This window comes from Narcine bancroftii, unplaced genomic scaffold (assembly GCF_036971445.1).
Source record: "Narcine bancroftii isolate sNarBan1 unplaced genomic scaffold, sNarBan1.hap1 Scaffold_154, whole genome shotgun sequence".
Classification (NCBI taxonomy): domain Eukaryota; kingdom Metazoa; phylum Chordata; class Chondrichthyes; order Torpediniformes; family Narcinidae; genus Narcine; species Narcine bancroftii.
The window spans coordinates 1,330,348-1,402,436 of record NW_027211889.1 but is presented as its reverse complement, the minus strand read 5'-3'; the positions used below and the strand labels follow the sequence as shown (position 1 = coordinate 1,402,436).

At 41.6% G+C, this 72,089-nt stretch overlaps 2 protein-coding genes across 3 annotated transcripts; both read left to right on the top strand.

Moving 5' to 3' along the window:
- Positions 1-21,839: 21,839 nt before the first annotated feature.
- LOC138750499 (microtubule-actin cross-linking factor 1-like) lies at positions 21,840-41,475 on the top strand. Its single transcript, XM_069912570.1, has 8 exons — positions 21,840-21,950; positions 22,107-22,316; positions 26,501-26,729; positions 26,944-27,260; positions 28,119-28,286; positions 30,912-31,035; positions 32,541-32,636; positions 37,411-41,475. The coding sequence occupies exons 1-8, from the start codon at positions 21,840-21,842 to the stop codon at positions 37,416-37,418; spliced, it is 1,263 nt and encodes a 420-aa protein (XP_069768671.1). The 3' UTR covers positions 37,419-41,475.
- Positions 41,476-46,359: 4,884 nt separating this feature from the next.
- On the top strand, positions 46,360-52,245 carry LOC138750491 (uncharacterized). 2 transcript variants are annotated; one of them, XR_011349362.1, is made up of 2 exons: positions 46,360-51,541; positions 51,647-52,245. XR_011349362.1 is itself a non-coding variant. In XM_069912561.1 (2 exons), exons 1-2 carry the CDS (start codon positions 51,194-51,196, stop codon positions 52,061-52,063), a joined length of 765 nt encoding a protein of 254 aa, XP_069768662.1. In that variant the 5' UTR covers positions 46,383-51,193; the 3' UTR covers positions 52,064-52,245. The 2 variants fall into 2 exon arrangements, 1 of the variants encoding a protein (XP_069768662.1); XM_069912561.1 differs by having other exon boundaries at positions 46,383-51,541.
- The last annotated feature ends 19,844 nt before the right edge of the window (positions 52,246-72,089 follow it).

The window sequence follows — 72,089 nt, the reverse complement described above, 5'->3', positions numbered from 1 at the left end:
CCCCTTTTTCAGAAGTACTTAAAACATCGAGAGTAATACAGTGATATACACAGCAACAATACCAGCGTGCATGAAAAAACAGTTAAATGCCGAACACCTTATACAGATACTTATTACTATTATGGTACACGATTCTTAAACAAATACTTATTACACACTATAGAAACAAATAACTATAACACAATACACCTTATACAGATACTTATTATACACTACTATGGTACACGATTCTTAAACAAATACTTATTACACACTATAGAAACAAATAACTATCACACAATACACCTTATACGGATACTTATTATACACTACTATGGTACACGATTCTTAAACAAATACTTATTACACACTATAGAAACAAATAACTATAACACAATACACCTTATACAGATACTTATTATACACTACTATGGTACACGATTCTTAAACAAATACTTATTACACACTATAGAAACAAATAACTATAACACAATACACCTTATACAGATACTTATTATACACTACTATGGTACACGATTCTTAAACAAATACTTATTACACACTATAGAAACAAATAACTATAACACAATACACCTTATACGGATACTTATTATACACTACTATGGTACACGATTCTTAAACAAATACTTATTACACACTATAGAAACAAATAACTATCACACAATACACCTTATACAGATACTTATTATACACTACTATGGTACACGATTCTTAAACAAATACTTATTACACACTATAGAAACAAATAACTATCACACAATACACCTTATACAGATACTTATTATACACTACTATGGTACACGATTCTTAAACAAATACTTATTACACACTATAGAAACAAATAACTATCACACAATACACCTTATACAGATACTTATTATACACTACTATGGTACACGATTCTTAAACAAATACTTATTACACACTATAGAAACAAATAACTATCAGCCCATACACCTTCTACTACTTGGCCAAGTGTCTAAATCTACCTCTCGAGATTGCTACAAGGGGCTCCAACCCCGTCCTACTAGAGGGACCTCAACCTCCTTAGAGGGATTCCAACCGGACCTCAACCTCCTTAGAGGGATTCCAACCTTTTCCTCGAGGGACCTCAACCTCCGTAGAGGGATTCCAACCGGACCTCAACCTCCTTAGAGGGATTCCAACCTTTTCCTAGAGGGACCTCAACCTCCGTAGAGGGATTCCAACCTCCTTTTCCTAGAGGGACCTCAACCTCCGTAGAGGGATTCCAACCTCCTTTTCTTCGAGGGACCTCAACCTCCGTAGAGGGATTCCAACCTCCTTCGAGGGACCTCAACCTCCGTAGAGGGATTCCAACCTCCTTTTCCTAGAGGGACCTCAACCTCCGTAGAGGGATTCCAACCTCCTTTTCCTCGAGGGACCTCAACCTCCGTAGAGGGATTCCAACCTCCTTTTGTTTTATTCTTGTCTTTAACTAGGTCTTTTGCAGAGTAGTGACAACACACAATTTTATCTTTGCCAATAGCAGAACTTCGTTTGAACAGGCGTCTGCTTACCTCCCTCTGTTGAATGGTCACTTGTTGTTATCATCACACCACAATCGACCGGTGTTTCGTATCTTTTCTTCCGTCACTTCTCCATCTTCATCACGTCGGGGTCACCAAATTGTTGGACTCTGGCTTTAATTTATTTACTCTTAATTTAGTCTATGTGTGAACTGAGTCCAGCGCGTTCGTTGAATGAAGTGATAGGAGAAGGTATTCGGTTCAACAGTCAGTTTATTACACCACACAGCACAGCACAGCACAAGAATAAAACTTAACAGAGCTCTGGATCAGTCTGTTAGTTCATAGGTCACCTGCCAGTGAGCTACTCCCCGAGACTGACCCCTATTGTCCAGTTGGCACAGTTTATATAGGTCAATCTTATCACACAGAACAAAAGTTGTTTTCCCTGCTAGATCTTTTTGCATAAGGGTTATCACAAGTCATCTCCTGTTTTGCAGATTTCTGGGGTGTAGCCTTCCCATGTTAATCCTCCAGGCCAGACTATCCTGTTGTTTAGATCTGAAATTAATTCATCCCCAGATATTTCTAATCACCATTCGGTCCCTGTCTGGCCAATTTCTGCTGTTCTCTTTAACACCTCCTCGTGCCTTAATCTTCCTCCTAGACTGGTTTTCCATTCCCTTTGATTCTTGCGGGCCATTCTTTGTTCTGATCTGGCCTGTGTCTCCTGTGCTACTTCCCACCTCCTTCAGTTGAGCATTCCTCCTAAATCATTTTATGCATATCCTCTCCCTGTATCTTGGGAGCAGCCAATTTTGTTCAGCCAACTTTGCTCCATGCTGTGGCAGCCACTTAGCCACATTCCTCTTTCCCTGACTCATGCAGTACAAATAAACTTATTGATTAATCCTTTATTTCATAATGTTTTAACCCCTAGATTCCAACATTAGGGAATCTTCTGGGGTTTGGAGCCTTCATAATGTGACAAAGACAAGGCCATTTCCTAACCCCTGTTGATCTAAGTAATGTGAATAAAACATCTGGGATCCTAGCTCCATGAAACAAGCCTTAGAGAAGTTGGGTCACTCTATGGTGCCATGTTCTCCCAGAGTAAATCATGTCTGATATCAAACTTTTTTTCCCCTCCCAGAGCAGTTTAATGATTTTGGGAGATGTAATGGTGTCAAATAAACATTCCATCATCTGGAATCCAATGAAGTGGTTCAACCACATCAGAAATGACCACAGCCAGAGTGAGTTGGGGCGGGGGAGTGAATTTGTCCAATTTGCGAAAACATTCACCACGTGTCATTTTTCTTACAGACAGGCCAGATTGGGCTGTCTTATCACACCCCCTCATAGAGGAGGGTATCAATCACTTCCCCGATCTCCTTATAGCCCCCTGGCACCCGATCCAGGTGGGTGCAGACTACCTGGGAGGGAGGGGCAATGACAAGAGGAGTCCACCTGGCTGCCCCGACAACAATGGTTGGCGGGAGACCCTCAAATATAAACTGCCCCTTGAGTACATTCATTCCGAGAATGTGGGGGGGTTGGGGTCTCATTGTGACATCATAGCAAGAGAGTAAATATTGGGAGATTGCCATGGTTTCACTTGTCTTTCTGTATTATTGTGTAACAATAAACCCATTGATGACATCACACAGCCAGCAAACCCAGTTGCTGAGACTGCAGTCGTGTTCATTGTGAGGGTTGAACGTGGTGCGAGCGCGTGGCACAGTCTTTGCCAAATACCAGGGCTTTTTGGCCAAGTGAGGCTCACGGTGGTGACGTATTTGAATTACTACATCACACGTCACTGGAAACACCTCGCGTGTGACTTGCAGGAGAATGGGCAATGGCTTGGGCTGTCTACGAGTGGCACGAGTGGCTGGGGAAGAGGAGCAGAGTAGGAGATCCCTCACTCCTCGGAAAAGAATGACGTGCAACTGCTGCAAGAAGATCAGAGGCAGGTGGTTTCATTCCCGAGTTGCTGCGGAGGAATCGTCAGACTTCAATGTCGACCGCAGGGAAGAAAACACGCAGCAGGTACTCTCGGTCACGTGTGAAACCTTCTATGAGGCAATGTCGAAATGAACATAAGTTGTACTGTGTGCACAAGGTTCATTACTCACGTAAACATCAGACACTCATCCTATAAGGAGAGTTTGGTGTTTCGCAGCTAATTATCTCCAATTCAGTGTTGGTAAATCAGTTACGCTTTGTCTTATCTTTTTCCAAAGCATCTACAGATTGGGTGCTTCATTTATTCTGAAACTTAAACAAGGTCATCAACAAGTGAATCCTACTTGGAATTTATACATTCCTACTTAATAAATGGGTCCAGATAGTCTTATTTTTGTAAATTAAAATGAAAAACATTCTCTTTCCTTTCACAGCACAAAGGATCCCCAAGGTTTAAAGTGTAAATGATAAAACTGGAATTACTGGATATTTCAATAAGAACAGAAAAGGCTGGAAACTCCCAGCAAGTCAGGAGGTGACCAACCTGCTGACTATTTCCAACATTTTCTGTTGTTACATTTGAAGTATAATTATTTTTATTATTTCTTCTGGGAACAATTGGCTGTCAAAGGCAGGAATTAAATTCTCTTTATTGTTTTGGAGTAGGGAGAGTTTAGTGCTTTTTTTAGGAAGGAATATATGGGTTGGCACAACATCAAGGGCTGAAGGGCCTGTACTATGCTGCAGTGTTCTATGTTCTGTGTTTCTGCCATGGTGATTTAAGAGTAAATATTAACCAAGGACCCCCAGAAGAATGTGCCCTTTCCTTTGGTTTCTGCCCTGGAAGAAAGACTGATGAAAGACTGGAGTCCTGGTTTTCTGGCTGAAATCAAAACAAGAGTGTTCTTCGTAAAGATGCACCAAGAATCTGTGGTTTGCCTTTCATCAAATTCAAGTCAGAAACCTCAGCCTTGAGTGTATAGGTGTAAAATCTGAATGTCTCTGGGGATTGACCCTGTGCCATGTGTTCAGTTGCAATGCCTTCAGCAACCCTTGAACCAATGTTCATTGGGCCAATCCTGAAAGGTGTTTTGCCTTGCTTTTTCCAGATACTTTTGTTCTGTTCACTGCCATGGTTCACATGATGAAGATAATGCTTTGCAGTGGATTTGAAAATAGTCATTAAGTTTTAACTGTGACTTTTACCTGCAAGACCACATGCTTGTTCTTGGTAAAATGTTTTTATTGAGTTTAACATATAAGCATACATACAGAAATCTGAAAACCACGTGACAATTCATTCCATTACGAGTAAGGACACGCGAAGAAAACAAAGTTAATGAAACTACATTAAGGATGACTTGTTAACCTCCAAAACAATTACACTCCAACTCCAATCATCCAAAATCAGATTCGCTGAAATCCTCATTTATCCAAAAGTTTACAAAAATTCAAATAAATGAAGATATCCAAAACAAATCAGGAATCTTCATTTATCTGAAATATTTTTCAGAGACAAACTAACCTCTCAGGTTGAAAAAAAAAATATTGCACGTGAAATTAGAACATCGATTGTTCTCGTTTCAGGTAACTCCCTCCCCTCTCTTTTTCTATTCCTTCTTTACCTTCCCCTATTGACTTTTCTCTCCAACTCTCCCATCAAACTGCACACCACTCACTCCCAGCAAGTGGTTGGAAGAATCCCTTGTCCTGCCGTCGTCCAGGAGAGCGGCCTCTCGGCAGCAGCCGGTTGGTCACAGCCCTTTCAGATAATCGGAGTTGTAATGTAATAAGAAATAATCTATATGGTGAACCCATTTATTGAAATAAATTGTACAAAACAAAAGAATAAAAAGAAAAAGAAAACAACTCGAAAAATTAAATCTAAAAAATACATCTAATCTAATGCCTCTCTCTAATCAAGGTTACCTTGCAGACAGAGTAAAATGGGGATTTTTGTTTAAGGTATTGGAAAAATTTAAATTTGGGCCACTCTTTATTGGTTGGGTGAAGGCCTTATATAAAAATCCATTGGCTAAAGTGGTGACAAATGGACAAGTATCTTCTTCCTTTATATTATCTAGATCAACTTGACAGGGTGTCCTTTGTCACCGGCTTTATTTGCTTTGGTTATTGAACCGTTAGCGCGAATGATTAGACAAGATAGTGATATTAAAGATATTAAGGCGAATGAGGAAGAGTATAAAATGAATTTATTTGCCGATGATGCTTTGATATATTTAACAAATCCTACGCAGTCGTTAGGAAGGTTACATGCAAGGTTGGAACAGTGTGGTGCATTATCAGGATATAAGGTTAATTGGGATAAGAGTGAAATGATGCCTTTGACAAGAATGGATTTTGCAAACTGCAGATATTGTTACATTTAAGCGGTTGGATAAAATTAAGTATTTTGGGATAAATGTAGATGATAATTATAATCATTTATATGAGTTGAATTATAGACTATTATAGCATAAATTTAAATTAGATTTAAATAGGTGGAAAGATTTACTGATAACTTTAATAGGGCGATGTGGCGGCGCAGTCTCCCATGGTGTATAACGCCACATGGCGGAGCAGCCATGGGAAGATGGCGCTGTCAAGGTTTTCTCCCTGCCTCAAGTCACCTGCCCAGCGCACGCCTGGGACAGCGATTCTGATATCACAATGCACGAGGTGACTGAGCTTAGGCTGCCCTTAAGCGGGCGCAGGCTGAATTTGAATAAAAACGTCATTAATGGCTTTCAATGTGGTGGCTGAGTCTTTCTTGGTTGTGTCCATCACGACAGTGTTTTAAAATGAATGTTTTCCCCTGTATTCAGTATTTTTGTCAATCAATTACATGTGGGATTCCTAAAAGGTTTTAAGGATTTCCATGTGCTGGGAAGATCTTTATTATGAAAAGGTAAATTGGCAAGAGTATCTATACAAAAATTGACTTGGAGTTTTATAATTACCACATTTTCAGGATTATTATGAAGCGGCACAATTCAAGTTTATTAATAGAATGGTTGGATCACAACAATGTTTACGTTGGGCTAAAATCCAAATGGCTCAGCTTCATGAACAAAGAATGATACAGTTTATTTATAAATGGAATGCTCAACTTTTCCAAAATTATCCTTTACCGGTGTTAAAACATTTCATGGAAATATGGTATCGGACCAACGTTGCTATTGGTGCTGAGGGCAAAATTTCGGCTAAAACCCTTTGTATTAAAATAAGCTTTGTATAAAAATAAATCACGTATTCCTGAATATTTGGGAAAAGAAAGGTATTATCTTGGCCGAAGATTGTTATGAAGCTGGAAATTTTGTTTCATATCAATGATGGAATGAAAAATATGGATCAGGTCCATGCTTAGTTACCAACTTTGTTACTAGATAATTTTGGACACAGTTTGAGATTACCTCGAAGGAAGAGATTTGAATGTTCAATTATTGAAGGAGGAGAAAGGGGATTGATTACACAAATGTATGCTTTATTACAAAATAAGATGCCTAAGTCGGATATTTATAAAGTGAGAAGTAAAAGGAAGAAGGATCTGTCGGTTTTAATTTCTCAGGATGATTGGATGACATTATGTGAGGACAGTGTGACTAAGCCAGTAAACGTAAGATAAAGATCCGTTCATTATAATTTTATTCATCAACTTTACTTAACACCTGAGAAGTTGAAGAGGTATAGATTTATCTCTTTGGATATGTGTTTTCAATGTGGGGAATAGATAGGGTCTTTTTTACATTCAGTATGGTTAGGTGATCAGGTGAAACCCTTTCTGAATGGAATTATGGAATTTTTATTGGGACATATGAAGTAAAATGGAGTTTGGAAATGAAATTGGATACATTTCAAATTGCATTTATTCAGTTGGAATAGGCAGTAGCGAGAAAATGTAAAGCTATAACCTGGAAAGATTAAATTGAATTAAGTATTCAGAGATGGCACATGGACTTGCAATCATGTATTCCATTGGAAAAGATAACTTACAATTTACGCCATGCGTCTACCATTTTTGTTAATGTGCGGGTCCCTCTGTGAAATGTATGGGTCTAAATATGTCATGGTTGATTGGTGACATCAAACCCGACTATGATGGTTTGTTTCTTTAGTTTGAGGTTGTAGAGGATGGGAGGGAGCTAAGAGAGGGGGTGGGAGGGGGGTATATATGGGGGAAATTTTTGTATGTTAATATGATGTATTTTATTGTGGATTTTGAATTTGATTTTAAATAAAGTATACAAAAAGAAGGTTACTTTGTAGACCACATGCTAATAGTTCCTTTCATTGTTGTTCAATAACATCTGATCCTTTCCTGCTTCTAAACTGTATTTCTGTGAAATCTCCACACAGCGGCTTCTCTGTGTATTTCCGGCACTACCTGATCCAGTGCACTAATTGATAAAGTGGTGTCTGCAACCTATCTTAAGGAAGGCTGAGACGACCACAGATCGCAAGTGATTGTTGTTTACTTTCAAGCAAAGTTGGCTCGGCCAAGGGTTCTTCTCAGATCTCTGAATGTGCAGTGTGACAAGAGTTTTAGAGGTAGCTTGGAATGAATTACTCGAGCAGCTTCCACACACACACATTTGAAAAGCCAGAATTTTAGCAGGATTATTTATTGCATCCTGCTTTTTGCAAAGGAGCAACAAAGTATCCACATACAGCTTGCCTAGGAGAGCATGTGGCGTTAGCAGGCAGAGTTAGAACAGCTTTGCTCTCAGAGAGGGAGGGAGTGAGAGAGAAGGAGTCAGAGAAATCTGTTCCAGAGGGACAAGCTGCCAAACTTTGGAAGGCTGCCTGGTGAAAGGAGAAGACTGGTGGTCTGAAAGATGACCTGAAAGAAAAAGGATCATCCGGAGAACCCTGAAGGGGGCAAGTTCTGTCAGAAAGACTAATTAAGAAGAAATCAGTTGCAGATGCTCTGGAAATGGAATCTCTCTCTCTGAAAACCAGCAAGAGCCCTTCTGAGTGGTAACCATTTGTCTGTTAAACACCAAAGCTTGGTGAACTTTGTTAATGCTAATGTATGAGCATTGTTGCAAGAATTGCCTGCAACCAGTGAGATTGGACTGTGATCCAAAGAACTTTTCTAATCTTCAATACACATTACACTCACCTGCACTTAGTATTTGAGGGCGGATTAAGTGGGTTAGGTAGGTTAAGTAATAAGTTAAAGTTCAATTCTGTTTTCATGTTCAAATAAAATTCTAAACTACTTTTGTTTAAATAACCCTGTGTTGTCGTGCATATCTATTGCTACTGGTTTTTGGGGTCATCTGGACTCCGTAACATTTTATGGGGGCTCATCCTTTAGGATTTGAACATTGCAGTTTCATGATTTATTAGTTGATTGGGATGTTTTTGCAGGCTATTTTTACAAGCTAACAGAAAGCTTGTGTCTGGAAAAACTGCAGCAATGGATGTTGATACATTTTTGTTACAACCATCACCTGCAGAACTGCAGAAGGTGAGAAAATAGGAACTGATGGCTATTTCTGAGGCATTGAAAATTGTTGAAGTTAAACATTGGATGAGAAAAGTACAAACGTAGAGGATTATAATAGTGAAATATTACATGTGAAGGAAAATTTGTTGAGGAAGACTCACAAAAGGACATTCCAGAATAATAGGCATTTTCAGAGAGCTCATGTGGACCAGATTAATAAACCTGTTCATAAGGTTAGGATGGAGCAGGATAGTAGGGCTGAAATAAAGTCTGGAGAAAATGTTCAGTAAAAAGATGAAGGAAAGGTAGGAAAGGACAGAACTTCTGTATTTATATGCCATTTGTGTAAGAAAGCTGGTCGTGTGACTGTCTAGTCTTGAAACAGAAAAGGTAAAAACAGGTTTAACCAGAACCATGTATACAGAAACAGTGGAATTTAAGGAGAGCAGAGGTGCATAACCTGATCAGTAGGTCATGGATGTTTTCAAGCCTTTTGTGTCAGAGGGCTTTGTCTTAATAAAGGAGGGAGAACCACAGGTTCCAGTTAACATTCTTAGAGATACTGAGGCTGCTCAGTCATTGTTGTTAGAAACCGTTTTAACTGTGGATCAAAGGACAGACACAGAGGAGACAACTTTGATTAAAGGTGTTGGAGATGAGGTAGGGTCAATATTGCTTCACAAGTGTGATATAGAGAATTTAGGTTAAAAAGACTTAAGTTAAAATGTGATGATTAATCATAAACAGGGAAGCCAGAACGGACAGAGAGTTTACTAGCAGTCAAGGACAGAAGGAGCTGCTGAATATGTTTTTTTAAACCTATCTTTTCATGGTCATAGTGAGAGACATGCAGGAGACAAAGGATTGATAAGAAGTGTGAGAAACAGAATTCAGTGAATGTAGAGTTCACAGCGTACGTAACGAACATGATAATTAATAATGCAGTTATACTTAGAATGTTTTTGTAATACTAACCAATTAAAACAGTATTAATAAGAAGGGGAAGGGCAAATAATAAAGGTATAAAAATCAATGCACTGTATGTATCGGGGCTTAACTGGTGAGGAACCAGTTGAGTCCAACTCTGCAGACTTGTAAATAAAGCTTGTCGTGTCATCAGTTTTAAAGAGACTCATGTGTGAGAAGTTTTATTTCTGACAAATGGGGGCTCGTCCGGGATCTACACTCCGGCCGTGAGGGGAGGCGAGAAGAGGGACATCGGAGGCGGTGCACCCCGCTGAGTTCAGCGGCTCCTAGTCCCTTGCTCGTCGCTTCGGGCGGCTTGAGCGAGTGGTATCCGGACAGGGTGACACGACAAGACGGAGAGGAGAAGGGTGACGGTTTAATCCCCGGGAAGACACCGGTAAGTGACGACTTACGATTGTGGTGTGGGGATTGGGTAACAGGTGTAACGGGATACACCTGTTTGGATAAAAACCTAACGGAATAGATTAAGTATAGATCTTTTGTCGTTGTGTGAGGACCCTGTCGCGGGACTCTAGGATAGACCCCAGGGAAACCTCGGCGGTAACCGAAGGAGGGACAGCACATCCGACGAAGTGCCGAGAAGAGAGGGGTCAACCCCAGGAAAACCTCAGCGGTAACCGAAAGAGGGACAGCACCTCCGACGAGGCGTCTGAGAGGAAGGGAGTAGGGTCCAGAGCGAGAGGGTCCTCAGCAACGATAAACAGATCTAGGTGGGAAAATGGGAGGATCAAAATCTAAGGGCTCGTCTGAAAATTCAGGACAATTCCTGGGAGTACCCCTTGACAGCCCTTTGGGAAGAATGTTTGAAAATTGGGATAGTAAAAGATATCGGGACAAAAACAAGAAAAAGATGGTCCAATATTGTCTCCTTTGGTCAAAACAACCTATTAAAGGTTCCTCGGTCTGGTGGCCGAAATTTGGATCTGATGAGGATTGGGTTAGACAAGCATTAAACATATATGTAAATTCGAGACCAAAGGTGAATCAAGAAGAGTCAGCATATGCATTTTGTTGGGTTCCCTGGCCAGGATCCTTAACAGAATGTTTTAAATTGAGAGTGGCAGGAGAAAAGAAATGGGAACCTCTGGACAACCTTCCCCCTCCTTATATTCCCCCGGTGCCTACTGCGCCCGAGGAAAGCTTATTACCGGAGGGGAAAGGTGATGAATCTGATTGCCCCGAAGGGGGCCGGGATAAAAAGGATGAATTAAGGGAGTCGGACCCTAAACTTCCACCGGTAAACCGACCCTGGACAAGATCCCAGACTGGTCCAGGACCATCAAAGTTTTCAATAAACCTAAATCCCCTGAGAGAAGTTCCTATGGGAGGACCGGGAGGGGGAACGGGATATGTGAATGTTCCCCTAACTAGTACAGAGGTGCGGGGATTTAAGAAAGAAATGAAAAAGTTATTGGAAGATCCTATAGGACTGGCTGAACAGCTTGACCAATTCTTGGGACCAAACACATATACGTGGGAAGAGATGCAGGCAATAATGGGAACATTATATTCACCCCAGGAGAGGCAGATGATTCGACGGGCTGCCCTCCTCATGTGGGAATATGAACAACCTGGGGACCCTAGACCCCATGAACAAAAATATCCCTTAAATGAACCCAGGTGGGACAAACGAACACCCGAGGGATTGGCAAGTATGAGACAATATAGAGAGTGGACAATTAAAGGGATACGGGAGGCTGTGCCAAAGGGTCACAATTTTACCAAGGCATTTGGGAACCACCAGGGGAAAGACGAGTCCCCTACTGATTTTTTGGAGAGGATGAGAAAGAATGTCCAACAGTATGCTGGTGTGGACCCTAGTACACCAATGGGTGAACAGCTTATTCGAATTGAATTTGTTTCCAAATCATGGCAAGACATTAGAAAGAAACTAGAAAAGGAGGAGGACTGGAGTGAAAAACCCCTAAGTGAACTGTTAAAAAAGGCACAAAAAGTATATGTGCAGAGAGAAGAAGAAGATCAAAAGAAGGCGACAAAGGTTATGGTACAGACTATCCGACAGATGAATGCTGAATCCAGAGGGGAAAGAAAACAAAACCTTCCTCTAAACAATCCAAAATATCCAAGAGAGGGAAGACCCCGGAGGTTCGTTAAGTGCTATTACTGCAATGAGGAAGGACACACTTAAGAGGGAATGCCCCCGATACAAGAGGGAATTGCGTGCCCTCGAACTTATGGAAGAAGATTAGGGGTGTCAGGGGTTCCAAATGTTAGGGACCAAATATAAGAGGGAACCCCTGGTAAAACTAAAAATTGGTCCCAAGGGAGAAGAGGTGGTGTTTATGGTGGACACAGGAGCGGAACGAAGTAGTGTAATAACTGTGCCAATCGGAACTGAGCCTATAAAAAGTAATTTGACAATTTCTGGGATAGAAGGGGCTCCCAGAATGGTATCAATAATTCCCCAAGTAACAGTGAAACTGGAAGAAAGAGAAGGGGTACAAGACCTCTTGTTATTACCTTCGGCTGGATTTAACCTCCTAGGAAGGGACTTACAGGCTCTCCTAGGTTTGGGTGCTCTCCCTGTGGACGGAGAAGTGCGAGTCCACCTCTGCGCTTTAAAGGAAGAGGATGAACGGCAGATTGACGAGAGAGTCTGGTATAAGGAGGGAAATCGAGGAGGTCTGGACATCCCACCTTTACATGTCACATTAATACCAGGTCATCAGCCGGTAAGGAAACGTCAGTATCCTATTTCTTTGGAAGGGAGAAAAGGGCTACAGCCGGTAATTGAGACTTTAATACGAGACGGACTATTAGAAGAATGCATGTCACCTTATAACACCCCTATACTCCCAGTAAAAAAGTCAGATGGATCCTATCGCCTAGTTCAGGATCTAAGAAGTTTGAATGCTATTGTTCAGACCCGCCACCCAGTGGTGCCTAATCCCTATACTATTATGAGTCGGATTCCCCCAGACCATGAGTGGTTTAGTGTTATCGACTTGAAGGATGCCTTCTGGACTTGTCCGTTAGAAGAGGAAAGTAGAGATATGTTTGCGTTTGAATGGGAAAATCCATGGACAGGTAGACGGAGACAGTTTCGGTGGACTGTATTGCCCCAAGGGTTCACTGAATCTCCAAACCTGTTTGGACAAATGCTAGAACAAATCCTGATGGACTATCCACAATCTGATGATTCCCAACTAATGCAGTATGTGGATGATTTACTATTATCAGGACCCAAGGAACAAGAAATGAGGAGAGAGACCATTAGACTCTTGAATTATCTGGGGAAAAAGGGTCTACGAGTGTCCAGAAACAAGTTACAGTTTGTTGAGAAAACTGTGATATATCTGGGACACCAGATAAGTAAAGGACAGAAACGGATTACCCCTGAACGAATTGCGGGAATCACTAGAATGCCTTTACCCCGTAATAAGAAGGAAATAAGACAATTCCTGGGACTCTTAGGATACTGTAGGTTATGGATAGAGGACTACTCAGCTTTGGTGAAGTTTATGTATGATAAACTGACAAATGAAAATGACTATCCATTGAAATGGACCCAGGAGGAGGAGGGATGGTTCGAGGACTTGAAACATCGCCTAACACAAGCCCCAGTGCTCACTCTGCCCTCTTTAAAACAGCCCTTCCAGCTATTTGTCACTCATAACCAAGGAACAGCTGTGGGAGTTTTAACACAGGAAAAAGGCGGTCAGCGACACCCAGTAGCTTTCCTTTCCAAAATGATGGACCCAGTGTCTCGCGGATGGCCGACGTGTATCCAGGGAGTAGCGGCTGCTGCTCTGTTGGTAGAGGAAGCACGTAAACTTACTTTTGGAGGAAAGATGACTGTGTACACCTCCCATTCTGTGAGTGTTTTATTAACACAAACTGCCCATCGATGGCTGACTGATTCTCGCATATTAAAGTATGAAACCATTTTAATGGTTGGAGAAGATTTACAGTTTGCAAAAATTAATAGCTGCAACCCAGCTCAATTTTTATATGGCAGTGAAACAGAGAAAGAGGTGGAGCATGACTGTGTCGAGTTGACAGATCTTCAGACCAAGACCCGAGAAGACCTTTGCGATACTCCGCTGGGAGAAGGATATGAATTCTACATTGACGGCTCCGCCAGATGTGTTGACGGAATGAGAAGAAGTGGGTATGCTATAATAGAAGGAAATACTTGGAAAGTAGTAGAATCCACGAGACTACCCGGAAGCTGGTCAGCACAATCCTGTGAACTATATGCCTTGCAGAGAGCCCTCAGAATACTGGCAAAGAAAATTGGAACGATTTACACAGATTCCAAATACGCATACGGGGTAGTGCATACCTTTGGTAAGATCTGGAAGGAGCGTGGTCTAATTACATCAAGAGGAAAGGAATTGGCACACGAACAGATGATTACTCTGACTTTAGAAGCCTTAATATTACCCCAAGAAATAGCAGTGGTCTACATACCAAGCCATCAAAGGGGAGATAACCCGACAGCAATTGGAAACAGACTGGCTGATGAAGAAGCCAAAAGAGCAGCCATGCAACAAGAAGTCCGTTTGCTGACTTTAATCCCAATAAGGCAAGGCATAAAGACAGCTCCCATTTTCACTGCTAAGGAAGAAAAGAACATGGATCAGCTGGGCGCAAGCCAGTTACCTGATGGAACATGGAAAACACCAGATGGAAGAATTGTTCTAAATAAAGAAATAACTCGCAATATTTTAAAACACCTGCATCAACAGAGCCACTGGGGCACCCAAGCCTTATGTGACACAGTGCTTCGAGAATATGTGTGTAAGGGAATCTACACCTTGGCCCAACAAGAGGTGCAAAATTGTTACCTATGCACAAAAATTAATAAGAAAATAATGAGGACAGGGACCATGGGAGGTCAACCATTAGCCATACGCCCTTTTCAACGTATCCAGATCGACTTCACAGAGTTACCTCAAGTTCAAAGATGGAAATATCTGTTGGTGATAATAGATCACTTTACCCGATGGGTAGAAGCCTTCCCAACAATAAATACTACAGCCTCTACAGTAGCTCGTCTCCTCCTAGAGCAGATAATCCCCAGATATGGTATAATGGATTCTATAGACTCAGACAGGGGTCCACATTTTTCTTCAAAAATCCAGCAATTGATTTGTGATGCATTACAGGTCTCTTGGAAATTACATACCCCTTGGCATCCACAAAGCTCAGGGAAGGTCGAACGTATGAATGGAACACTAAAAATCCAATTGACAAAGTTAATGGTGGAAACTAAAATGCCTTGGATAAAGTGTCTGCCCCTAGCCTTATTGAGAATTCGTACTGCCCCACGAAAAGATGTAGGGCTGTCCCCTTATGAAATGATGTTTGGGCTTCCCTTCTGGAGTACAGTTGAGGGGTGTCCCACCTTGGGGGAAGGGGATATATTTGTTAGGAACTATTTACAGGCACTGTCACGCTCTCTTACAGATTTACGAAAGAGAGAACTATTGGCACAAACACTGCCTCTAGACTTTTCTTTACACAAAGTGGAACCAGGAGACTGGATTCTTATCAAGACCTGGAAGACTGAAAAACTCCAGCCCCAGTGGGAAGGTCCATACCAAGTTCTCTTAACTACAGAAGCTGCAGCACGAACAAGAGAGAAGGGGTGGACACACGCATCCAGATTTAAGGGACCTGTAGAGGCGCCACAGGACCCTGATACGAACTCAGATTGGACTTGTATTCCCGGAGAAAAACCTCTTACCTTACGATTTCGCAAAAAGACTTAATTCACAATGTTATTGTTATATTCTTTGATTTTTCTTAGTTTGCCTATGTCTTTATCAGGTGTGAAATGTAAGAAATGCAGAGATACAGTGGTCCTGTTTCAGGACCACATTTGGGGAAGAAAGGAAGGTAATTTCATTTCCCATACCTCAGTTCCTGAGAAATGCTGGGCAGAAAATACCACCCAACATCCATATACCCCTTGTGTGGAAAAAGAAGGAAATAATATGGGTCATTATATACAGATTCCTAATACCACTCCTTTCCCTCTTAACGGTTGGAAAGGTGACTCAAGCCCACCATGCCCTGATGGACTCTGGTTTTGCATACACCAACGTACTGTTCCAATGAGAAGTTACACTCCACACTCAAAATTGCCTGTCCCTTTAAGACAGCCGGACTTAGTTTGAGTCCATCCAAATAACCATGTAAGTTTCGGTAATGCAATTGGGGGAGATAACCTTTTTGTAGATCTGGCAACTAAAATTGCAGGAACTTTTAATGTAACCAATTGTTGGGTCTGCGGGGGTCCACGGATGTCAGAACAATGGCCTTGGTGGGGAGAACCTCTCAATTCATTGACCATGATTTCCCGCATTTGGACAACTAACCGAACGAGATCAAGAGAAACCTGGTCTCTCTCTAACGTCCCCTTTGGTTTTTATTGTCTCTCACGAGCCGGCAAATACCCAGTAGGAGAAAGTCCCTGCAAGGCTGTATGGATTCGCATTTCGCCTGGTGTTTTCACTTGGTTTCCTAAACCTCAGACTTGGTTCTTATCCACTGTTTTTAAAACTAATTGCCTACCCCTGTCTAATAGCAGTATTCAGTTTTGGAATTGTACCACTTCCACCATCACAGGACCATACCAATCAAATCCTGTTCTTAAAAGAGTTTGGGAAAGGGGGTATGGAGTATCCCCAAATGGATTATTCTGGGTATGTGGTAATAAAGCTTATACTCGTCTTCCCTCACAGTGGAGTGGAACTTGTTTCCTAGGAATAATCCGCCCAGAATTTTTCCTTCTACCCCACGATCACGGTCATAAATTAGGCGTGAAGGTCTTTGATACATTACATCGTGAACCCCGCTCTACCACGGTACATTTGGGAGAATGGAGAGATGATTGGCCTCCAGAGCGCATAATTCAATATTATGGTCCCGCTACATGGGCTCAAGATGGATCTTGGGGTTATCGTACTCCTATATATATGTTAAATCGCATAATTCGCTTACAAGCAGTGCTTGAAATTGTTACAAATCAAACAGCTATAGCCCTGCAATTACTTGCATCCCAGCAAGGTCAAATGCGCTCTGCTATATATCAGAACCGTCTAGCCCTAGACTATCTCCTAGCCACGGAAGAAGGTGTATGTGGCAAACTTAATTTGACTAACTGCTGCTTACAGATTGATGATAATGGAAAAGCCGTTCGTAAAATCGCTGATAATATTCGTACATTGTCCCATGTTCAAACCTGGCATCCTTTCCCACAATTTAATTGGATGGACAAATGGTTTGGAGGAACCTGGTGGCGTACCTTCTTGTGGGTCATCGGAGGTATTTTATTCCTCCTACTTATTTTGCCCTGTATTATTCCCTGTCTACGCAGCCTGGTGATTTCCATGGTCGAACAAGCTATGCAACCAGGGGGGATGGGAGACCCTGTAAGACTTTTATTTCAGCGTGAGATTAATGTATCATAAAACATTTCTCTTCCCTAGCTTAGAATCCCCATTCATATCTATACATATATTCAACACATTTTAAAGAGAGAAAGGGGTGGATTGTGATATAGAGAATTTAGGTTAAAAAGACTTAAGTTAAAATGTGATGATTAATCATAAACAGGGAAGCCAGAACGGACAGAGAGTTTACTAGCAGTCAAGGACAAAAGGAGCTGCTGAATATGTTTTTTTAAACCTATCTTTTCATGGTCATAGTGAGAGACATGCAGGAGACAAAGGATTGATAAGAAGTGTGAGAAACAGAATTCAGTGAATGTAGAGTTCACAGCGTACGTAACGAACGTGATAATTAATAATGCAGTTATACTTAGAATGTTTTTGTAATACTAACCAATTAAAACAGTATTAATAAGAAGGGGAAGGGCAAATAATAAAGGTATAAAAATCAATGCACTGTATGTATCGGGGCTTAACTGGTGAGAAACCAGTTGAGTCCAACTCTGCAGACTTGTAAATAAAGCTTGTCGTGTCATCAGTTTTAAAGAGACTCATGTGTGAGAAGTTTTATTTCTGACAACAAGGTTGTGCTAAATTCAGAATTAGTCAAAGGAACTGTTGTAGTAGGAGTTACCCATGCAAGGTGTCTCGTTTTTGCTGGGGAATGATTTGTCACAGAATAAAGTTGGGTCAGTTTTAAGATTGACAAATTGGCCTAGTAAGGATGTGGTTAGAGAGGATGGTGAGATATATCCTGCATGTGCGGTAACTAGGTCTGTGACTAAGAAAATGATGACAGCTGAAGATGATCCAGATGGGGGGAGTCACGTGATGGAGTAGTGGCCGGTCAGGGAATTCCAGCCCTCTCCGGAAAAGTTAAAAAACGCACAAAACACAAAGGTACAAGATTAAAATTTAAAACAAAGTAAAAATAAAGGTGAGAAGAAAATGGCAGCGAAGAGAGAAAAGTCGAAAACAACGGGAAGAAGAGAAGAAGAAAAAACGTCGGAAGAAGAAGGTGAAGGCCTTACCTGTCCGAGGAGGCCCGCCGCGGAGAGAGAAGCCCGCTCCCTCAGGTCAGTGGAAGTCCCGGGCTCGGGACTACAAAAATGGCTCGCAGAGCCGAGTAAAAGTGCGCAACCGCGCAAGAAAAAAAACACACTGACGGGAGGGGGAAACAGCTGCGGAGTCGATCTCCACAGCTGAGAGAGACACCTACTGCACAGCAGCAGGTGCAGAACAGAGACAATAATGACAACAAGAAAGAAGAAGGTAAAAAGAAAAGAAGGTAACAACAGATGGTCAATCCAGAGGAAGAAGAAGAAGAAGAACAGAAAGAAGTGGAAGAAGAAGAGAAAGGCAAGACAATGGATGTATCTTTTTTCAAAGAATATATGGAATCAGTGAAAGAATGGCAATTACAAGAATTTAATGAGATAAAAAGAAGAATTAAGAATGCAGAAAAAAAAATGAATAAAATAGAAATGGTCATATCAGAGATAGGAAAAAGAGTGGAGAATGTGGAAGAACGAGAAATAATCGTAGAAATGGAAGTAGAGGACAAAAGGGAAATTAGAAGAATCTAATAAAAAAGTTAAAGAGCACGTGAGCTGTTAGCTCAGAAGACAGATATAATAGAAAACTACATTAGAAGAAATAATATAAAGATAGTGGGCCTTAAGGAAGATGAAGAAGGCAAGAATATGAGAGAATTTATAAAAGATTGGATCCCCAGGGTCCTAGGAAGACCAGAATTACAGGAAGAAATGGAAATAGAGAGGGCACATAGAACATTAGCCCCGAAACCACAACCGCAGCAAAAACCAAGATCCATTTTAGTAAAATTTTTAAGATATACAAGAGAAAATATATTGGAGAAAGCAATGAAGAAAATAAGAGAAGACAAAAAGCCACTGGAATACAAAGGTCAAAAATTTTTTTTCTATCCAGACATAAGTTTTGATCTCCTGAAGAAGAGGAAGGAGTTCAATACAGCAAAAACGATCTTATGGAAAAAAGGATATAAATTTATGTTAAAGTACCCAGCGGTACTTAAAATAGTTATTCCAGGGCAACAAAACAGACTATTCTCGGATCCAGAGGAAGCACGAAAATTTGCAGAACAACTACAAAACAAGCAGAGAGATGAAGACATGTAATGAGAGTAAAAATGACCACGAACTATATGTATGTGTGTATATGGGTATATGTATGTATATATTATATATATATATATATATAATATATATATTTTATATATATATATATTAATATATATTTATTATATATATATATATATATATATATATATGTAGATGTGTATGTATGTGTGTGTATACATGAATGTATACGTATTTAGAGGAAAATATATAGAGTATAGATAAGAATTAATAAGGGAATGAAAGGGAATAGAGGGAATAAGGAGGGAATTAAAAGAGTGACCTTTGTTACATATGAAAATTGAAATCTTTTCCGGTGGGGGGCTGGGTGGGGATGAGTTATGGTCACTGCAAAATCAGTTGACATGTGCGAGTGAATTCGCAAATCCAAATGGAGAGGGGAGATGTGTTTGCCCAACAAGAGATAAAGGGCAACTCAGGAGGGGGAGGGGAGAATGGGGTTAAAGAAGTTTTAAATAGGAGAATAAGGAAAATGTTTGATGTTTTAGAAATGTTGTCTTATAAAGTGTTCAAAACAAGAAAACAGAAATGGATAAGAAGGAAAGGTGATGATGGAGAAACGGAAAGGGAAGATAAACAAAGTATGAAATGGCTACGTAGAACTATATGACTTTAAATATTAACGGAATACATAACCAAATCAAAAGGAAGAAACTGCTAAATTTACTGAAAAAAGAAAAAATTGATATAACATTTGTGCAAGAAACACATTTAACTGAATTGGAGCACAAGAAATTAAAGAGAGATTGGGTAGGACATGTAACAGAAGCGTCGTACAATTCAAAAGCAAGAGGAGTAGCTATATTAATCAGTAAAAATGTACCAATTAAAATAGAAGAGGAAATAATAGATCCAGCAGGGAGATATGTAATGATAAAATGTCAGATATATTTGGAGTTTTGGAATCTACTCAATGTATATTCACCTAACGAAGAAGATCAAAAGTTTATGCAAGATATTTTTTTGAAGATAGCAGATACGCAAGGGAACATATTAATAGGAGGGGATTTCAACCTTAATTTGGATTCAAATATGGATAAAACTGGGAAAAAAATTAACAGAAAGAACAAAGTAACCAAATTTATAATTAAATCGATGCAAGAAATGCAACTTTTGGATATATGGAGGAAACAACACCCAAAGGAAAAGGAATATTCATATTATTCGGGTAGACATAAAACATACTCAAGAATAGACCTATTTCTGTTATCAGCTTTTAGAGAATTCATTGAAAGACAAATTAAAATGTACTTTGAAATAAATACGGAATCAGTGAAAGATAAGTTTATACTATGGGATGCAATGAAAGCGTTCATTAGAGGGCAAATAATAAGTTATGTAACCAAGATGAAGAAGGACTATAATCAGGAACCAGAGCAGTTGGAAAGGGAAATAGTAAATATAGAAAGAGAATTAGCAATGAAGGAAGATACAACTAAAAGAAGAGAATTGGCAGATCAAAAAATAAAATATGAAACACTACAAACATATAAGGTGGAGAAGAACATAATGAAGACAAAACAGAAATATTATGAACTAAGGGAAAAAACGCACAAAATTCTAGCATAGCAGCTTAAGACAGAACAAGCTAAGAAAATGGTATTGGCATCAAGGAAAAAAGACAAACAAATCACATATAATCCAACGGAGATCAATGAAAACTTTAGAGAATTCTATGAACAATTATACCAAACTAAAAACGAAGGGAAAGAAGGCAAAATAGATGAATTTTTAACTAAAATTGAACTAACAAAATCACAAATAGAGGAATAAATTAAATTAACAGAACCATTTGAAATAGTAGAAATACAAGAGATAATAAAAAAAAACTACCAAATAATAAAACACCAGGAGAGGATGAATTCCCAATAGAATTCTATAAAACATTTAAAGATTTATTAATTCCTCCCCTCCTGGAAGTAATCAACCAGATTGACAAAACACAAAGCTTACCAGATTCATGTAAAACAGCAATAATTACAGTAATACCAAAGGCAGGGAAAGATCCACTCGCACCAGCGTCATATAGACCAATATCATTACTTAACACAGATTATAGGATAATAGCTAAACTATTAGCAAACAGATTAGCAGATTATGTACCTAAAATGGTAAATCTAGACCAAACTGGATTTATTAAAAAAAGATGCACAACAGACAATATTTGTAAATTTATTAACTTAATTCATGCAGTAGAAGGGAGTAAAGCGCCAACAGTAGCAGTTGCTTTAGACGCAGAGAAGGCCTTTGAAATGAAAGGGGAGGGATTAGACGAAGGGACCCGAGAAATGAAGGCAGTGTTAGGGAGACATGAGCAGGGAAATGATGAAGCGGAATTCCGTCGATGCCCGTGTGTGTGTATAGGAGGCTGGTCTTTAGTATTTTCCATCCTTTTCGTATTGATCCAAGACTGGGCAAGACCACGTGTTGCCCATGTGCATATTCCGATGAAATGGTGTGGAATGGCCCCTGTTTATAAACAGGCATCTTCCACTCAAGTGGTTTCACATCCTCCTCAATCCCAAGGGTTTGCAAATAGATGAGGGAATATGGAATTGCTGCCAGGAAAGTACAACACGTCTTCAAACTAACAGGATTTTGCAATTTGTAGGAAACAACAGAAGATAACCTACAAAAACATAAGAAGACAGTAGGTGATCTTCTGAAATGGTTGGCAGTCGAGGGTCACTATGGAGTTCATATCACCGAAGACGAATTCTACGCATTAGGTGATGGTTTCCAGATGGAGGAAGAGGACGATGCGATGGGGTCATTTGCTGAGATGGGCGAAAGACTGAATGACCACCAGCAAGGCCTGAAGGTATGAACACTTCCAGGTGTTTTGGATAAATGTATATTCGAATAATTGTAAAAATATTTTGGATTGGACTTTTCATCAGAACCTCTGATCAGTACAGATTTGATGAAAGGCGACTGACTAAATTTCACTTAAATAATGACTAACACAATTTCCAAATAATGTTGAATTGAATTTTGACGATCTTCTCCCAATCCTATTCAAAGATCTAGCAGATCCTCTTTCTAACTCAGTCCTACTTTCTGTTCTTTGCTCTGGCCCAGTCACGCAAGTGATGAGAGATGACGGGAATATGATTAACTCACTAGTGAAGGGGCAGTGATTGACGATGGTCACAGAGGCCCTTCACTAACAATCTCACCATGGCAGCTTCTTAACAAAAACTCTTCACCTCAGTAATGCTGTATTCTCAGATAATGTGGATCTTGATGTTGTAAAGGGAAGAACCTCCTCCCCTATTTTGATAACTCCAGCACCCACTCATGTGATTAACTCTTTATAACCCATTGAATGGGCCATGCAAGCTATTCACAACCAAAAAGGGTTGAGGAAGCATACACCACCGGAATGAATTCTGGCGTAGCAACGTCACTGTTCGTCCACTCAACCAGGCCAGATCCTTGTGCAGATCTAGGGATTGGTTTGGAAAAGAGAGTGAGTAAGGCTACACCCCCTCACTACCACAATTTTCCTGTTGTTGAGGCAACTGTTGGTGACAGCAGGAGCAGAAAGATTCATCCCATGTTTCTCCAGGGGCTCCCTCAATTCTGATGTGTGGTAGCACCATTGTGCTAAATGGGATAGATTCAGAATAAATTGACAGCTGGAATCACAGTGGCCAAAGGTACGATGGGCCTTTAACATTTGCAGCAGAAAAGTGTTACTTACCATCGTTAGTTCTCCCATTACAACCAAGACAAGTCATCACCATGGTTTAATAGGGAATGCAGATGCACATGAGGTGCCAGACTGATAATCTTACAACATTGGACAGTGGGCAGGCAATGCAGAAAAAAAAATAACATTCCAAAGACAGAATTAACCGCTGATGAAATTTGAGCTCTGTCGTCCTTCCGGCTGGGTCATGAACAGTAAACAGGAAAAGAGGGACCAAGGGTCTCCTCATTCTCAGTGGTGGTAGGCCTCAGCTTCTGAATAACAATGTTGGGGTTAAGACACTTTCTAGCATGTTCCATCAGGTTCTTCCGACACCATCACAGAAATCACTTTCACCCTATTTGATTTACTTAGGAACACCAAGTGCAGCAGACAAATAGGACCAGACTCCATCACATTCGAAGTACTGGAGAAGTTCAGTCTAGATTTTCTTGCACCTCTTGTCACAGTTGATCCACTGACATCCTTCTGACAAAGTGGCAAATTCTTCAGGTATCTGGTCCATCTACCAAAAGCAGGACAAAGCCATACTTTATTTAATCAGCTGCCCGATGGAAAGTGTGTCGCACACACTGTGACATAAAGTGGCATTGTTCACCAATAACCTGCATAATGGTACTTCAATTGGGTTTTGTCACATGACTCCAGGTCTCCTTCTCACTGTGGTCCTAACATGGACCAGCCACTTTGAGTACTGTGATAACTAAAACAGATCAGAGGCTACCTGTCAAGCAGTAGGTGGCGAACCTTTGCTCCGCACTTGACTGGATGAGCACAATTCCCAAAGGGCCCAAGGACCTCAACAGCAGAGCAAAGCAGTTGGCTTGATTAGCCCTCCATTCATTCTCTCCACTGAGGTAGTCCTGTATTCTATCAACGGAGTGAACGACATCTACTCGACTCCAAGAAAATGTCCAAAGAGGAGCCTTCTGACATGGACAGGGACGTGCATTAGGTCCGTAGGAACATTACTACCTGCTGATTCCCCTCCACACTCCTCTCCCTTCTAACTGGGAAAGATATTGCCGTTCGTTCAGTTTGGGCCCTGGCAGGGACACCTGCATCTTGAAGCACTAATGTGAAAATGATAATTACCCAGAATGTTTTCACTCAAATGGGGATAGATTTTCACGTTTGTCATTCCTTAATATGCAGTGCTCAAGTCAGATTTTCATCGTTAAAAAAGAGCAAAGATCTTTAAACATTTACCAATTGATGTTATCTTCTTTTCGTAAAGCATTGCTTAACATGTATGCAAATTATTGCCCTGTGTGTGCTTGACAGCCTGGTTTGTTTTGGAATAAGGCGACTTGAATAAAGTCTTGTCAAGTCCAAAGGATGTTGAACAAAATGGTAAAGATAAATACAATAAAGTCACCGTTATGTCTCTGTGTGGGAGGCTTCTTAAATAGCAGAAGTAAAATCTCTTCTGCTATTTGAATCTTGCATCTTCTTAGAGATGCAAGATTCAAATAGCAGAAGAGATTTTACTTATTGATGCCTTCCACCATGCCAGGAAATGTTCATACTCACATAGACATGCACCCCACATTGGTGCACGACATTTACGACAGTGAGACGGGTGTGTTATCTCGTCAGGATCATGTGAACTCTTTTGTAACTTCCTAGGAATACACCCTTCTCACTGTGGTATCCGTCGTGCACTACTGGGGGGCACCTATACATGAGTATGAGTGTGAACAGTTTCCTGAGATGGTGGAAGGCATCAGTAAGTAAACTCCCTTCTGTTATTTGAATCTTGCATCTTTAAGTTATTTAAGAATCCTCCCAGGTAACACGGAGACAGAACATGTTGGCAGTGGTCGGTCTGAGAGAACAAGAATAAAACTATAAAATGGATTGGAAGTGACTGAAATCTGAAGGGGAAGAAGAGAAAAAGTACACCTGGAAATGAATGGCTGGTGCAACAGCAGTTCACCCAGTGATGGACGGGAGGCTGAAGACATGGTTGAATCGTTTAAAACGTTTCAGCAGATGTACCATTTAGCAGTGAAAAGCTATTTTAAAAATGCAACAGCGAGGAGAAGGTTAGTTCTATACATGTCTGGACAGGGGAGCCAGACCGTGACTTATTTAATAGCTGAGAGCTTACGGGGTGGAGAAAAATGATCCAGAGCAGATATTTGCAAAGGTTGTTTCTCACCTTGAACTCAGCTCTAATCCTAGACTTGAATGCAATGAATTTCAAGGTTTTGTGTAAGAGACTGATGAGACTGTTACTAACTTCCTTACTACACCAAAAATTAATGCTGCAAAATGCAGATGGAAGGATATAGAGGAAAGATTAGCTGATCCACTAATATGCCCATCCTGAAGTGCAAAAGTCTCTTCTAGGGAAGGATAGCTTGAAATTGGCCAAAGACTCTGACACAGCCAGAGTCTTCAAAGCCACGAGGACGCAAATGAAATCCCTATCAATGCAGACCCACCCACAGCAAAGAGAAGGAAGGGTTGATGCTATAAAAAATACAATCAGAAAAGTGCCACCCCCAGGACCTGTAGGAAGGGCAGCGGACAACACCTCTCCGTGACCAAAATGATTGCCCCGCATACGGTTCTGAATGTGGAGCCTACGGCATAGCAAACCACTGGGCGAAGATGTGCAAGTCTGGCGTGAAGGAAACAGTGATACCAGTGAAGAAAAAAGACAAGAAGATCCACCATCTCTTAAAAATGTTGACACACTCATATACATAGACATCCACCCCACAGTTACTTCAGTGAGAAGGGTGCATTCTTACACAGTTACAAACTAGTTCACATTCTCCTGACTAGATCACAGTCACCTCTCGTTAGATTTCACGTGTTCTCTTTTACATCATGAAAGAATATTAAATCCCTGAATTGAAAGTTAAGGATGAGATCATTCAAATGACAAAAGTTTAATGTGCTTAAGTTTAAATAAAAGTAAGTCTGTTTGACAGGGAAGGGACTGTGTACAAATACTGAAGGAGAGGATTTATTTTCTTGTCAGTCAAATTAAATATGGAATATATTCTACTCCATCTCAGCAGGATTCATCCTTTGACACAAGCAAAGAATTGTAGATCAAGGTAGTTGATTAAACCTCCGAAAGCATAAAACCATTTAGATTTCTGGACTTGAAGTATGTTTCCTGTGTGTATTTAAGGGTGTTTTGGTACCCTGATTTTAATAAATTGGGAAACTTGAATATTTTATTTCAATTGCAAATGCAATAAATAGAAACCTTACCTCCCCCAAGACAACTTGGAGCAATAAAAATGAACCTAGGATTGTTTCTTTTCTAGGAACATCGCCAAAAGTTGTCCCAGAAAGAGCAAGAGTTGGTTTTGGCCATAGAGGCAGCTCAGACTTTCCTGGAACAAAATGTCCAGGACCCTTTGCGAGACGAGGAAGTTGCACTGCAGGAGAACTTGAATGTCTTGATGGAGGAGTACGAATCCGCTTTATCAAGTGCAGATTCTCAATTAAACGTGATTGAGGATCTGCATCTAGAACTGCAGAAGTTCCGAAAAGGTGAGGGAAAGTATTCATTTATTTTCCAGATTACTATAAAATACTATTTACTGAGAGTTAAAAAGAATTCTAAGTAAGACAACTGAAAGCTACATGTGGTTTGGAATAACCCCAACTTGTAATTATTACAGGATCCTGTCAATGTGTCAAAGTCTATATAATCTGGTATTATTTGATCATTTTGATTATTTCACCATTATATTCCTTTAAACAGATCATGATGAATTTGAAACATTAATGATTCATTCAGAAAAGGAACTACAAAAAATAAAAGCTGAGGAATTTGACTCCACGTCATTGACATTCAAACTTAAGAAGCAGAAATTCCTCTTCAATGATTTTCAGTTTCTCAAAGGGGATCTAAGATACCTCAGACGATCTTGGAAAAGTCTCTTCGATGCTGCCTTTCTCTTTGAAATCAGGAATGCAATTGAAAGCTACAAGATCCCAATTGATCCTGATGCCATAAGCCAACGTGTAGAGGAGACGGTTGAAAGCGCCGATGCTCGCTTCAACGCACTTCGATCAGAAGTATGACATATCTCCTTTTTTTTGACTAATAGCATTTAAACTCCAATTTTACTTTAGATCAGTAACATGAGAGCATTTTGATAGACTGAGCAACTTGTGTAAGTTTTAGTCTTATAAGAGTGGCTCTGGAAAAGGTTTGCGGCTGTGATTAATAATACCCTTGAAGAACAGGAACAATGATCAAATCTTTCCAGTATTGTGGAGCTCTCTTGGTGGCCAAACTCACTCGAGTTGGACAGAGACCACTGCAGAAAATAAGTCATGAACTCATTTCCTTTTAATAAAATCAAATGTCGAACAGATCATAATTGGTGAAGATTTTCCAGACTGGCCTCCCACGTGCATTTGTCACTGAACACGGTGTAATGTGTCCAATCCACAAAGGTCACCTCGCTGGCTCAGTATGTCCTAAACCCAAGGGTTAGGCTTGAATGGCATAACAGAAATGCAGTGTTCGGCTGGAACAAGCCCAGCCCCAAAAGAATTTCTGTCTAATCTTCACTGACACACTAAATTTGTGAATGTTTTCAATGCTTCTGATATATTCCTGACCATCAGTTTATTTTGAAAGCAAACTCAAAATATTAATTAAAAGATTTATTGACATAACAAGAAAATGGAACAGTACGGCAGGGTAACAGGCATTTCACCTTTGGTGAGGAGTGAACATTGCCTTTTTGTCTGTGACCCTCAAAAAACTTGATGCAGGGAACAAAAAAATGATAGTTGGCATAAGTAATGGACCAGTAATGTATCGCTTGACCCATTTTGGATCGATTGGACACTCGATATTTGATCGCATCACAAAATCGTACATTTTAAAAATCCACATACTCATTCATTTCTTTCACTCTATAGTGCATTGGACTTGGAATCCGTCTTAGCACCAAGGTATTTGAACAATGGCAAGAGAAGGCAGATGAGCTGCGTTTGTGGCTAGAGAGAGTAGAAAGAGAAAGACGAATGGTTCAGCTGGAGGCCATCCCTAATCCAGAAATCTTGCAGCAAGAACTTGAAAATATCATGGTAAATTAAAGTTGTTATTTCATAAATCACTGTGTAATGTTGCTTATTCTAATTTACGAGTAGAATGATGAATGCTTTGAAATAATGATAATGTGCACATCCAATAACAGTGGTTAAGGCCACATGGGAGGTTGTAAGTTTGGCACCTGAAATAGGAAGTTGAGCTCCATTCATTCCAACTTGATCAGGTTTTAATGGGAGCCTGATGAAGATCCAACAGCCAATTTGCTTCCAGATGGTGGGGGCGAGATTGGAAACTGTAACAAAGAAGCCAAACAGTTCTGCTCTCATTGTGTGTCTATTTTCAGTATGGGTTTCCTCAGACCTTATCCATGTTTAATGGGGGCCTAAGAAAATGGTGGCAGAATTTTGGACGACCTCCAAGATTATAACAGCAGAGCAAAAAATCTCAGCAAATCATTAATGGGATCATCAGGTGCAGAGACGATAACTCCATAGATGGGGGTTTCAGGAACAGGTGAAGGGGGGTGGGAGGAAAGTGGTGATTTGGAGCACATTTGGAGGTAAGATTTGTTTGCAAAGTGGCAGAGATTGATTTATTCCAAAGAAGTATTCGAACCATAGAACCTTACAATATTACAGAACAGAAACAGGCCCCTTTGGCCCTTCTTGTCTGTTCCGAACCCTTTTTCTGCCGAGGCCCTCTGACGCACCTAGTCCATAGCCCTCCATACCTCTCCCATCCATGTACCAGTCCAAATTCTTTTCAAATTAAAAATTGAGCCCACAGTCACCACTTCAACGGACAGCTTGTTCCACTCTCCCACCTCTTCACTCTGTGTGAAGACGTTCTCCCTCATGTTCCCCCTAAATTTATCCCCTTCACCCTTATCCCATGTCCTCTGGTTTGTATTTCACTTGCTCTCAGTGGAACAAGCCTACCTATATTTACTCTGTCCTCCACATCATTTTAAATCTCTCTCTCAATTCTTCCCTCATTCTACACTCCAGGGAATAAAATCATAACCTGTTTAACCTTTTCCTACAACTCTGCTCCTGACGTCCAGGCCACATCCAAGTCAATCTCTGCACAATTGCCATCCTTCCTGCAGTTAGGTGATCCAAACTGCACACAATAATCCAAATTGCGTCTCACCAATGAAAATTATACTTTATCCTTTGATTCATCAAGGTCAATGTGCCAAAAGTTCTCTTTGCAACCCTATCCACATGTGACACCATTTTCAGAGAATGAGGTGTCTGTATTCCCAGATCCGTCTGTTCTATCATACTCCTCACTGCCCGACTGGTTACCATGTATGTCCTTTCTTGGCTTGTCCTTCCAAAATGCAACACCTCACACTCATCTGCATTAAATTCCATTTGTCAGCCCATGTTTCCAGCTGGTCCTGATCCCTCTTCAAGCTTTGAAAACCTTCTTTAGTGTCCACAACACCTGCAAGCTTACTCATCCAATTTACCCCATTATCATCCACATAGCCTTCCTGGTTTCTTTCTTGAGGTTTTTTCTTGCATTTTCTATACTCTTCAAGCACCTCATTTGCTCTGTGATGTCTATACCTGCTGCACACCTCTCTTCTTCCAAACCAGATTCCTAAGCCTGCTAATCTTGACAGGAACATGCAAAGTCTGTACTCTCCAAATTTCACCTTTGTAGGTCTTCCACTCACCCCGCACATACTTTTCCAGGTCAACACCTTCTCATTCCTTTCTAATTTCCTCAAATTGGCCTTTCTCCAATTTAAAATCTCAACCCGAGTCCCAGACCTATCCTTTTCTATCATTAACGAAACTAATGGCATCATGTTGACTGGAGTTGATGTTTGAGGAATTGGAATTTGCATCAGAAAGACAAATCAGAAAGTTTTGCTTTATTGAGGTGGAGGGCATTTCTGGTCTTGCAGTCAGAGAAAAATCGGACCATTTATTGCAATAATGGCCTGGGATTGATGGTCATGGAGAAAAGCTGTGGGCCATTAAGTGCTCGAGAGAATAGGAGTTGCAAACGGGTCGGATTGCTGAGGGAGAACACATATTTACCTTTGAAGGATGATGGATTGGGGAGAGGGGTCATCTGGAGTAAAAGTAGACAGGCAGAAAAACGATAATGCAGAATAACCCTCTGCAGCCAAATCTATGTCCATTAGTGGTGAAAAGCCAAATGAGTTCTTCAGCATTATTTTATCAATGCTGATGTAAATCTAAGCATCAGAACATTTTTAAATATTTTCTTGTGACCTTGATGGTTTGCAAGGGGACTTCAGGGCCGGTCAAGAGATGTAGACAAGATAAAGATGATGAGCTCAACAGCATCAGAAAATGCTCAAACATCAGGCGTATTAAATACCTCGAAGCATTAATGAGTAATGAGTAATGATCAATAGAAAGTTTGATCTGGTTGTTTGAGAAAATTCCAATATCCTGTGGTTATTGGGTCCTTGAAAATGTTCGCCTCCTCACCCCAAAGCAGGCCAGAGAGTTGTTGGTATTTATGATAATTTATAGAATCGCCTTCACAGGCTGTTTATCTCCTTGACCCAAAGACAATATCGAAATTAACCAAGGCATCGGCAAATCTAAGATATACAGAAATAAATATTAATTTTATTGTGAATGAGTCATTGTGTCATTTTGAAATCACAGGTTCTTCAGGGAGAAATTTCTGAACATGAAGATGGTGTCGAAAAGTTACAGGAGGCAGCAAAGTGCCTGCTGAATTTGAGCAATGACGTTGTTCCAAATATAGTCCAGCTTCGAAAGACCACAGGTACCATTTCAACATTTGATGTTTAGATCAAAAGGTGGTTCTCTAATTCCAACAAATACAAGTGATGCTTCCAGCTGGTAAATTAGACATTTTCAAATTGTGCAAATTACCAGTGGGGACCCACCAACCTCTTTGAACCATTCTAAAATATTTCTTGCAATTGATTGGATTTCAAATGTTGAATCATCTTTACCTAGCACGTCATAAATAGGCTATCATTTCATAAACAGCTCTGAAAATGACCATTTACTAAAGAACTGTGCACACTTCAATGTTTGAATAAAATGCAGTATTTAAGAAAGTTCAATCGAACTTTCTCCACTGAATTGTGGTCAGTGATTCAGACTCGTAGGCCAGAATCGCAATAGTATTGCAAAATGTGTGTTTATTGAATGAAATTTCTGCTCGAGTGGTGCATCTTAGAAGTGTTGGGTCTTATAAAATTGTTGCATTAAAGGTACTGAATTGAGAACCATATTTGGAGCGTTGGAAATGAAAATGGCGGCAAATGGGAATTCTTGCAGTGAATTCGTTGAAAGTGATGCTCTGCGATTATTTAATAAAGCAGCCAGGCTCCAGTCATGCATACTTGTCCGTGGCTCATCAATTAAAGAGAAGATTGAATGATTGGAAACCAGACAACTTCCAATCATAGAAACAAGACTGGAAATAGGAAACATATGTTAAAATATGCCAGCAAGGCGGTGAAGTCACGAGCTCCATCGAAATGTTAATGTTGCTTTTCTTTTTTCCAGATGCTCTATCAGCTCATTTATTTTTATACATTTTTGTTTCCTTTCCTAAACCTCAGAAATTCTATATTTTCCGTTTGTCTTGTTGATCAGTTATTAATAGAAATAGAGGGTATGTAGAAATGGTAGAAGGTTAAGCAGCGGCCATTTACCAAGTGTGAACATCTGGCAAACATGCAGCCAAGGAAGTGTTTAGGGCTGTGATGTCTCAAAGACCCCCCAATGAGAGGGGATTTCTCATGCTGTGCTGGGAGGGCACTGAAGATCCATGCATCTGAGCACCTGAAGGGCGGGATACAGTTCTGGTGAGAACGGTTGCAGCTGCTCTCAGAGTCTTCTCTATTCAGCAGGGTATTCTTTGTTGTTCCTGCTCCTCCCCGGCCCCAGCTCCCCCCCACTTCACCTGCTCCTCTCGATGAGTAAAAGGCCTTGAAGTCAACATGTTTTCAACAGAGTTGCACAACTGTCCCTCTCTTTCTCTCTCCATTTTCTTTTGCAAATGTCCCTTCCTTTTCACTGTTCTTCATTTCACTTGTCTGCTATTTCACGTTGATTCCCTCCAAACTTTTTTCATTCCTTGCTCACCTTTTCTCTCGTCATCTTCTGTTCTGCATTGCTTTAAATATTACTAAACCCACAGTTCTCTCTCCAAACCAAAAAAATGTGTTTGTTGGGAAGAAAACACCGGAAACATGGTAAATCTTTGAAGACATTTTTAAATGTATGTGTAACAGAACCTTGTGTTCATTTTAGCTACCATCGAACAGAGATTCCAGCGTTTGCGTCAGGAAACATCAGAGCAGAAGAGGACGTTGGAACGGACAAATGTCCAAGTGGAAGATCTTGAAGGTTTACTTTTACCTGGCACTTCTCACCACTGCGATTTTGGAAATGTTTTATTTCTGGATTGATGAAGCAGGATCGTTGACCTAGTTGAGAAACATTGCTATTTTGCACACATAACTGGTCCCTAATAGCAATGCAGGAATGACCAGATGATGTTGATTGCAAGATAAATCTTGGCTGAGACAATTACAGTCCAGATACAGGACATCTCGGCCCCTCGAGTCCACACCGATTTAAGTGGGCTACTCTAGCCCCACTTACCCACTCCCTGTCCATAACCCTCCAATCCCCTCACATCCAGGCAGCTATCCAACTTGTTCTGAAATGACACAGGAAGTTACATCCCAGACCCTGGCACCAATCTGTTTCCTTAATCGTATCCACAGAATCCACAATTTGTCATCCTGACCATCGAATCCCCTATAACTATTACCCTCCTCTTCCTTTCCCTACCCTTTTGGGCAACAGAGGTTGACCTTGTGCCAGAGATACAGCCACTGATTCCTTCCCCAGCCTGAATGCTCCTCAAGGAGGTGTACCATTTGTTGAGTGCTTCAGTCACAGGTGCCCCCTCCTGTATCTGTCTCTTCCCTTTCCCCTCTCCTAACTGGAACCCACTGATCCTCCTCCTGTGGCCCTGTTGAGACCACCTGGCTATAGCTCCTATCTATGATGGCCTCACTCTCACTGACCAGGTCGAGGTCATTGAGCTGCAGCTCCAATTCCCTAACACGGTCCCTGAGATGCTGCAGCTCAGTACACCTAGTGCAATCGTGGATGTCCAGGAGGTCGAAGACTCCAGGACCTTTCACATCTGACACTGAAAAGAGCAAACTGCTCTCACACTCAACCCTTCTCTCTTCCCCCTCACCTTAGAAAGAGAAAATAACAAAAAAAATATAGTCTTACCTTAATCTAGATACACTCGACCTCAGCCTCTACTCGCTGAACCCTCTCGAGCCAAAGCCTCGAAACCCCACTCTTTCACCAGGCCACTACTCACTGGGCCACTCCTCGCTGGCCTCTCCTTTGCATTTCCCTCCTTTTATCGGCCTTGACCAATTAAACCTGTCACTCTCAACTCGCTCCACCTCCGAACACTGCCCAAACTCTGGTCTCCGCCTCCTCCGACTCACTGCTCGAACCGACTAGGCCCGAGGCCGGGTAAAGAACAGAATTTATTGTACGATAGAATCTTGTATGTTCTTTAAAAACCATATAGGATGTGGTTTAAGGTCTCATCCAAAGCAATTGCATCCACTCATGCAATTTGATTTCACTACTTCCCCAATGTGCCATTTAGAAATGCACAGAATGACGTGGATGTTGCTTCTCTTCACCATCTGAAACAAGTAAATGGGTTCTTACTATTAAAGCTTCTGCCTCGCATGTTCGAAGTTTGAAAAAGATCAAAGCTGGTGCATAGTTTCATGCATCCACAAGTGTATAAAAAATGGGTTGTGGCAAATCATCGGCAATTATCCATGCCTGCTGCATCCAGGCATATTTGAAGATTGGAGCACAACTGCAACGCCATGTCAACTGTGGCGGATTAACTACCACTCCAGGCTGAGCTTTAGTAAAGCCCCCCTAACCTTGCCTCCCTGCCCCACTCTTTGCTGAATCGAATAAAGTGACATTAAGTTACTTTAAATAACATATTAGGGGTCTCCAAAGTGGTCGATATCGACCCTTGGTGAAGGGGTGGGGGGGTGGGTTGGAGAGGCAGCAGCGTGACCCAGATGTGTGGGGGGGGGTGAGACAGCAGCACCACTCACGTGGGCAAGGAGGGAGATAGACGGCAGCGCGACTCGGGTGGATTGGAGAATGGTAAATAGAGTCCCCTTGTTTAAAAAAGGTAATAGGGAGAATCTTGGGAATTAGGGTTAGTCTTACATTATTGGTGAGTAAACTAATGGAAGGGATTCTTAAGGATGGGATCTATGAAGATCTGGAGAAATACACTCTACTCAAGGATAGTCAGCATGTCTTTGTGAAGGCAAGCTTGGGCCTCACAAATCTAACTCAGTCTTTGGAGGAGGTTACAAAAGAAATTAATGAGGGTACGGTGATAGATGAGGTCTACGAGGATTTTAGCAAGGCGTCTGAGAAGGTCGGTCACAGGAGACTCCTTCGGAAAGTCCTGAGTCATGGGATGAGCGAAAAATTACCTGCATGAAATAAAAGCTGTCATGTCGGAAGAAAGCAGAGTGTCGTAGTGGAATGAAAGTATTCTGCCTGGAGGTTGGTGCCGCAGGGATCTGTTCTGCGACCCGTGCTCTTTGTGATTTTCATGTCACCTGGATGAAGAGGCGGATGGATAGGTCAGTAAGTTTGCGGATGTCACGGAGGTTGGTTTGGAGGAGTTGTGGATGGAGATGAAGGCTGTTAAAGGTTACAAAATGATGAAGGTGGGATGCAGAGTTAGGCAGAAAAGTGGTGGATGGATTTCAATCCAGATAACTGAGAGTTGATGCATTTTGGAAGGACAAACCAGAAGGCTGAGTCCAGAGTTAATGGTCAGTTACTTAAGAGTGTGGATGAACAGAGGAACCTTGGGTTGCAAATCTACACATTTCTCAAGGTTGCCGCACAGTTTGATAGGAGAGTGAAGAAGGATTATGGTGTGCTGAGATTCCTTCATAGGTGGTTTGAATTCAGGAGTAGAGTTGTCATGTTGCAAATCTATAAATCTTTGGTATGACTCACTTAGAATATTATGTTCAGTTCTGGTCACCTCATTATAGGAAGGAGAGGGGACAGAGGAGATTTACCAGGATGCTGCCTGGATTGGGAAACAATTCTCATGAGGCAAGGTTCGCAGAGCTGGAGTGTAGAAGGATTAGAGGAGACGTGATAGAGATCTTCGACATCCTCCCGTGAATTCAGGGACCAGAACACTACGTAATATTCCAAATGCGGCGAACCAAAATTTTATACAGCTGTAACTTGACTCACCAACTTTTACACTCAGTTCCCCAAATCATGAAGTCCAGCAGGCTGGATGTTTTTTTACAATCCTCTCCACCATGTTGTCTCTTTCAGGGTGCAGAGAGCGTTCAGCTCAAAATCCTTCTCTCCATCAATGCTAGAAAGGATATATTGTAGACTTTCCCTTGCATTTGACCTCCCCCCCTCCCAAATCCAGCACCTCACTCAGGGGAGGGAGAGGGGAAGAGGAGGGAGAGGGGAAGGAGAGGGAGAGGAAAAGAGAGGGAGGGAGTGTTGTCGAGGAAGGGGGAGGGATATAGTGAGAGGGTGAAGGGAAGAGGAAAAAGAGAGAGAGTGGGGAAGGAGAGTTGTCAAGGAAGGCGGTGGGATAGAGGGAGAGAGGGTGAGTGGAAGAGGAGGAGAGGGAAAGGGGAAGGAGAGAGGAAGAAATGTCGAGGAAGGGGGGAAGGATACAGGGAGAGTTTGAGGAGAAGGAGAGGAAGTGGAGAAGGAGAGGGAGAGAAAAGGATAGGGAGGAAGAGTTGTAAAGGAAGGGGGAGGAATATAGGGAGAGGGTGAGGGGCATAAGAGAGGGGAAGGAGAGAGAGAAGAACGGAGTGGGAGGTAGAGTTGTCGAAGAAGGGGTGGGTTAGAGGGGAAGAGGAGAGGGAGAGGCAGGGAGAGTTGTCAAAGAAGGGAAGGGATTGGGGGAGTGGGTGTTGGGAAGAGGAGAAGTTGATGGATAGGGGAAGGAGAGGAAGAGGAAAGAAGAGGGAGGGAGAGTTGTCGAGGAAGGGTAAGGAATATAGGGAGAGGGTGAGGGGAAGGAGAAGGGAAAGAGAATGAAGGATAGTTGTCAAGGAAGGCAGAGGGTTATAGGGAGATTGTGAGGGGAAGGGAAGGAGAGGGAGGGAGGGAGAGTTATCGAGGAAGGGGGAGGGATATAGGGAGAGAGTGGGGGAGGAGAAGAAGATGGAAAGTGGAAGGAATGGGAGAGGGAGGGAGAGTTGTCGAGGAATGGGGAAGGATATAGGGAAGAGTGTGAGGGTAAGAGGAGAAGGAGAGCGATAAGAGATGGAGAGGGAGAGGAAAGGAGAGAGGGAGAGTTGGTGAGAAAGGGGGAGCGATATAGGCTGAGGGTGAGGGGAAGAGGAGGAGAGGAAAAGGAGAGGGAGAGGAAAGGAGAGTGAGGGAGAGTTTTCGAGGAAGGGGTAGTAATGGGGTGAGGGTGAGGAGGGGAAGGAGAGGGAGGGGAAGGAGGGGGAAAGGGAGAGGGAGGGAGAGTTGTTGAGGAAGGGATAGGGATTTTGGGAGAGGGTGAGGGGAAGAGGAGGAGAGGGAGAGGAAAGGAGAGGAGAGTTTTTGAGGAATGGGAGGGATATAGGGAGAGAGTGAGGGCAGGAGGAGAGGGAGAGGGGAAGGAGAGGGAGAGGGGAAAGAGGAGGAAAGGGAGGGAAATTTTTTGAGGGGAGGGATTTTGGGAAAGGGTGAGGGGGAGAGGGAGAGGAAAGTAGAGGGAGGGAGAGTTGTTGAGGAAAGGGGAGTGATAGAGGGAGAGGGTGAGGGGAAAAGGAGAGGGAGAGGAAAGGAGAGTTTTTGAGGATGGGGAGGGATATTCGTAGAGAGTGAGAGTTAGAGGGGAAGGAGAGGGAGGGAGAGGGAGGAAGAGTTGTCGACGAAGGGGGAGGGATAGAGGGATAGGGGATTAATGGGTTTCTATTGTCTCTGAATCTTTACGAAAAAGTGAAGATGATTTTGAGCTGAAGACCATTGGTCGTCTTCGCGTGATCTTCCTCAACTCTGTTCATCTCTTCCCTTGAATGACTTTTGTTTCCATTGCTTGTAGATTCGTGAAGCGCAGAAGGGAGGACAACAACTTGTGCTGGAAGTCGAGCTGGTAGCAGGACCAACTGTCAATAAGGCAGCCACACTTGGAAACACAATCAACATGTTCAGGTATTTCTACATCCAGTCCTGGAGGATCTCAACAAAGTTCAAGGAGATTTCTGCCAACACCTAAAAATTCGACAACTCCAAAAAAATGTAGTGAACAGATCCAACCTTTGTACACATCATTCATCACCCACACCAAAGCCTTTAACTCTGCATCAAGGAAACAACTATAGGACACCCCTTCTAGTATTAGATGAACTGAAATGGAAGTACGGATCCTGAGGCTCTTCAACAAAGGCATATTGGCCACAGTCATGGTCAACATGAGTACTTGGGAGCCTTTTTGCATGAAGTGAAGAGTAAACAAGGATCTGTGTCAGGTCACTCGCCTGAGTGCTACTGGTACCATGTAACCCAGTACTACCTGTCGCATGGTCGAGTGGTCGGCGACTAAACCGGCTCCCCCATCAGGCTTGCCTGGTGAGGAGGGTGGCTAGACACCCTGCAGGATGAAAAACAAGACCTGTCAAAGGGTGGATGAACCATGGACAGAAAGGTCTGGCAAACCATCATCTGAGAGGGAACAGCAACCTTTGAAGCCAGCAGATGTGCAGAAATAGAAGAAGATGAGAGGAGAGGCCGTACCAACCCAAGCCTGATCTGCCATCTGGAACAACCTGTCCTGAATGCAGAAGAACTTTCAAAGGCAAGATTGAACACAGAAGCCACTTGATAGCAACGAGGAGGAAACTTTCTGACAGACAGCGCAGAATTCAAACTGAGGTCCAGTCCTGACCACTGGCCATGTAAAGGCATTGCCCTAACCACTACATCAACCGTGACACCCTGCTCAGAGAAGCCGGCTGGAATCTCGAGCGTCTGGAGGAATCGATGTGTCAGGCAGCAGTGGGGAGGGGTCGGGGATCAGCGGCGGCAGTGGGGAGGACTCGGGGATCAGTGGCAGTTCCTACCACACCCCCACACACACAAACCCTGATGCACACGCCCCACACACACACACATACATACTTGATTCTTTGAAAGATTTTATTTAATATTCTCAAATTACATAAAGAAAATCAAATACACATAAAATAACTGTAAACTACATCCCCTCCCCCTTACTAATACAATAAAAACCAAAAAAAGAAAAAAATAACCAAAATAAAGAAAAAAAAAACAACCTCTCCTCCCCCAAAACCTTAGAGAAATGTATCAAATATTCCCTGATTGGTCTGCCTACATTACAACATTGATTTAATTTCTATAGCCATGTGTTTCAAATATAAACACCACATATAAATAAAAAAGAGTAATTACTTACATTATATGTTAATTTTTCTAAATATAGACAAGAGTGCAATCCGTTATGCCATCTTTGTAAGTTTATATTCTTCCATGTGACAGCTATATATTTTCTCGCTACTGCTAACCCAAATCTTAACAAAGCCAAATATGGTTTAGGCATTTTGAATCAACAAATGGAACATTAACATAACCCAACAAACATATTTTTGGATCCATTAAATATCCCTTTGAAACAAATCCCTCAAAAATTTTATAATTTCCTCCCAAAAATGCTTAATTTTCTTTCACGACCAAACTGAATGTACAAAAGTAACTTTCTGCTCTCTACATCTAAAACAGAAATCTGTTAAACTGAATCCATATCTCTTCAATTTCTCAGGGGTTGAATATAATTGATGCAAAAAATTCTAATTGACCATAGTATACCTCACATTAATTAACTTGGTAACACCGTCAACACACAGTTTTGACCATTCCTCCCATGTCAAAATAATATTTAATTCTTTCCCATTTGTCTTTTTCCATTTTCTCCTGCAACAACCTATACATATCAGAAATAAAGCATTTTTCACCTTTATCTGCAATTAATAATTCAAATTTCTTTTGACCTGGTAAATTTATTTCCTTCCCATAATTCTTCTTTAAATAATCTCAAAGTTGGTAATAAACAAAGAATTTGATGCAATACCATATCTTTCCTGCAACCTTTTAAATGAACAAAACCTCCCTGCTTCAAAACAATCTATTACATTCACTAATCCTTTAATTTCCCAATCTTTTAAGTAAGGATTCTATCATGAAAAGGGAATTAATTTATTCTGATATAATGGTGATCTTATCGAAACTATTCCGATAGAATCAAGAATTAAATTGCGATTTTACCAAATATTCATTATATGTCGAAAAACGGATAATTTAAATTCTTGTAACAATAAAGGATTCCATTTATAAATGAAATGATTAATATTATTTTCCAAAATCTGAGCCATCTTTATCTTTGCCCACCTAGGAGATTGTTGATTATCAAATAACCAATTAATAAACTTCATCGGTGCCACCTCATAATAATTATAAAAACAATGTAATTGCAAACCACCCAATTTATAATGCCAAGTCCATTTTTGGAAAGAAACCCTCGATAATTTACCTTTCCATAAGAATAACCCAACTATGCAAGGAATAGATTGAAAAAAGTATTGTACTCGAGCATAAATGTTCATCTTTATGCAATTCACTCTTCCTATTAAGGTCAGTGGTAAATCTTTCCACTTATCTAAATCAATTTTAACCTTATTTAATAAAGGTACATAATGCAAAATAAATAATTCATGATCATTTTTATTTACAACTATTCCTAAATATTTAATTTTATTTGACCATCTAAATTTAGTAATTTGTCTACAATCCATAAAATCTTCTTCTGCTATTGGTAAAACCTCACTCTTTTCCCAATTAATCTCATATCCCGATAATTTACCATACTTATTCAACAAGTCCTGTGATAATTTTAGTGAAGTTTTTGGATTAGTTAAATATACAAAAACATCATGTGTAAATAAGCTAATTTTATTTTCATTTTCTCTCACTTTAAGTCCTCTAACACCAAAATCATGTCAAACAGCCTGAGGTAAAGGTTCTGTCACCAAAGCAAGTAAAGCAGGTGAAAGAGGAAAACCCTGTCTTGTAGAACAAGATAAATTAAAAGATTTTGAAATCTCACCATTCGTTATTACCCTTGTCGTAAGTTCTGCATATAAAGCCCTAACCCAACCCCTAAAAAATGGAACAAAATTAAACTTTTCCAATACTTTAAACAAAAACTTCCACTCAACTCGATCAAATGCCTTCTCAGCATCCAAAGATATATCCGTTGGTTGATTATCTTGTTGTTTTTAGCATTAATTAATGAAATCAATTTAACTATATTATCTGATGACAATTTAACTATATTGTCTTTGACAAACCCTACCTGATTGTTACGTAAAAAAATTTGGCAAATAATTCACTAACCTATTATCTGAAACTTTTGACACCAATCTATAATCAACATTTAATAATGATATCGGTCTGTAAGGTGACACTTTTTAAAGAGTTTCTTTCTTTTTTTAGGTATAACTGTAATCAATGCTTTTGAGAAAGATTCTGGAAATACATCCATTTTAGTTGCTTGTTTCAAAACATCTTTATATAATGGAAATAATAAATCATTAAATTTTTTATAAAACACCACCTTAAATCCATCCTCTCCAGGAGATTTCCCATCAGGCATCGATTGCAAAGCTTCTCTCAATTCTAATTCAGTAAATAAAATATCTAAATTCTTTACCTCAAATTCATTCAACACTGGCAAATTTAAACTAGATAAAAATAAATCAATTTGATCCATTTTTTGATAACCCTCTGACATATATAAATTTTCATTAAATTTTAAAAATTCATCAGTATTCATTTATGTAATTTCTCCATTCTTCCTAATAGCATTAATTGTCCTTGATACTTGCTCAGTTTTATGTTGCCATGCCAAACCATATGCACTCTTTCTCCCAATTGATAATAACATTGTTTAGACTGCAAAATCATTTTCTCATATTTATACGTTTGTAAATTATAACGTAATTTCACTTTAGATAAATTTATCCTTTCATCCTCTGTATAATTTTTTTAAATTTTTTTCTCCAAGCCTTCGATTTCCTTTTCCAAATTTAAACTTACGAATAAATAGTTTTTTTCTCTCTTAGTTGTATCGCTAATAATTTGTCCCCTCAAATTTGCTTTTAAAGCATCCCACAAAATAAATTTACTTTGAACTGAATTTTCTTTCATTTGTATTAAAAAATAATTTGATCTCTCATCTACTAAATGAAATCTGGTCTCTTCAATAACTTTTCATTAAACCTCCATCGATAAGCTGTCTCAGTTAATTCAGTCCCTAAACATTTAATGAAGGATATGAGAATAACCTACTTTTATATTCTGCAAAATTAAATCTACTTGTAAATGCACAGAAATCAAAAATACATTTATTCTAGAGAAAGAATTATGCCGAGCTGAATAAAGTGAATAATCTTTCTCAGTTGGATTTAATTTCCTCCAAATTTCCACTAAATTTAAATCCTCCATCATCTTAAACAGTCTTTTTGCCATTTTAGTTCTTTCAACAATTTTTGGAGATTTGTCCAACAAGGGATCCAAACAACAGTTAAAATCTATTCCGACTAACACATTCCCATATGCCTGATTCGAATTTAAAAATGTCCCTGAAATAAATGTCTGATCATCTTCATTTGGTGCATAAACATACATTAAAGTCCAACTTTCAGAAAAAAATCTTCCAATTAACAATCAGTACTCTTCCAACATTATCAAAAAAAAATCCACAGCAAAAAGTTTATTTTTATTAACTAATATCACCACGCCTCTAGTTTTAGAGTTTAATGAAGAAAAAATTACATGTCCTGACCAATCTCTCTTCAACTTCAAATGTTCTTTTTCTGTCAAATGAGTCCTTTGCAAAAAGACAATATCTACTTTTAGCTTCTTTAAATTTTTATTTTTTCTGCCTTTTTCTCCTTTGATTGTAATTCAAAAGATACATTTTTACGTTTCAAAATAGCTACATCTTTAGCCTTAGAATTAAATGAAGAAGAATATACATGCCCAACCCAGTTCCTTTTTAATTTCACGCTTTCCTTCACATTCAAATGTGTTTCTTGTAAAAAAGCAATATCAATTTTCATTTTCTTAATATATGCCAAGACCCGCTTACGTTTAACCTAACTATTTAATCCTCGAACATTAAAAGTAGCAAACCTCAACTTTGACATATCTACTATTATTACTAAATACCAATAATATCTTTCTATAAAAACTCAAATTAATGTATATAGGCCCTCCAATAAAAAAATCACAAATTAAAAACTAAAAAAAAATTAAAAATAAAAAAAATTTAAAAATAAAGAAAAAGGAAAAAAAAAGAAACCCCCCCCCCAAAAAAAAACTACCAAAAGGTAGTAATCCCCTAAACAAAAATTGGGTGTGGGTCACCCACCAGTGGCTGATGACTAGTAAAGAAAGTCCAAATCTCTCCTTGCCCAGCCAAACAGTCAGTAACATCAAAATATTATAAGAACAAAAGAAAAAATAGAATAAGAAAATTCTTTTAACCCAAAAGACTCCAATCTTGAAAATCCCATTTCAGAAGTTGGACTCTTTCCATTCCTGTTTTTTTCCCATTTTTGCCATTTCTTCCTTTTCCAGAGCTACCAAAGTTTTCTTTAGGAGATAATGCTGGACTATGTCTTTGTCCTCTTATATCTGGCCATGAGTCAGCAAAAATCATTGCTTCACAATCAGTTTCAAAAAACCAAAATTGATAGACTCCGTAAAACACCTTCAACACTGCAGGGTAACGAAAAGTAGACTTATAACCTTTATGCCACAAAACTTCTTTAACTGGATTGAATCGACGTCGACCTGATGCATTTCCAATAATGGAGACATTTTCCTGTGTGCTCCCTCCATTGAAATCAAAAGGCTTTCTACTTCTTGGGAACACGCACCTTCTTCCGGGGAATGGGTAATTCCAGCGCCATCCTTCATTTGGTAGCAATAGATTTTTTTTCAGCCCGCACAGGAAATCTTTGGGGTCTAGGCAATGAAGAAATTGAGCCAGGGGCTGTTTCAGGTCGTCTAGTCCCCAGATCCTCAGCACTTCGAAAATGGATATTCTTATGAACTTGAGGTTTAATCTTTTTACCATTAGTGGCCATAATAATTGCTTGATACTTTAAACTAAAATTTAAAAAGTTTAAACTTGAAAACAAAGGTTAAAAAACAGGTATTTAAAAATCTGGCCAGAGAGGTCGAGATTACATGTCTAGACTCTACGCTATCTTGCCACGATCCCTACTTTTAGCTTCTTAATATAATCTATCACACATTGCCTTTTTATTGGGTGATTTAAACCCTTAACATTAACAATTGTAAAACTTAAATTACTTATTACAACTTACACAATGGCACCCAATCTTTCACAATTAACTTAAACAAAAACCCTCAACCAACAATAAAAAACACTAGACTCCCCCCCTGAAAAAACTGCAACACACTCGAGACACATACCCCAGACACATACCCCAACAATCACACACCTCCCACACACACACCCTACACACAACCCCCAACACGCATCCCCAGACACACATTCCACACATACAAGCCCCGACTCACACCCCCCACAATCACACACCTCCCACATGCACACCCCACACACACATACACATCCCAGGAACACAACCTCACGCTCACAAACTCCCACACATACACTCTGCGCACACACACACACATATCCCCCATACACATACTCCCCCACACACAACCTCTGACAGATATACACAAACACCCTTCGACACTCATACACACCTTCCACACCCTCACTCCACAAACACCCAATGCACCCACAGTCCCCTTCCCACACACCACACCTACACGTATACCCCGACGCACAACCCAGAAACACCGCCCACATACACCCCTCACACACACCTTCACACATGACCACCTCCCACACACAACTCACAAAATCAACTCCCAGCCACACATCCCACACATAAACGCACACTCACACTCACCCGATACAACCCCTGGACAGATAAACCTCCCACACACATACCCGTACACACATCCTCTCACACTCAGTCCCCCCCACACACACCCACCCACACCCCATATACCTCTCACACACAACCCCAAACACACACACACCTTCACACTTGACCACCTCCCACACACAACCAACACAAAATCAACACCAAGCTACACACACACATACACGCACACTCACACAATACAACCCCTACACAGATAAACCTCCCACACACATACCCGTACACACATCCTTTCACACACACAGTCCCCCCCACACACACCCACCCACACCCCATATACCTCTCACACACACACCCAAACACACACACATTCACACTTGACCACCTCCCACACACAACCAACACAAAATCAACACCCAGCTACACACACACATACACGCACACTCACACAATACAACCCTACACATCTGCTCCAAAAAACATGGCCCCAATGGACATCCCCCACTCACTCCCCACATACACACCCCACACAATCATAACCCTACAGACTTCCCCACAAAAACAATAACATACCCGTCCCACACACACCCAACACAAACCACACACACACCCATTCATAGACCTCCACCCATCCCCAAACACATACCCCACATACACACCCAGCACATGGACGCCCCTCCATATTCACCACCGCATTCACACCCCTGCACACACAACCCACGCACAAACCCATTCCCAATCATGCCCCCTACACACTCCCTCCCTCGCATGCACTGCCACACTTATTTCTCCGCACACACACCCTTCACACCCTTGACACAAACATTGCCAGACAAATCCCACCATGCACACGCACTAATGCGACCCTGCACAAACACCTTCCCACACAAGTCCCTCACACATGCACTCCCACTCACATTGCCCTACACACACATCCCGAACTACATACCCCTACACACACACACCCCATAAATACGCCCACACACACACTCCCTCATACAACCCCCTCACACACAAACCCGCAAATCCACCCACCCACACCACCCCACACATATTTCCCCCACACTCATGCGCTCACACACAGACACACACACATTCCCTCCACGTATATCACACACACACACACACACACACACACACACACACACACACCAACCCTCCATATGCAAACCCCACACAAGCCACACATCCCATACCCACACACACACTCTCTATATTCAAATCCCACACACACACAAACCCCACTCATAAACACCACACAAGCACAAAACCCCTAACACACACAAACTCACACACAAAAACACCACACAAACACAAACAACCCCCACACTCAAATCCACCCCACACACTAACCCACCACACACACTAACCCACCACACATACACACCATACACACCTCCCCAAACATCAGAGACTTACCCAAATTCCCCACACACACAAACCCCAAAATAGCGCCCATGGTGGAAGTGAGGGCATTGGTGCAGTCGCTGACCCATGGGGAGGTGTGGGTGAGGGCATTGGTGCCATCGCTGATGGAGGGAGGGGGTGGTGCCGTCGCTGATGGAGGGAGGGGGGTTGGTGCCGTCGCTGATGGAGGGAGGGGGGGTGGTGCTTTCGCTGATGGAGGGAGGGGGGTTGGTGCTGTCGCTGATGGAGGGAGGGGGGTGATGCCTTCGCTGATGGAGGGAGGGGGGTTGGTGCCGTCGCTGATGGAAGGAGGTGGATTGGTGCCATCGATGATGGAGGGAGGGGGGTTGGTGCCATCGCTGATGGAGGGAGGGAGGTTGGTGCCATCGCTGATGGAGGGAGGGGGGTGGTGCCATCGCTGATGGAGGGAGGGAGCTTGGTGCCATCGCTGATGGAAGGAGGGGGGGTGGTGCCATCGCTGATGGAGGGAGGGAGGTTGGTGCCATCGCTGATGGAGGGAGGGAGGTTGGTGCCATCGCTGATAGAAGGAGTGGGGTGGTCCCATCGCTGATGGAGGGAGGGTGGTTGGTGCCATCGCTGATGGAGGGAGGGAGGTTGGTGCCATCGCTGATGGAGGGAGGGAGGTTGGTGCCATCGCTGATGTGTCAAGGGGTGCAAGATGACGTCGTCATTGACAAGTATGGGGATGGAAGTAGCGCTGACAAGCGGGGTGGGGGCGCATGCAATGCTTGCCATGACCTATATACGTTGGTGCCCCACACAGACACTGACACACACACTCACCCTGCCACACACACCCACTCACACATACACACCCCCACACACACCCCAAACCCACACCCCTCACACACTCCCCATACACCCATCCCCCACAAACTCACACCCCTCACAACCACACACACACCCCTCACACACACCACACATAACCCACACCCACACCCCTCATACACACACCCTCACACATGCCCCACAACACACACCCCTCCACATCATCTCTCCACCCATCCCACACACTCTCACCCCCCACCCACACATCCACACACTCAGACACCCCCACACTGCCCCCTACACATATTCTCACAAACACACATCTACACACACTTCCCACACACACCCATCCCTCACACACACACCACATTAACACACCATACACACACCCACCCCCACACACCCCACTCCCCACACACCCACTCCCCACAATCACACATCCCTCACAAACACACACCACACATAACCCACACACACTGCCACACACATACCCCACAACACACACCCCTCCACAACACCCACCCACCCATCTCATACACACTCTCACCCCCCACCCACACACTCAGACACCCCCACACAGCCCCTACACTTATCTTCACAAACACTCATCTACACACATTTCCCACACACACCCCTCTCTCACCCATCACTCACACACACACACCCCACACTAACACACTATACACACACCCACCCCCCACATACCCCACTCCCTACACATCCACCCTCCACAAACACACATCCCTCACAAACACACACCACACATAACCCACACACATACCCCTCATACACACTCCCACACACATACCCCACAACACACACCCCTCCACACCCCCATCCACCCATCCCACACACTCTCACCCCCCATCCACACACTCAGACACCCCCACACAGCCCCCTACACTAATCCTCACATACAACCCACACACTCCCACTTACACACACCCCACACACACCTCTCACACACACCCACAAACACACTTCCCACACACTCAGACACCTTCCACACTGACTCCACACAACACACAGACCACACACAATTCCCACACACACCCCACACACCCACATACTTACACACACTTCCCACACACACTCCCACTTACACACACACCCCACATCCCCACACTTACCAAACACTCACCCCACACAAACCTCTCACATCCACTTGCCACACACTCAATCCACACACTCAGACAACTCCCACAGTGACCCCACACACACACACATCCACACTCCAATAGAATCTCTTTTCTCCCTCTCCCCTTAATCCCGTCTCTGAACCAGATTCTTGTATTTAAAGTAGACTTTGTTCCTAGACGAATATAATATGGGTCTGGAAGTCGGGATTTAGAATGAAAGGTTCTGAAAATCGTTCAGGATAGGTCCCCCCAATTATTTCGGGGCAAATTGGAAGATGTTCTTTTATATCAGCGACATGTTCTATCAGTGAGATAATTTTGTCGAGTTCCTTCCATTTGACGTCGATGTTGTGCTTTGTACAAATGTCTGCATATATTTGTTCACTTATGGAAAATGGAAAGAAGGAAATGCACACACGCACACATACCCACTCCCACACCCTCCCACACGCACACATACATACACACAACCTCCCTCACACCCCTTCTTACACACGCCCACACACATACCTACCCAAAAGGACCCAAGCACATACACTCCACACATATCCACCACACAATCCTACCCACACACCCCACACACAACCCCTCACCCATTCCCTCCATAACCCCACATGCAGACCCCAAACACACACCCCAATCCCACAAAACTCCAGACACACATCCCAATGATTTTGGGGCAAATTGGAAGATGTGCTTTTCTATCAGGGACGTGTTCCATAAGTGAGTTAATTTTGTCGAGTTCCTTCCATTTGACGTCGATGTTGTGCTTTGTGCAAATGTTCTGTATATATTTGATCGTTGATATATTTGTATATATTTGTTCACTGTTCTGTATATATTCTGTATATATTGTATATATTCTGTATATACTTTTTCACTGTAAACTAAAGCCCCACATATCTGCACACACACCCTCACACACACACCCTCCCCCACACCCCTTCTTACACACGCCCACACACATTCCCACCCACAAGCAACCATGCACATATAACCCACACACATCCACCGCACAATCTCACCCACACACACCACACACATCCACTCACACGTTCCATCCAACACCCCAATACCTGAACATGCAGTCCACAAACACACACCCAATTCCACACAACTCCACACACACATCCCAAATCCCACACACAACCCCAACTATTTCGGGGCAAATTGGTAGATGTGCTTTTATATCAGGGACGTGTTCGATAAGTGAGATAATTTTGTCGAGTTCTTTTCATTTGACGTCGATGTTGTGCTTTGTACATATGTTCTGTATATATTTGATCGTTGATATATTTGTATATATTTGTTCACTCTTCTGTATATATTCTGTATATATTGTAAATATTCTGTATATACTTTTTCACTGTAAATAAAACCCCCACATACATGCACGCACACACACACTACCACACACACCCAAATGCCAACAGACACTCCCACTCCCTCACACACACACACACACACACACACACACACACACACACTTTCCCTCACACCCCTTCTTACACACGCTCACACATATACCCACCCACAAGCACCCATGCACTTATACCCCACACACATCCACTACACAATCTTAAAAAATCAAACAAAAGATGAGAAACATTAAATCGGACTGACCCGACAGGACGGAGGAACTAAGGTCGTTTGGAATCAGCAGATGCGATAGAATCGGCAATCTCCGTCAGGCCGAGGGACCTTGAAACACCACACAAGTACAAACTAAACTGGATGAGAGGGTCCTTGCAGAGAAATGGATTGGAGTCAATCCACAGGACCCTCAGAGCAACAGAGAGGATCACTGGAGTCTCCCTCTTCCCCATCAGTGTGATCTAGCAGGATCCTTGTCTGAAGAGGCCATGCCAAATCCTGGAGAAGCCCTTTGACCCTGCCCACAGCATCTCTCAGCTGCTCCCATCAAGGAAGAGAAAGGAGGATCAGAACCAGCATCAGCAGGATGAAGAACAGCTTCTGTGCAGGGGTCGGGAGAAGGTTGAAGCACCAAAGGAACTGCTCCCACTCACCATCCGAGTGCAAACAGAGAGCGCATGTAAAATGTTCAATGATGGGAATGTATGGACATGATACTAAGGGCTGAAAGAGACTTGGAACAGGGTTTTTTGTGGTCGATCATTTATTACGAATAAAGTCTTACACGAAAGGGCAAGAAGCAGCTAAGGTTGTTCTTTCCACACAGATCTACTGTTAGTCCTCTAATTCTATGGGAACTGTCGCAGGGTTGTAGCTCCCAGTTGTTGGGATAGGCTGACACAAAGTGGTAGGTCCAGGTACTAATGAGGATGCCATCAGATGGTTCCCCACCCCCCACTCTCTCCCCACCACCACTGCCAACATCAGTTCTTTGTATTACAAATAAAGATGAGTGAAACACAGAAGTCTGCAGACGCTGTGATTATAATTACAAACACACCGACATGCTGAGGGAACTCAGCTATTCTTTCCAGCATTCAGGCCTGAGCCCTTCTTCAAGGAATAAACAGAATAACCCAGAAGCAGGAAATCTCAGAAAGGCTCAGAATTCTGGTTAGGGGACAAATCCAGCCCAACAAAAGGTGTTAATTGGATGTGATAGGGATGAGGTTTTTCATAGCAGGCCGAGCGACCATGTGGTCAGGCGGGCTGAATCGCTGTCCCAGTCAGTTGGTACAAGATGGCATAGGCCCCCCTTCCCTTCTCACGAGAAACATGCGTTTGGCGACACATATTGCCTGAGAGATGTTGCCACATCCTGGTTGCACGTCACTGGGCAGGCAATGACTACGCAACGCACTGACATCACTCCCCTAGACCAGTGCACCCCAGAGAGGAATGAGGTCGTCCCCTAAAAGCAGCACGAGAGATTCACATAAAGGCAGTTACTGGTTCACTTCATACTGTGTGGAGGTGCTTCATTTCAGTAGCACCACCTTTAGCAGCCACGACAAGACCATGAACAGGCAGTCAGCAAGAGAATGGGATGGGGAATTGAAGCAGGTGGCCACTGGGAGATCCCCGCTCTTGTGGCGGACATGGAGAAGTTTTTGTTTATAGGATAGCTATGAATCTCGATGAAAATACAACCAGTATAGGTTTTACTCATTCACAGGCTTCCAGAGAACAGACTGGGAGAGAAAATATAAGTCTTTAGGCCAGCAAATCTTCCAGACAGGGATCAATGATCAATTCTTCCCAACAGGGTCCCAGGCTCCAAAATCCATGATGTCTTCCTTGATATTTTTAATGCAGTAGCGCTAACTGACTACCGATCGAGTCAATGAGCTGCCAAAAGGCAGCCCATTCATAAATTGGTTTCCTGCCCAAACACAGCTGATGGAGTCTGTTACCTATCAGATGTGAATTGTCAAAAGGTATAGTAAGCGTTCAGTAACCTTAACAACACCTTTCAGTGCCAGCTTGACATTGTTTCTGCCCAGAGGTAAACGTCTCATGTCCCTGCCCATTGGAACACGTCTCCAGGAGACCAATGACAGCTTGGTGCAAAGGGGATACCCAATGTGTGCCGGTGCCATTGATGGATCACATATTCCCATTATTGCCCCCAGCTTGCATGCTGCAGCCTACTACAATCGCAAAGGCTGGCATTCAATGGTTCTGCAAGCGGTGGTCGACCACAGATTCTGGTGAGCTAAGCCTTTATTGGTCTTTATCACATCACATCTCAATGTCTATCACTTCACTGTGCTTTCCATTCACGTTACAGCTTCTCAGATGTGTTTGTTGGCCGGGCAGTACCCATGATGCCCGAGTGCTTGCCAACTCTCCTCTGTATAGAAAGGAAGAGGACCAGGGCGGATACCACTTCCCACCTGACGTGAGTGTTCACCCTACAAAGCTCCATGTGTCAATCTTATGTATGCTTATTGTGTCAACGGTCATGTGTATGAATTAACAACATTCTCCATTGTTGTGCCTGCAGGTGTCCAAGGATGTTAATGGAGTGGAGGTTCCAGCGCATCTTGTGGGTCATCTGGCATATCCACTACGAAATTGGCTGATGAAGGGGTTCACACAGCACCAAGGACTGGATCTGGATCAGCAAAGATTTAACAAGGCCCTTAATTCTGCAAGGATAGTGGTGGAACATGCATATTGCCGTCTAAATGGCTGCCGGTGGTGCCTGTCCAACCGTCTGGATATCTCTACCACCTTAGTCCCAGGTGTTGTGTTTGCTCGCTGTGTCCTGCACAATATATGTGAGATTAACAAGGAAGACTTTCTGTCAGAGTGGACGTTGGTTGAAGCAGATGGTCCTGCACCCATTAGCACAGATTGTCGCAATCAGCAGGCCCATGGGCACCAGGCCATCCATTCTGCCATTTTGTCCATCCTGTAAGGGTATGACCCTGCCACCTAGCTCCTAATTTCCACAACTTGTTCCCCCCTCCACCCTCCCCACCCAATGCGACAACATGAGCCTACTGCCTGGCATGTTATGTGTTCTCGTGAAGTAATGGTTGCATATAAATGAGACTTGTGTGCTTGTCAAAAATGTAATAAAAAACATTTTTTGAGAAATCTTATTGCTTCATAAATATCTGAGTTCGATATAGCAATGTAAACATTTCACATTATGTTTAAACTAGATGTAAACCATGGAACGGACAAATCACATTGCAAATACACTCCACACTTGAACACCGCAGAACAAAAACAAAAATGGTAAACACAACAAACACATCCACCCGGCACCACAGCATTTCTGTGTTGTGCCGATTATACCTCTCGGAGGAGGGTTACCAAGTTCATTTGGCAGGCGCATCCTGCGCATTCAGGTGGCCTTCCGGCAGCCCATATTGCCATTATATGCGGCTTTACAAGTGGGGCATTTGGCCACCTGAAAGTGCCTTTTCTAAGAGTTCCTGTATCTGGCTCATTCCTTGAAGAAGGGCTCAGGACTGAAATGTTGGGAATATATCTTGATCTCCTATGGACACTGAAAATCCGGGCTGAGCTCCTCCAGCTTAACGGTGGGTTTTTAAGCACCACATATAGATGCACATCTCAAGACAAGGCCACAAAAATGTGCCACCTGGGAAAATTGCATAACAGGGGCATCTTGTGGTTCCACTTGGCTGCTTCTTACATTATTTGGCCAGGACTTTCTTTGCAAATTTCCCAACACCTATTCTGTGTTTTCTCCAACCTGTCAATTCAAATACACTTGTTTTCTTACTTCTCCAGTTCTTGGTTTCTCTGCTTCCTGACCTGCTTTTTCCAGCAGTTTTGTATAACTTATATTCCAGCAGTTGCTGTGGTTGAACTTTTACTGATTTAATGAATTGTTTTCATCAGAATCTAAATGTGCTTGAGTCCACGGTCAGCCATGTAAGCATTGAAATGGGTGGCCACTGGGAGATCCACCCTGTTGCAGCAGACAGAGTTGAAGTGCATTAAATGCACCCAATCATTTGGTCACTGCAGCCACCATTTAAAAAATTCAAGAGGTTCTGCAGTCTGTGTGTCAAGAAATCCCTCTGCACCTCTGTTTTTAGTGGGAATCCTTCAACCCTGAAGTTGTGCTCTCTCGTCCTTGACTCCTCTAACATGGGAGATAATTTTACCACATCTACTGTATCCAGGCTTCTCAACATTCGAAGTGCTTCTTAGGACCCCTACCACTCATCATTCTTCTGAACACCAAGGAGTATAGTCCAAGATCCATCAAACCTTCCTCATATATTAATCCCTTCATTCCAGGAATCATTCTTGTGAATCTTCTGCAATGCCAGCACATCCTTTCTTCAATAAGGAGCCCAAAACTCTCTCCGCTACTGCAGGTGCTGCCTTGCCAGTGTCTTCTTAAGCCTCAACATCACATCCCTGCTCTTATATCCTATTATTTGCGATATGAATACCAACATTCCAATCAGCTGATTGACCACCAACATGGAAGTTAACCTATGGGGCATCCTGCACGGCGATGCCAAGGTCCATCTCCCCCAGAATTTTGAATGTTCACCCTATGCAATAATAATCTGCCCTTTTATTCCTTCTCCCAAAGTTCATGACCAGACATTTTCCTACTTTGGAATTCACTGGCCTCTTCTTTTTCCATTCTCCTAATCTATCTGTCTCTCTGCAGCCTTGCTGTTTTCTCCCAGCTACCTGCTGCTCTGTAACGGGTGAAGAAAAAGAGATGGCCCCCAGAATTGTTTCCCAGCATTTCTGCACACCTGCAGAAAGCCACATAACACAGCAATTGCCTTCTGGTCGGTCCCCCTGATAGTACAGATTCTAACACCAATGTGTATCTGTCCAGAGTGTAGTGTAGGATGACTGTGATTGGCTGAGAGTGTAGCCACACCTACTGGCAGGTCTTAAAGGATTTCTCCTAGCCAGACCAGGTCATTCTGGACTGGTCGACCCACGTATGATATGCTCCAGTCTTTTAGTTAATAAAAGTCTTGGTTTGGATCAACAAGTGTTTGGTTCTTTCGACGCACTCTGCAATGTTCCCCCTTCCTGCACCTTTGCTCTCTGAGATGTGTCACCAACAGTGTCCTTTCCTTCTTTCCTCAAAATAGATACTTTATTTTCATATTTCAATATGTGCGCAACTCGGAGTTCACAATATTAGCCAAGAGCTGTTAAAATTCCCGGGAAAACATTGCAAATTATAAAATCTTCTCAAACAATGAAAAACCATGTACAAAAGTGAAAACAGTGACTCCTGGTGGGCCAGGTAAAAACTATCGGGAGATACATAAAAAGGTGCCTTTTTAGAATCTTTTTCTGCTCATGTAGAGAGGATTTTGAAGGTTAATTGGAAACTATTTTCAGAGGCTTGGACTTGGATGAATTTGTACGGACTGAATGAAGATGATGTTCACTCTGTTCCTGATGCATTTTTATATTTGAATCAATCAATGAGAATATTATGGTTGGAGGAGATTTTAATTGTTGTTTGGATCCGTTGTTGATTAAATCTCGAAAAATTGTGAAAAAAAAACAAAATGGCGAAAAGAATAACTGAGTTGATGGGGGATTTAAATTTAGTGGAAATATGGGAATGGAGGAATCCGACTGAAAAGGAATTTTCCTTTTATTCTGCACGTCATGATTCGGTTTCAAGAATAGTTTTTTTTGGTATCAGCCCATTTGCAGGGTCGAATCAGACAGGCTGAGTATAAGAGTAGGATTCTGTCAGATCACTCATTATTGTTAATTTCACGTAGTATCGCAGAGATGGTGGAAACTTGTTATTGTTGGTGATTTAATGAAATGTTGTTAAAAAAAACCTGAAATTATTACGCTTGTAAGAGATCAGATTAGGTTTTTTTAGAAACGAATAAGGGATCAGTTCAAAGTAAGTTTATGTTATGGGATACTTTAAAAAAGATATTTACGAGGTCAAACTATTACTTACACAGCAAAAGTGAAGAAACAATATATAGCAGAAATTCAGGACTTAGAGAAAGAAATTGCAACATTAGAGAAGACATTTCAGAAAAATTCAACTGAGGATAATAAAATACAGTTGTCCAAATTGAAGCTTTGTTATAATACAATTGTGAAAAAATAATTCAATGATGGAAACAGCTCTACTATGAGTTGAGGGAGAGAGCACATACGGTTTTAACTTAGCAATTGGAAACTGAACAAGTGCCTAGAATGCAGTTAGGAGAAATTCAGAGATAACATAAACCACAGGATATTAATGATGAATTTTGTACATTTTATCGGGACTTTATCTGAAGGGAATTCGGATATGGAGCAGATTGATTGTTTTTTGTCGAATTTAAATTTACCTTTATTAGAGGAAGAGGATATTAAGACTTTGGATGGTTCATTTACTGATTTGGAACTTAAGGAGGCGTTACAATCTATGACAAGTGGAAAATCCCCTGGAGAAGATGGATTTACATTGGAATTTTAGAGAAATTTTTATGATTTGTTATTTCCGGAATATTCTGATGTACTGAAGCTCGCCACTGATACAGGTTTATTTCCAGAATCGTTTTCAAGGGCATTAATAACACTCATCCCAAAGAAAGACAGAGATCCATTAAAAGTTGTGTCATACAGACTAATATTAATAAATAATAATATTGAATGTAGATTACAAAATTGTAGCAAAGGTTTTAGCAAACAGATTGGCTAACCTTTTACCGCAATTAGTACATGTGGATCAAGCAGGATTTATCAAGGACAGGTATTCAGCTGATAATATTACTAAATTAATTACAATAATTAATGCTTCAAGACAACTCAACCAGACAATGATATTAGCGCTAGACGTGGAAACGGCTTTCCACAGTGTGGAGTGGAATTTTTATTTAAGGTGTTAGAAAAATATAAATTTGGACCACTCTTTACCAGTTGGGTTAAGGCATTATATACTAATACTCCTGCTCGGGTGATGACAAATGGGCAGATTTTGCAGGCATTCAATTTGTTTAGATCCACTAGACAGGGTCGTCCGCTGTCACTAGCCTTATTTGCATTAGTTATAGAACCAAGCAATTAGGCAAGAAATGAATATTAAGGGAATTACAATTGGTGGGCAAGAGTATAAAATTAATCTGTTTGCAGATGATGTGTTGATATATTTGTCTCAACCTAAGAATTCTTTCGAACCATTACAAAATTTGTTGAAAAGATACGGGGTAATGTCAGGCTATAAAGTAAAGTGAGATATTACTAATATCAGATGGAGATTATTCAGATTGTAAACAACTTATGAAGTTTAAATGGTCAAATAAAATTATTTGGGCATAATAATGGATAAAGAGTATCAAAATTTATACAGCTTAAATTATGTACCATTATTAAATAAGATTAAGTTTGATTTAAATAGATGGAAGGAGTCACTGTTAACACGGGTAAATTGTATTAAAATGAGTATATATCCACGCATTCAGTATTTGTTTCAATCTATTTTGAGTGTTATACCGGGAAAGTTCTTTCAGGAATTAAATAAAGCAGATTGTTTCTTTCTATGGAAAGGTAAGTTGTCTAGAGTCTCTATGCAAAAGTTGACATGGAGGTATGTTTTGGGAGGTCATCAATTCCACATTTTCAAAATTATTATCAAGTAGCACAATTAAAGTTTATGAATAGACTGTTTGATATTGACCAACCTCCGATGTGGGTGAATGTGGAGATGGATCAAATACAAGAAAGAACAATACATTATTTTATATATAAATGGAATCCTCTGCTTTTGCAGTAGTATCAACTGACAGTATTGAAACATTTGATAGGAGAATGGTATAAATGGAATCAGTTTATAGGATCGAAAGGTAAGATTTCAGCTAAGACACCATTATATCAGAATCAGACAATTTCATTTTCTATGAATAATTCTTATTTGAAAGATTGGGAATCAAAAGAAGTGATATTATTGGAGGACTGTTTTGGTTTAATAGACAGAGAGAAATTTGGAATATCACAAAATACTTTATTTGCTTACTATCAAGTACAAGATTTATTATTAGAATGCTTTGGTAGAAATTTTAGTATAACCTGGTCAAATGAAATTTGAGAGATTAATTGTTGATAAGGGGAAAGAAGGGATTTGTTTCCGAAATGATATGTTATTACAAGAAAAGATGAAAAAGGTAGATATATTTAAAATAAAGGATAAATGGGAGAAGGATTTATGTGTTCCTATTTCTGTGGATGAGTGGTCTTACATGTGTTTGGTTAGTGTTATGAAATTAATTAATGTACGATATAGTTTAGTTAGTTATAACTTTCTGCATCAGTTATATTGAACTCCTGAAAAACTGACAAAATATGGATTTAGTGGGTCAGATTTGTGTTTTTGATTTGGTGATCAGACAGGTACTTTTTTTATACTCAGCGTGGGAATGTTTAAAGTTGAAGCCCTTTTGGTAAAAAGTGATTAAATTTTTGCGAGTTCTTTTCAAATAGATTTATATGTGGATCCATGGGTATGATTACTGGGATACATGAATACAATTATGGCAAATTTACGCTTGGAGAAACCTCAAATTGCATATATTCGTTTAGAATTAGCAGTGGCTAGAAAATGTATAGCTGCAACTTGGAAAAATGATGTCGAATTGAGTATTTATAGATGACACAATGAAATTCAATCATGTATTTACTTAAGAGAAAATAACGTATAATTTGCAAAATAATTATTCTTTTTTTATAACGATGTGAAGTTGGTATTTGGAATGTATGGGTTGAGATGTTAAGTAAAAGCCTTATACGTGTTGCAAGATGTAAATGGATGTCACACCGTAACAGTCTGTTATGAGACGATGCTATTGAGTTTTTTAATATAAGCTTCGTAGGGGTGAGGGTTATAGGGGCTGGGATAGATTAGAAGGGGGAGGAGGGAGGTGGGAGGTAGTAGAGGGTAGTTTTAGATTAAACGTTGTATTTTTTCTTGGTTCTGTAAAATTCTTAAATAAACTTCCAAAAAAACTGCATCGAGATAAATGTCGAGCCAGGCTCATCCATTGAACAGAAGACAACATAACACATCAATTGCCTTCTGGTTTTTCATCCACTCTACTCCAAACCTTACAATTTTGACTCCATGGGTTTCCTCTGGGTACTGATGTCCTCTCACATCCCTCAGGTAGGTGTAAATGGCAGCTTGATGATTGATGTGGATTGTTTTATATTTTAAATACAACATCTATATTGTACATGTAATGGCAATATCATTCAAAGAATTAGACTCCACTACAAAACTGGGAGGAAGGATGTGAACCTGAAAGATTTAGTTATGGTCACTGATTCTTAAACAATTTGGTGAGAGGACACACACATGGATATCGGGATGAACCCAGGCATGAGAGGTTTCAGAAAGGAGTAGAGACTGTTCTTGATCAATCAAGAAATTTTAGAGATCACCCAGTAAATGTTATGAGAAGGCACATGAGCGCGCGATGCCATAAAATGAGTTACGTTTATATTGCATATTCGGTTAATTTTAACTTAGACATACAGCATGGTAGCAGAACATCTCATGCCCTGAAGCCATGCTGCCCAATTTACACCCCATTGACCTACACCCCCTGCACATTTTGAATGGATGGAGGAAACCAGAGCCCCTGAGGAAAACCCACGCAGATACAGGGAAGACTTTCAAACTCTTTATAGACAGTGCAGGACCCGAACCCAGGTCCGGTCCCAACCATTGGTGCTGTAAAGGTGTTGTGCTAATTTCCACACCAACCATGTCATCCTTTAGATGCCATCTTATTCAGAATAAAGAGTGTTTACTCTTTCTCTCCTTTAACCATCTTGAACACAATGGCAAACTGTTTCATTAACCTCAAAAACAATTGATCAGAAATAATCTATAGAACACCGTCAAACCCATTAACTGAAATAAATTAAATAGAAGGAAAAAAGAAAAAAAATTAACTGCTAAAACGAAAAAAACCTAAAAATTAGGTCTAATCCAACCTCTCCCTCTAATCAAAGTTATCTTATGTAATGAAGAAAAGAAGAATAGTGTAGAACCACTGGTAGCCCCCAGAGAACAGGCGATGAATGGCCAAACCACACATTTAGTTCCTCCAATTGTAGAAAAATTCTAGGAATGTGCCCCATTATTTCATCAATTGGAACTTTCTATCTTTAATATAAGATATGATTGTCTCTAAACTTAAAAGGACATTACATCATGTAATCACAGTGTATGAGTCGGGGAAGAATCATCTTTCCATTTCAATAACATTGCTCATCTGGCTATTAACGTAGCAAAAGCTCAAAATTTTTTCTGAGCTGCCGACGATGGTTTATCTGGATTACGAGAAAAACCAAACAGAGCAATTTAACGGACGAGTTCAAAATTGATCTTAAGAACCATTGATAAAGTTTGAAAAATGCCTTTCCTGAATTTCTCTAAGTTTGGGCATTCCCAAAACAGAGGAATTAAAGAGACTTGGAAAATTTTAAATTTCTCACATAGTGAATCAACATCTGCATACAAGCGAGATAGTTTCAGTTTGGACATATGTATTCCTGTACCACCTTAAATTGTAAAAATCAATGCCTAGCATATAGTGAAGAGTCATTAATACAATTGAGAATAGAATACCAAGCTACTTCTGGAAATTTTATATTTAAATCTCATTCACAACTGCTCTTAATCTTGGATTTTAAACCCAATACATTATTATAAATACATGCTATTAATCCACCATGAACATAAAGCCATAAATTTAAAAAAATAGATGAAGAATATTAGTCTTAGAAATTCACGGAAAATCCAAAATCTTAGATTGAAGAAAATGTCTAATTTTTCAATGTCAAAAAAGAGTGATTACTAAGTTCAAAATTTAGTTGATAATTGTTTGAACGTGGCAAAATTAACTGAAATAAAGGGGTCATTGAAACTTTGAATACCTATTCTATAACATCCTTGAAATCTACATCCAACAAGGATGGTGGTAAAAGATGGTTATCTATCATAGGGTTGCCCAATGAAAAACCATTTAGCCCAAAACAGTTCCTAAATTGGCCAAAATTCTCAATCAGTTTTTCAATCATGGATTATGTGTCAAATTTGGAAAATGGTAATATTGTAGAACTTTTTTGGAAAACTGTAATTCCGTCATGGCCCATGAAGGGCGATTCACTGATTTTTCCAAAATTATCTAAAGCAAGCCTGATCCAAATGCTATACTCTTTCCATTTATTACATTCCCAGCAGAAGTTGGGGAATTACAACTAGTAACAAGGAACTGGCTCTGTTATCCCCTCTTCACACAGGCCATAAAGTTCATAGTTGGAGCAAAGGTCTATCTTGGATCAAATGAACTGATAAAAACAGGATCCAAAGCAAGATTTAATTTGTTATTTTGGCCCAGTATTTAATGGCAGAAACTTGCTGAGCAGAGAGGGCTTTTATAATAGATAGATAATATTGAAATATTACAGACCTGAAGGGCTTTTATGTATTCATTAAATAAACAGAAAAGGGTTTAAAATAATCAGACAATAGTCCAATTTTATAAATTAGATCAGGGTATTATATTATAAGCCCAAAGTTAGGGTTGTACCTAATGGACAAATGTCCTCAGCATTCCCATGAACCAGGTGTAGTGGGCAGGGATGCCCATTATCTCCAGCTCCCTTCATTTTGATTCGAGAACCGTTGGTGGAAGATATTCACTGAGATCCAGACATTAAAGGATCGTGGGTAAATAAACCAGGAAGAAGATGAGATTAATCTATTTGCAGATGATGTCCTGATATGTTTGACAGACCCAGCAATTTCATTGGTAACACTACACTCTAAACTGGAAGATCATGGGAAGATCTTGTGATATAAAAGGACCAAAATAATCAACTTCCACGTATGTAAAAGGGAATTAATCAGGTGAAACTCTGGCCTGTGGTAAATCTGACATTTGTTGTTGTCCAGGTTTTCATTCTCTCTGTAAGTCACAAAGATATGAACCCTCATGATTTCATTATTAATATATTTAAGCACTGACGTACTATCAGGCCAAAACTCAGAATCTGCTAACTCCATCTGTAATTCTCTTCTTAACATAGTGTCCATTTTGCTCACCGTAGTAGCAGTCAATTCCATTCAAGGTCTGGTGACTGACTTTAATGGAGTAACTCTGGCTTTTCCCATTACAAATCCACCATGTACTCGCACTTGGTTTTCACAGGACTCAGTAACTGACAGGATCAAAATCACCTTCACTACATCAGCAAAATGGTGTAACAGCAAACGTGGCCAATCCAAAGTCTGTTGACTTCAAACGTCCAAGTATTTGAAGACACTCAATCCAATTTCTCCAATCTTGTGCGATGGATTCTGAGATAGTTTCATCCCATCCAAATTTTCTTCTGCACAATTCTTGAAGAATTTTCTTTCATTGAATATTTTATTTAAATCAACATATATATGAAAGTTATAACAATTAAAAATCAAATCACAATGTTACAGAGCTTACAAATATATGTTGATAATATATAAAAAAGAAAAGAAAGGAAAAGAAACTAAGATACTACTGTAGCGGCAGCTACAACCAGACAGGTTGAGTTCAGTGAGCAAAAATTCCTTTATTCAGGTTTGCATGGCTGGTCTTATGCTCCCAGCCCAGACTTGGCTGAGAAGGGTACCGGGGAGTCACGTGGGCCGCAGTTCACGGGCTTCTGAGCCTGGTGCCGAGGTAGGGGAGAAACCCGCGACGGTGCCATTTTGGACGGCTGCCCCACCGCATGCATGACATGAAGGGCTGGATCACATGCCTAATGGCATGCGCCACACAGCCCCCCCCAGAACCGGTGCCAATGGCCTTTTTTGTCAGGCAGCCTCGCTTCTTGGGTTGAGCCGCGACCGCTGGCTCATTGGGGTTGAGGTGTGCTGGCTTTAATCTGTCCACAGTAAACAGTTCCCTCTTACATTAATGTCTGGTGTGAAGGTGGATCCTGAATGCTGGATGACTCTGTACAGCCCTTCATACAGTCTTTGAAGGGGTGCTGTGAAGGGTCTCATCTGATAAAAACATACTCTGCGGAATACAGCTCACTGGGCTGGTAAGAGGCGCGTGTGCCATGTCTGGGCGGTGGTGGGGGTGTGAATGACTCCAACTGGGCCCGGAGATGGGAAGTAAACCATGCGGTGCCTGTTGCAAGTTGTGAGGTGCATTGATAAACTCACCAGGCAGGGCTAGTGGTGCACCATAGACCAGCTCAGCCGATAACGCCTGCAGACCTTTTTGGGTGTCGAGTAGATGCCCAGGAGTACCCAAGGCAGGTCTTGCACCCAGTTGGGGCCGGTGAGGCGGGCCATAAGTGCCGACTTCAGGTGGCAATGCAATCGCTCGACCAGTCCCAGTCTGTTGGTGAGCTGTGCCCAGAGTGAAGAGGTGAACTGCGTGCCACGTTTGCTGGTGAGGTGGGTCAGCATGCCGAACCAGGCAATACAATCGGTCAAAAGTGCTCGGGAGCAGGAGTCTGTGGAGGCTTCTCGATAACCTCAGGCCAATGAGTGGTGCAGTCTACCACCGTGAAAAGTTAACGGTTACTTCGGGAAACGGGTAAAGGGCTGACAATGTCCACATGTATGTGGCTGAACCATTCTCAGACGTGTTCAAAATCCTGCACGGGCACTCTGGTGTTCCTGTGTACCTTGGAAAGCTGGCAATGGATGCAGGTTCTGGCCCAGTCTGCAATCTGCTTTCGAAGCCCGTGCCAAATGAAGCATTCTGCCACCATATGAACCTTGGACCTGATGGAACGGTGGGAAAGGTCGTGGATATGGTGGAAGACATGCCTGCACCACTGCTGGGGAACCACTGGTCATGGGGTGCTCATGAAGACATCGCACAGGATAGTATAATCACCGAGAAGAATCGGGAGGACCTGGAACTGCTGGCCCGTGATGGCCGTCCTGAAGGCTTGCATCTCATCATCGGACTACTGATCCGGGGCAAGCTGGTCATAGTCTAGGCAGCGTGTCAGCGACCACATTGTCTTTCTCCGCCTTGTGCCAAATGTTGATGGTGAACTCCAACACAAAGGACAGGTGATGCTGTTGGCAGGCCGACCAGGGATCTCTAGCCATAGCGAGTGCCTGAGTGAGGGGTTTGGGGTGGGTATAAATGGTGAAAGGCCTCCTCTCCAAGAAATAGTGCAAATGAGGCACAGCAAGGTACATGCCCAGCAACTCATGGTTGAAAGCACTATACGTGTTCTGGCGGACGATGAAGTTGGCTAAAGAATTCCAGTGGTTTTCACTGTCCATTAACCTGCTGCTGCAGGATGGCACCAACGGAGGTGGCAGAGGCATCGACGGAGAGCAACATAGGAAGGTCGGTGTGTGGGGGGACGAGTAGGGTAGCCTTCACGAGGGCAACTTTCGTGGCCTCTGGAGTCCAGGCGTATCTTGTTCTTGGCCGCGATAAGGGCGAAGAGTGGCTGCATGATGTGTGCAGCGGCTGGAATGAATCGGTTATAGAAGTTGACCATACCTGCAAACTCTTGTAGCTCCTTGAGGTTGTTTGGGCGTGGAAACTCTCTGATTACAGTGACCATAGCAGCTGGTGTAGCTCTTTCGGTCGTGATGGTATGGCCCGGGAACTGCATGGACTCTTTTCCGAACTGGCATTTGGCTGGGTTGATCATTAGGCCGAATTTGGCAGTTGGGAGAAGAGGGTGTGCAGGTGAGACTTGTGTTGTGCCCAGTCTCTGCTGGCGACAAGAATGTCATCCAGATAAATGAACACAAAATTAAAATCCCTGCGCACCATATCCATGAGGTGCTGGAAGCTCTGGGCGGTTTTCTTGAGCCCAAATGGGATGCATAGAATTTGAACAAGCTGAAGGGGGTGATGATGGTCGTTTTGGGGATGTCCTTGGGTGCAATGGGATTTGATGATACACGCGCACCAGGTCGACCTTGATGAATACCCTCGCGTCATGCAGATTGGCTGTAAAGTCCTGAATGTGAGGGATGGGGTAACGGTCAGGTACTGTCATGTCATTAAGCCATTGATAATCTCTACAGAGATGCCAGCCACAGGAGGCTTTCATGACCAGGTGGAGCAGTGAAGCCCAAGGACTGTCGGAGCGTCGAATGATCCCCAGTTCCTGCAGATGCGAGAACTACTCTTTCGCTATCTGGAGCTTATCCGGCGGGTTTAACAGTAATGTACAATAAACTGTATCAGATTCTGTGACACCAGGTTCACAATGGGGAGAATATTTAACAGTGATATACGGTAGACTTTGGTAGATAGTGTGACACCGTGTTCACAGTACTGAGAAGGTTTAACAGAGATGTACAGTAGAATAAGGCAGATTCTGTGACTCCGGGTTTACAGTAGTGAGAAGGTTTAAAAATGATCTATTGGAAAATATGGAAAGAATGGGAAAAAAGTTGAATTGACGCAAAGTCTTCTCGATATTGAAGATCCGGAACAATCATTGGGACTGGAATCACTGGGTTGAATGTTTTTGTTTCAATACTTTGTGAAAGTCTGACTGGGGGAGTGGGTGACACTGAGTCCTTTAGTCACCTGCCTCTTGTGGACTTTACCACACCCAAATTTTTAAGGAGCTACTACTTTTGAGTAGCTCGTTTGGGGATTGATTTTTCTCTTTTTTTTGGAATCTTTTAATTAGGTGGGGATTAGAATACTGTGAGATTTAGAAGGGGAGCATTATTTTATAATAGGATTCACATTCGTGGGAAGGTTTAACAGTGATATACTATGAAATGTGTCAGATACTGTAACACCAGGTTCACATGGGAATAAGGTTTAACGGTGATGTATGGTATGTTGAGGTAGATAATGTGACACCAGGAGTACAGTGGGGAGAATGTTTAATGGTGATCTATGGTATGTTGAGGTAGATAATGTGACACCAGGTGTACAGTGGGGAGAAGGTTTAACGGTGATGTATGGTATGTTGAGGTAGATAATGTGACACCAGGAGTACAGTGGGGAGAAGGTTTAACGGTGATGTATGGTATGTTGAGGTAGATAATGTGACACCAGGAGTACAGTGGGGAGAAGGTTTAACGGTGATGTATGGTATGTTGAGGTAGATAATGTGACACCAGGTGTACAGTGGGGAGAAGGTTTACCGGTGATGTATGGTGTTGAGGTAGATAATGTGACACCAGGTGTACAGTAGGTAGAAGGTTTAACAGTGATGTAAGGTAGGGCTGAGGCAGATACAGTGACACCAGGTTCACAGTTGGGAGAAAATTTAATGGTCATGTACGGAAGACTGAGGCAGATACAGTGACACCATGTTCACAGTTGGAGAAGGTGCAACGATGATGTACGGGAGAGTGAGACACTTATTGTGACACTGGGTTCACAGCAGTGAGAACGTTGAACAGTAATGTCCGATAAACTGTGTCAGAAACTGTGACACCAGGTTCACAGTGGGGAGAAAATTTATTGGTCATGTACATTAGACTTTGGCAGATACTGTGACACCGAGTTTACAGTAGTGAGAAGGTTTAACAGTGATATACTATAAACTGTGTCAGATACTGTGACACTAGGTGCACAGTGGGTATAAGGTTTAACATTGATGTACGGTAGACTGAGTCAGAATCTGTTACTCCGCATTTTCAGTAATGAGATGGTTTAAAAATGATATACAATAAACTGCGGCAGACACTGTGAAACCAGGTTTACTGTGGGAATATGGTTTAATGGTGATTAAAAAAATGAACTTTGGCAGATAAAGTGACACTAGATTCACAGTGGGTAGAGGTTTAATGCTGATGTATGGAAGACTGAGGAAGATATTGTGACACCGGGTTCACAATGGGGAGAAGGTTTATCAGTGATGTACGATAAGCTGTGGGAGATACTGTGACACATGGTTCACAGTAAGAAGAAGTTTTAATGGTGATGTAAAATAAACTGTGGGAGATAAAGTGACACCAGGTTCACATTGGGGAGAGGTTTAATGGTGATGTACGGAAGACTGAGGCAGATACTGTGGCACCAGATTCACAATGGGGAGAAGGTTTAACAGTGATGTACGATAAATTCTGGTATATACTTTGACATCGGTTCATATTGGGGAGTACTTTTAACGGTAATGTATGGTAGAGTGAGGAAGATACTGTGACACCATGCTCATTGTATTGTTCATTTATCTTAATTACAATATCTAATTTATATGCTCATTTCTTTTTGTGGCAACTTCTAAACATTCCATAAACTTCAATTCCAATCAGATTTTGTTCATTTAAATAGGTCACCATTAAAAGCCCAAATCATTTGGTCTCTAAAGTACGCCTCACAAAATTAAATTCTGTACTTGGGTTTGGTTGCAACAGCTCTTCAGTTTGCTTCATTATTTTTTCAGTCCCTCGTTTTGTGTTTTCTTTTTTGCCTGTTCAGCTTCACCAAATGGGCATCCAACTCTCTCTTCTCAGCTTGACCCAACGTCTCCTCTGTAAACTTAAGCAAACCAAGGAGACCAAAGTTAAAATTTTCATATTTGCATTTTCAAAAACAAAAATGGCACTGTGACTTGCAGTTTCACATCATAACCCCACTTGCTAAACTTGCAAGCAACTGCACCTCATCCTACAGCTGGAAAATTGCAATAGAACTGCTTGCTTCAAGCAAAGTTATTATTTGACTCTTTAATAATTTTTTGTAAATTTCAACAGACATAATATCATTTAACTGTTGTTTATGTGTCGTTGGAAAATTACCTTTCCATTCAATCAGATTTAGAGTTTTGAGTGCCGTATTTGAGAAAAGATGTGCTCCTGTTGGGGAAGGTTCAGAGATGATTTACTGGAATGATATCAGGAATGAAAGGGTTAGTGTATGAGGAACATTTGTCTACTCTTTGACTGTACTGGTTGGAGTACAGAAGGATAAGGGGGACCTCAGAGGCATTTCAAATGCTGGATGGCCTGGGCAGAGTACATATGGCAACGATGTTTCCCATGGTAGGGGATTCTAGAACAAGAGAGCATAATTTCAGGATAAAAGGGTGTTGATTTAAAACAAATTTTGTCAGTGGGTTGTGAATCTGTGGAACTGAGGTCATTGGGTTTATTTAAGGCAGAAATTGACAGGTATTTGATTAATCAAGTAATCAAGGGTTAAGGGGAGAAAGCTGGGCAGTGGGGCTGAGTGGAAGAATGGTGGAACAGACTAAATGGGCCTACTTCTGCTCCTATATCTTGCGATCTATATCCTGCGGAAGACAAAGACAACCTCTTCTGCATCATGGTTTTATGTTATGTGAACCCATTTCCAATTGAATCCCATGTTACAAGTGGCCCACACTCCTCCGGAATGTTTGCTCTCATGTTATGCCATTTTAGCCAATTCAATAAGATCGCTAAAGACCGCTGCGTTTCTCTCAATGCAAATTCTACATTGACAGGACTACAGCTACCTCATTGTAAAAATTAGTATCGAGCAGCTCAAATGATATTTCTTGGTTCTTTTTTGAAAGGGTTAAAATAGAATCAAATAAAATAGGAGAGTGAAAAGCAGAAGAATTTATATACAAGTGGGAATCGAAATTAATGGTTGGTGATAAAGATACACCATTGTTGAAACATTTAATTAATATATGGAATAAAATAAATGATGAAATTGGTGTAAATGGATGTACATCACTCAGAATAGCTTTGATTCAAAATCATCGTATCTTTTTCAAAGGATCATCAATTTCTGGATAGATGGTTTCGTAAGGGGATTAGAAATGTGGAAGATTGTTATGAAAGGGGTCAATTAATGTCATTTGAGCAACTGAGAAATAAATATTGTATAACTCATAGCAATCTTTTTTTCTATTTCCAACAAAGAGCATATTTGAAGGATAAGTTAGGACCAACCATGTTGTACTGAAATAGAAATTCCTTCTTGAGGAATTGTTAAAAAAATTACTTCTATGATGTCCTGTTTATTACAATTAGGAACTTTTAAATGAGGAGTTCATGAGTCAAGACAAAGGTGGGAAATGGATCTGAATATTGTATATGATTGGCTAATATGGGCAGATCCATATAAGGATCTCAATGTAAGATATAAATTAGTTCAGTATAATTCTTTATACATCAGTCATATATCAGATGTCAGCAAGGATTTTATCTGAAAGCAGCACCTGGAGTCAGGTGACTCAGGCAGTTGGATTTGAAAAGCTCTACAGGAAGCTGATTTGGCAATAGAGATCATGTGATCCAGGGGAGTTTATTCATTCACTTCAACTCAGAAGTCTGGAACTATTGACCAGAGTTCCACACTGCAGCAGTGAGGAAGGAATTCACAACTAGTTTTTCTTCTACAGCTACTTCTTACACAAGAGAAAATGAATAGAATAAAATCAGAATTATCAGACCAATGTTTTAGGTGTGGTAAAGGTGTAGCAACTTTCTTGCATTCAACTTAGCTTTGTCCTAATGCAAGATCTTTTTGAGGAGAATTACAGATTACAGAACAAATTACAGGAGTTGTTTTTCCGCAAAAATCCAACTTTCTATTCATTAGGAAATATTGAAGGAACAAGGCCCAAATTAAAACTATTCATATATCAATTGAAATTTGTTAAATTAATATTAGTAGTGATGAGGAGACGTATTGCACTTACTTGGAGATCAGATATATTTTTAGGGATGCCAAGATGACATTCAAAAATTCAAAGTTCTGTTCCTTTATAAAAAAATTACATATAGCTTCAGAAATGTATACTCTATGCTTTTGCAAATTTGTCACCTGAATATTCAAATATTAGGCTTCAATTTGTAATAAGGTCTTTTCCATCCCTCTAGTCATGTGAGATTCTCCTCTAAGTTGTAAAATTTTTATTTAGATGTGTTAGATTTCCTCGCCACCGCAAACTCTGGGAAAGCGGAGGACTGGCACAGGGCACCAGAAAAAAAGACCACACCCCACCAACATCTGAGAAGCAGAGGATTCAATCCACAGGTCGGTGACCATGGAAGTAGACCAGCGAGGCGTTCTGCAGCTGAAGGACCCACATAGGTGGCAAGCTGTTCGTGACTTGAGGAGAGTAACACACGCAGGCTGTGGGGTTCTGGGGAAAGCAGTCAAGGAACTCACACCAGGCCGTTGATTGCAAGAGATTGGTTGAACTGGCTAAAAGAGTGTCAGGTTTCAGCCCTGGGATACGAGTGGGTGCGAAAGAGTTCCTAATTGTGTCAGAAGTTCAAAACTGGAGCTCGCATTGCCAATAACTTGGATTGGTCTGTGAGCATTGAAAGAGAATCCACAGACCCTCAGTGACTTGGCCCAGGGTCCAGGGTGGTGGGGGTGGGTGGGGGAAGAGCACGACTCTCTTTTGCTTCTTTCTCTGAGTGCAAGAGGCATTTCAGGCAATTTCTTACAATGGCGAATCTGTCTGCCTCACAGCAGGAAAAAAGCAATTTTGTGTGATATGACACTTTTTCATGACCTGACAGTAAATTGTCTCCTGAAATAGAGAGAGAGGTTCAAGTTTCAAACTATTACAAACTCCACTCACCAGACCTACCTGGATTTTATCTCTTCCCACTTTATTTTTGCAAGGACGCCACTGATTTTATCACAACTCCTCTGCTCGATCTGTCCTGTGACAGACTCTATATTTTACATTGTATTTTGATATGTTTTTGAAAGAGATGGATTGTAGGAGTCGTGTAGGCCACAAACAAACACAAACACTTCACAAAACAGCTCTTATTTAAAATGCAAGAGCTTTGCTGATAGTGAGTCATTCAGATGCCAAGAGCTTTTGCAAAGACAAAACAAGGAGACTGCTTTGCTAAAGAATTTCAAAAGCAGATGTTTTTTGAAATTATTGTTTTTAAAGCAACAGATGAATGGACTCAGAAGTTTGTGTGCGGTGCAGTAATCTGGCTGGTTCCAGTTTGCTGTTCTAAGAAGGCCATGTGGTCTTGCAATCAGAGGGGAGAGACCAAATAGGCTTGAGAGAGAGAGAGAGAGAGAGACAGAGAGAGAGAGAGAGATGGCAAGCTGGCATCTTGTTGAAACCCCATTTTGAAAACGGGTTGTGAGTTCTCAGTTCAGCCTGTTGAAAAACCTTGTTGTCCATTCAAGAGGAAATGGCTGGCTAGAAATTGTGTTTCACCTGATATAAGGGAAATAAAAGGAACTCAATGGTGATCTGCAGAAGAGGTTATCATTTGGAAAACCCTGATGGGGCAAGTTTCTTTGGCAAGATACCAAAGTGGCTGATCAGAGGGAATCAGTTTTTGTGTGTCCAATGAGCAAGAAATCCCTCTCTGAAACCAACAAGAGACTTCCTGAGGGGCAACCATTTACTTTTAAGCACCAGAGCTTGGTGATAGACACCGGTGAACTTGTAGGAGTGTCAAAGATCTTTATACACTTTAAATACACCTGCTGTTAGGCTGTTACATTAATAGTGATGTTTGATCCTGTTTTTGTTTAAAGAAAATTAAAAATGATGTTTGTTTAAGTATCCTTTGTCTTGGTGATTTTCTATTGCTGCTTAGTTTTGGGATCCTCTGGGCCTGTAAAAGTCCCAAGGAGGTTTTCTACTCCAGAACAGCCAAAATGTCTTCAACAAATGCAGATTCCCCCATACTGTAATTGATAAAGTCTGCACCCATATCTCCAATTCTCTTTCTGCCCTTACTCCACCTCCCCTCCAGCAGAACCAGGACAGAATCTCTCAGGTTTCTCAGTTACCACCCATCATCTGCCACATCTGACACATTATCCTTGGACACTTCCAACTTCAGCACCATCCTCTAAACTGCTACATCTAACCCACTCCACTAATATCCTCTTTTCACATGGGCACGTCTTTCTGTGACTCCCTCAATGGCACTTCCCTCTCCACTCACCACTACCTGACACACTCCCCATTGGAACCGCAGAAATTTCCAAACTTCCATTCATCTCCACTCACTTACATCCAAGGTCACAATCAGACCTTCCAGTTGAGGCAGAGTTTCACATGCACCCCATCCAACCTGACCTCCTACATTTGGTAGACTCAGTTGACCTTGATATCACCAAGACCAAATACATTTTGCTAAATACCTGTGCTCTGTGGATCTAAACATGAGCTTCCTGTGGTCATGACTACTTCTATCCACTAAAGCACACATGTCAAACTCTGGCCCGCGGGCCAAGATATAATAATATTTGGCCTGCAAGATCATATCAAAAATGTATTAGAGGTGGCCAGCTGGCCGCCGCGCCAGTATAGCGAATGCACAGTAACCGCTGTGTCCCAGGGTGAGAGAGAGAGAGAAAAATCCTGGTTCTTGAAAAGTAATGGTGGGTGGTTTTATAAACACGCTGTCATGTCCCCCCGCCCACCACCCCACCGCAGCGCGGCCTGGCCGGTGTCAGGGGAAGCCAAGGCCGCTTCCCAGCATCCGGATACCCAGTGGCACAGCGTTTCTTGGAGCTGCAGATGGAGTCGGGACGCCGGAGGGAAGAGTGGGGCTCCCCGCCGGGCGATGGGGGCGCCGGCCGCCGTGCGCCTTCCCACCGGACCAGCGGCGGGTGCCAGGAGTACACGTGGAGAGCGAGGCTGGTCGGGCAGGTAGGGTGGAACCCCCCGCCAATCTCAGGAGTGGCGTGGGCTGGATCGGGATTAGCCGCGCTCACCTGCTCCTCTACCGCTGACCGGGATCCCAGCACGGTCCTGAGTACAGAGACTGCCCTGGAAAGGTCCTGGGACACCGGCACGGAAAGGAAAGGTGGTCCGGGAGAAACTCAGCAGGTCAAGGGTGTCCGGGTGAAACTCAGTAGGTCAAGGGAGGTCCGGGAGAAACTTAGCAGGTCAAGGGGTGTCCGGGAGAAACTCAGCAGTCAAAGGGGGATCCGGGAGAAATTCAGCAGGTCAAAGTGGGGTCCAAGAGAAACTCAGCAGGTCAAGGGGGAGGGGTCCAAGAGAAACTCAGAAGGTCA

Bases quoted from the DNA above. Each gene is read 5' to 3' on its own strand.
- LOC138750499 (XM_069912570.1), top strand. From the start codon at position 21,840: ATGCCCGTGTGTGTGTATAGGAGGCTGGTCTTTAGTATTTTCCATCCT. The intron at 21,951-22,106 runs GTGTGGAATGGC...TGCAATTTGTAG, and splicing joins GTGCATATTCCGATGAAATG to GAAACAACAGAAGATAACCT. The intron at 27,261-28,118 runs GTATGACATATC...TTCACTCTATAG, and splicing joins TCAACGCACTTCGATCAGAA to TGCATTGGACTTGGAATCCG.
- LOC138750491 (XM_069912561.1), top strand. From the start codon at position 51,194: ATGACAGCTTGGTGCAAAGGGGATACCCAATGTGTGCCGGTGCCATTG. The intron at 51,542-51,646 runs GTGAGTGTTCAC...TTGTGCCTGCAG, and splicing joins GATACCACTTCCCACCTGAC to GTGTCCAAGGATGTTAATGG.